This window comes from Chiloscyllium plagiosum, chromosome 5 (genome assembly GCF_004010195.1).
Source record: "Chiloscyllium plagiosum isolate BGI_BamShark_2017 chromosome 5, ASM401019v2, whole genome shotgun sequence".
Taxonomy (NCBI): Eukaryota; Metazoa; Chordata; class Chondrichthyes; order Orectolobiformes; family Hemiscylliidae; genus Chiloscyllium; species Chiloscyllium plagiosum.
Window position 1 is genome coordinate 91,800,261 of NC_057714.1, and position 68,592 is coordinate 91,868,852.

The 68,592-nt window shown below is 41.6% G+C and overlaps 1 protein-coding gene across 2 annotated transcripts; it reads right to left on the reverse strand.

The window, feature by feature from the left end:
- Positions 1-9,246: 9,246 nt before the first annotated feature.
- fzd8a (frizzled class receptor 8a) lies at positions 9,247-60,537 on the reverse strand. Of its 2 annotated transcripts, none has more exons than XM_043690646.1 (2): positions 60,520-60,537; positions 9,247-12,600 (listed from the first exon to the last, which is right to left on the reverse strand). In XM_043690646.1, the coding sequence occupies exon 2, from the start codon at positions 11,603-11,605 to the stop codon at positions 9,827-9,829; it is 1,779 nt and encodes a 592-aa protein (XP_043546581.1). In that variant the 5' UTR covers positions 11,606-12,600; positions 60,520-60,537; the 3' UTR covers positions 9,247-9,826. The 2 variants fall into 2 exon arrangements, with proteins under 2 accessions (XP_043546581.1, XP_043546580.1); XM_043690645.1 differs by lacking the exon at positions 60,520-60,537 and adding an exon at positions 26,118-26,217.
- Positions 60,538-68,592: the final 8,055 nt, after the last annotated feature.

Consider the following 68,592-nt stretch of genomic DNA (forward strand, 5'->3'; position numbering starts at 1 on the left):
CGCTGTTCCAGCAACACATTTTTAAGCAGGTTAGATTGGTGTCTACTGAGGGAAGGTAACCAATGACTGCTGTTGCAACTGTGCCCTTTCAGTACAGAACGGAAATTATAGAGACATAGCAGATAGGAGCAGACGTAGGTCATTCAGCCCTTTGAGTCTGTTCTATCATTCAATATTATGACGGCTGATCATCAAGTTCATTACCCTTTTACTGCTTTCTCCTCATTCTGTTCGATCCCTTTAGCTCTAACTTCTTTTGGAAACATTCATTGTATTGGCCTCAGCAACTTTCTCTGCCTGACAATTGCACAGGCTCACCATTCTTTGGTGAAGAGAATTGCCATCATTTCAGTCCTAAATGGCCTTCTCCATATCCTTAAACTGTGATCCCTGATTCTGGATTCCCTGGTCATCAGGAACATCCTTTGTTCTGTGATGGTTTTATATTCTTCTAAACACCAACACATATAGTCTTAGCTGGTTCAGTCTCTCTTACTATGTCAGTCCTGCCATCCCAGGAATCAGTCTGGGAAATCTATGTTATACTCCTTCCATAACCAGAAGATTATTCTTCTGGTGAGGAGATCAAATCAGCACACAATGCTTTGGGTGTGGTCTCGCTGAGGCCCTATATAACAGGACATTCCTGCTCCTGTACTCAAAATATCTTGCTAGGAAGGCCAACATGGTGAAAGGATAGTTGAAGCAGACACCCTTATAATATTTAAGAAGTTCTTAGATGTTTATTTATAATATCGAGACTAAAGACGAAGTGTTGGAAAATTGGATTAGAACAATGAAATGGTTGTTCTTAACCGGTGAGGACAATGTGGGCTGAAGGGCCTTTTCCTGTGCTAGAGACATCTACAACATGCCATTTGCTTTCTTCACCTCCTGCTGCAGCTGTGTGCTTACTTTCAGTGACTCATGTACAAGGACGTCCAGGTCTCATTGCATCTCCTCTTTTGTCAATCTGTCATCATTCAGGTAATAATCTGCCTTTGTGTTTTTGCGACCATATTGGATAACTTCATATTTATCCACATTGCACTGTGTCTGTCATGTCATTTACTCACTCACTCAGCCTGTCCAAATCACACTGAAGCATCTCTGCATCATCCTCACAGCTCATTCTCCCACCCAGCTTTGTGTCATCTGCAAATTTATAGATATTATACTTAGATCCCTCATCTAAATCATTAATGTATGTTATGAATGGATGGGGTCTCATTTATCTCTGACATCTCATCAGTTACTGCCTACCATTTAGAAAAAGATCCATTTATTTGTACTCTTTGTTTCCAGTCTGCCAACCAGTTCTCTATCCACGTCAGTAGTCTGCTCTCAATCCCATGTGCTTTAATTTCATCATCCATTGGGATCTTGTCAAAAGCCTTCTGAAAGTGCAAGTAAACCCCATCCACTGGCTCCCCCTTATCAACTCTACTAGTTTCATCCTCAAAAAAATTGCAGTAGATATGTCAAGCATGATTTCCCTTTCATATATCAATGCTGACTCTTTCCAATCCTATCACAGTTATTAAATCTTTAATAATCTACTACTAAATCTTTTATAATGGAATTCTCACGTTTCCTCCACTACCGATATCAAGGTAACTGGCTTGTAATTCCTTGTTTTCTCTCTACCTCCTATTTCTAAGGAGTGGGGTTACATTAATATCCTCCAATCCATCAGAACAAGAGATGTAACTAGCAGAGTAATATTTTGTCTTTACATAACCACTAGTGGGAATTAAAACTCTAACTAAATGAGATACTTGATTCCATTAAAATATTTTTGCATGTTTATGTGCTGCAGACAAATTGGCATTCATGTACCACACTGTGCCTGACACAGATGGAAGTTATGAAGCTCTTCAGAAAGGAGTCTTATTAACAGGGATATTTTAGAAATTAATGTAGGGATAATTTGAAAATATTTTACCTGTGTCACTTAACATTCATAGTGCTTACCTCTAGGCTGATCTTTAAGATAAAATCATCTCCTTTAGTATAAGGGTCCCTAAAATAATAATAAAAAAGAAATGTTTATACACAAAATCATGTACAACAATGGTGTTATGAAATGTCAATAAATAATTAGTGCTTGTGGAATATGTGTTAGGACTTGAAATAAGTCATATGGGTGTAATGGGATTTATCATTAGACACATGAGATCATTATGAATGTGCAGAAGAATTGATCTAAAACATAAATTAATGCTGCTTAGTTTGGTCTTGATAAGCAGAAGCACAGGTTGCCAAGGAGTCATTCATGGTAGTAAAGTATGTCTCCCTTTTAAATCTATTATTTGTTTTAGGCAAACAAAATGCAAACTGAGCTGCATGTTACTTGGATAGAATCAGGGCACCTTATAAACATAATTATCAAATTAAAATTAATAAGTAAACAAACTCTAAAATTAGTACCAATGCTATCATCCAACTTGTGGATTAGTTAAACCCCTAATTCACCAGATTTGCTCCGCTGGTTAAAATCACAATGAGAAACCACTGGACAACTGGTTTAATCCACAGTGTGGCAAAATGTTTAGACAGCACCCAACTCACAGAATGGACCACTCAAGAACAGAACACTTATAAAGTATTTTTAATGATGCAAAACGATTTGAAGTATGTCATCTTCCTTGTATGGTAGTTTCGATCATCCTCACAATCATCCACACAAATTCCTGGAAATTACATTGCCTGCACTCTCCTGTGTGTGTGTGTGTAGTGTGTGCGTTTTGGAGGGCTTAGGGGCCTGGTCAGTCTTTTCATTGTTTTTACCTTAAGGACAGCCCAGTCCAGGCAATTCTCTAGAGACACATTTATATCGACCCATGCTTTGCAGCTCCTCTTCCACTCTTTAAATCCCTCCATGCCTATTATTTTATATCCTTTATTATTCAGGTTGGGGGCACGTCCTACGGTTCACCCCTGAAGGATACCACTGTATCATTATAATGATGACAATTAATAGTCGGCGCACTAATTTGAGTCCCAACAGCTCTGCATTTCGCTGAGAATTTCTCCGGACGCATGAACCAGTAACACGCACAAAGTAATTTTGCGCCAGGGGAGAGTATGACTTCCCATAGCCACCTGATGGCAGCAGCGACTAAACAGTGAATCCTGACCGCTCGAGATAGATTTTCCCACAGATTCTTACAGCGACGCTTTCTTGGATAATGATACTGTACGATCGAGTTTTCTTTTTCATTGTAACCAGTTACTGGTCCATCATTTTGCTCGCTTCAAAGCTGCCAATATTGTGTGAGGCGCCGTAGACATTGTTTCACACTGAACTCTGGCGGAAGGTGTATTATATGGATGTTGACTTCCAAGAGAAGACCATTTCAAGATACCTCTGTCTATTTGTAGTCATGAAAAGTTTATGGACGATGTAACCTTAAATTTAGAAAGTACTGGCTGCAACCCAACAAACTTCATCTTAAAGGTCAAATCGGGAGGCTTTCCACTGACTTTCTTGGAAGCACGTTCTTAACCACTTCATTGCTGAAAGGAGCGAGTCCATAGGGAGAAGTTGAAAAAAAAATCGATTTAGGAAATGGGTTCATTTATTTTGTTTTGACAAGTATGTTTTATAATACAGGAATGGATGTCGTTAATAACGTGTAAAACTAAGAGAGGAAGTCTACTGTTAAGTCTGGGGCCTTTTTGCAAACCCACTCAACAATTATGTCTTGTATTAGGGGTGGCAGAATGCCAACAGAGTTGGCAAAATAATCATTTCACATTCACATATGCCAGTTTCTGCACCAGGAGCGTCCATCAATTTATATAGAGGTTGTCCTAAACAGGAAATATTTTATTCCTAAATAAATCAGTTGTTACTGTGTGTGTGTCTGGGAACCTCACAATACGAAGGGAAGAACGAACACTGTCGTCCTGTTTTCCCATGTCAACCCCTTCCCTCTGAAACACACATACACACACATCGACCAACCTTTAGCTATATAGTGTGAAGATAATTTGCTGGGAGAGACGGCCGTGGTAAATACGTGGATACGCTAAAGCCAGGAGATAGTGTTACCAGCGGGTCTTGCAGTGTTAAGGCAGACAGTACAATTAGCCCCTTGTTGTACAAGCACATCGCCAGAAGCCAATGTCTCCAAGGCGTCCATGTAGGACAGAAAAAAGAATTGCATCATTGTTGAGTGATAAATTTGTCGAGAATATGTTTACAGCGACTACATTTTTTCACGATTAATTTTGACAGTAGCTGTAACTTGTTTAAACAAAATTGCGTCGCTCGTGTGCCAAAAAAACGTCTTTATTTATCGGCCGTTTGTTCGGGACGTGACAGTAATACACTCGAATCAGACGTTTTGAAACCAAAAGAGAGAATGCTGGAAAATCTCAGCAGGTCTGGCAGCATCTACAAGGAGAGAAAAGAGCTGACGTTTGGAGTCTAAGTGACCCTTTGTCAGACGTTTTGATGTGGGTGTTTATACATCGAGAAATTAAAGTATTAACCAACTCCTGCTTTAAGACGTTAAACGAGGTGATTAGGAGGATGAAAGCCGGGATCATAAAATGTGATTTATCACCGCTTTTTTTATACACAAAGGTGTATCTGAGCAGCACATAATCCGGGTCCTTCGTGAACTGTGCTGTCCATTATATGTTTGACTTTTTGGGTTACAGGGTTTGGAAAGTCTATGAACATAAATCATCGCGGAATGAGGAAGTTAGTCGCTGCTTCGATTACACGGGGCATCCTACCGAACTCTGTTCCTTGGAATATAAACCTTTCAAGAGAAGGTTCAGTTCTGTTGGCTGTACCTACAAACTACAGGCCAATGCCACGAACCATTGAAAGCCAGAAATGATGATGTCCCCAGCAACACTGAACTCTTGTACTGATTCAAGCCTCTTCAGTTTTTGCCCTGAGTACATAGAATTATGTAACATATCGAGATAAGAGGCATACAGTCACAGAGCTGTACAGCACGGAAACAGACCCTTCGGCCCAACTCGTCCAGGTCCACCAGCTATCCCAAATTAATCTATTCCCATTTGCCAGCTCTTGGCCCATATCCCTATAAACCCTTCCTATTCATATACCCAATCAGGTGTCTTTTATATGTTGTAATTGTATCAGCCTCCACCTCTCTGGCAGCTCAATCCATACACGCACCACCCTCTGCATGAAAAAGTTGCCCCTTTGGTCCCTTTTAAATCTTTCCCCTCTCACCCTTAACCTATGCCCTCTAGTTTTGGACTTACCCCACTCCAAGGAAAAAACCTTGTCTATTTATCCTATCCATTCCCCTCATGATTTTATAAACCTCTATAAAGTCACCCCTCAGCCTCTGGCGCAACAGGGAATACAGCCCCAGCCAGATATTGGACAGTTAATTTCCCCACATCAGTTACCCAATGCCATGTTGTACAATTGCTCGCATTATTCCATAGGACTCAAATCTTTCAACACTAATATAGATTGATCGGTTCATCCAACGTACAGGTCATTGAAGGAAGCACCCAACGTATTAATGGTTTATGTTAAGAAGTGGTAATCGGAAGGTACATCGCGCACAATTATCTTTAAAGCTCCTACTGCTTCGCCATAAAAAAAAGTGTTGCAAATGTGTCTCTTGTACATTAGTGTGAAATGATTTGTAAGCGGCATCTGGCAATTTGCTGTCCAAGGTCACTTGAAAAGGTTCAGAAAAGATTTACAAGGATGTTGCCAGGGTTGGAGGATTTGAGCTAGAGGGAGAGGCTGAATAGGCTGGGGCTGTTTTCCTTGGGGCGTCGGAGGCTTAAGGGTGACCTTATAGAGGTTTACAAAATCAAAAGGGATTTGGATATGGTAAATAGACAAGGTCATTTCCCTGGGATGAGGGGATCCAGAACTAGAGGGCATAGGTTTCGGGAGAGAGGGGAAAGATTTAAAAGGGACCCAAGGGGCAACTTTATCACGCAGAGAGTGGTGTGTATATAGAATGAACTGCCAGAGGAAGTGGTGGAGACTGGTGCAATTACAACATTTAAAAGGCATCTGGATGGGTATATGAATAGGAAGGGTTTAAAGGGATATGGGCCAAGTGCTGGCAAATGCGACCAGGATAGGTTAGGATATGAAGAAGTTGGACCGAAGGATCTGCTCCGTGCTGTAAAACTCCAAGGCTCTAACCTAAGATCTGGGAGGAAATATATTATGTTGCTGAGTTTTCAGTTCTCCAGGGGTAGAGAGATAGACCAGGAGAGAGGGGGTTTGTGGGGAGGACAGCAGTTATAGATTAATGTGAGGGCAGTAAGTTACGATTGAAACAGGAGGTGCCTGAGGTTAAAAAAAAACTCGGTGACACTAAGACGTGTGAAAGCTTGCAAAACAACCCTGGCAAAAGGAACCAAGGATAATACTGTAAGTAACAAAAATAATTGGCGCGATGTTTATCTGACCCAGTGCAAAGGACGGTCAATAACCATAACGGCGCAGAAAATCTCACAGAGGATTCAGTGAAAGATTGAATTTATGATTGTTATTGAATAGGTCTGTCAGACAAGTTCGCCCAGAGCAAATGACGCGGCAGCTTTAAGAAATTCCCATCGTTGAACTGACATCTTTCTGTGAGCAGGCACTCGATAAAGAGACAGCGTGTATCTCTCCTCCTCGGGTTTCAGCCCCTTTATTAATTACCCCGCAGGTCTCTGGAGGCCTTGCAGTGGGCACTTCCAATAGAGTTGCCCGTTGCTATGACCGTTTTTTTTTCGCACAAGGAAATAGCATCGCAGTATTTTAAGAATCCAGCGGGCTGGACCACGATTTTGTCAAGGGCTCCATTCCCAAGATTCCCCGCATTGCACCAGCTAATGCCGTCAAGCCAAGTCGCTAAAGGAATGTAAATACTGTACTGGGGTTGGTCTTCATTGGGACGGAGATTTGGAAAACTCCCCACCGCTTACATGGGATATTGCTCCGCCCAAAACCCGAAATTGCTGGAAAAGCTCAGCAGGTCTGGCAGCATCTGTGCACAGCTGAGCTTTTCCAGCAATTTCTGGTTTTGTTTCTGATTTACAGCAATTCTTTTGATTTTCGTTCTCTTTGTGTCGGTGGTAGCGCTTGGCAGGAGGGATATTTTCAACATTTTATTTCACCAATCTACCTGTCTCCTGGCGCCTTGCAATATGCATCTGTGAAAATGGAAGATCTTTGTACACCAGGCAAAGAAAACGAACATGCGTTTATAAATCTGTGGCAAAAGTTTCAATTGTGTCCTATTTATTCTAATCTACAGGCAGAAAACAACATAGGGCACTGTCGAGTTGTACTGCACCCATTTGTGCTTAACTCCATAAAGGTCCACACTCCTGCCTTGTATTCAATTAAAAGCTTGTCCTTCAGATAAATATCCGTTTCTGGTCAATCCTTTAACTACACTGAAACTCAACTTGGGCCCTGTCCTAGCAGTTTTACCTATTAACACGACCTCAGCAAAAATAACCACAGTGGGTTGCTGCAATTCCCAGAGACCAGGACCTCTGAAAGGGCTGCTGAGGAAGTTTTATTATAAATAGTTAAAAATCACACAACACCAGGTTATAGTCCAACAGGTTTAATTGGAAGCGCACTAGCTTTCAAGTTACTAGTGTGCTTCCAATTAAACCTGTTGGACATTAACCTGGAGTTGTGTGATTTTTAACTTTGTACACCCCAGTCCAACACCGGCATCTCCAAATCATTATTATAAATACATTGGGATGAACCCTTTACTTCACATCAACAGGGCTGCCAAATCTCGCCTCGCTGCTGCGGGACGGCTCGTGTTTGGCATCCTCCAGCCGGTTTATTTACTGAATCTGTTGACATTTTCTGATTAAATTCAGTGATAAAATGTACACACGCCACCCACTGAGCCCTGGCCCCTGATGGTTCTACAGGTCTCCATAAAGAAAAATGGTAATAACCAAGGAGAAATAAAGTGTCATACATTTTATTGGGAATTCTTGACATGGTTTTAAGAAGTGATCCCTTTCAAGTTGTAAATTATCTGTTTCGTGTAAGCCAAACGTCCAGTAATATAAAAGTGCATTGCATGACTGAATTCATACAGCACCTGTTCACAAAATTAATACTTTGGAAATAATTTTGCATCATCCAGGTGGAATGGAGAAATGCAAACTTTAGATTAACATCATCATGTTAAACTTGATGAACTTGAATCTATAAAACTTTAGTAAGTGCTGGCTTGCATTAGTGTTGGTTTGGTCACTAGCAGGACTGATCCCAGTGATGGGACTGTCCCTCTCTTATCTTGATTGACAAACGTTGGACCCGGGGGCATTTTTTTTCGTACTAATGCGCAGCCTTCCCAATTACTTTTAAATTATCACTAATCTGCCATAAAATTGCGTGTGTGCTGAGCATAGATTCTCTTTATGTCCGCCAAACTGCTAAAAAGAGTGAAATGCCCTTTTATGAGGAGCGCACACTCGCCTGAACAACGCTGCCATTCCGTTGATCTGCTTGCAACTATAGTCCAGGCAATTGCCATGCAGTTTTTTTTTAAAAAAAAACAGCTTGTATTCTATAATTCTTGCCTATTGCTTCAATTAGGAGCAAAAAAGAGAGAGGGCTTTGTAATGCAATTGTCTTGCAAAGGAGAGCGCCTTAAATTGGGGGATTATGCGAGCTGGACCACCTGTAGGGCATTCATGGGCATTTCTCTGTGTTCAGGCCTATGCCTTGCTGCCTGCAGTCTGGGCAACAATGCAGAAAAAGCTGTTTAAAATACTGTTCTCCGTTCCCTTCATGCTCACTAACTGTTACAAGTCGTTCTCCCCCCCCCCCCCCCCCGTTTAAACGAGTTAAGTCTCAGAAACGTCCCTTTTAATTCATTTTTTTAGGCACCATGATGGCGGCCGACGTCCTTGAAAACAAGGGAAGCTAGAAATGAAGGGGGAAGGGGTAGGTGGGAGGAGGAGAAAGAGAGAGAGAGAGAAGTACTTCAAGCTTGGAAACGAGACATCAAAGTTACTCGATTCAAAAGGCTCACTCCCACAGATTAACCCTATTGAATTGAGCCTCGTTTAAGAAATTATGTACTCAACCAGTAGGCAGCCAGGTAAAAAGTTCAACAATTACCAAAATGTTCAGTTGCTCCTAAACTAACATCTCAACAAACTACCCCACCAGTAAAATGCACATTTCTCTTCCCACCCCTCACCCCTCCCAGAAAATAGCAAGATTTGCCGAGCGTGTTCCAAACGTAATTAAAATCAAAGTTGTTTTATTGCCAAAATAGAATAATTGTTTCAAATAATTCTGGTGCTCCTGCAAGGCAACCACTAAACTTTTTTTTATATACAAAAAAATGTACATACTCTGAATATACTTCAAAAAACGCTTTTGTTATGTACACAATTTACAGATTTGTGTTCATAGTACAAATAATTATATAAATACAACTTTGCAAGAAACCCGTATTACTTGGGGATACTAAAAAAACAGGATTTTTAAGGCAGGTTGATGCACCCAGGCTTATAACCATTACGACCTGTGTCAAGTACTCCATTCGTTCCTCTATTTGAATTAATGTCAACAATTAAAAAATGAAGAACCGACTCCTGGCATGATCATAAAATCGCGACCGGCTGAAAAGGTTCCTGGTCAGGGACACGACTTAACTCCTTTCCCTCTCACATTTCTGACAGCGTGTGCATACCAAACGGTTAAGAGTCAAGAAGTATCAGCGCCCAGGTACATAGTTGCGGTCAGTCCTTCACTTCTGACTAATGGATACCATTAGAAGTCCGCTGACGAGACGCCGGGTTGAGAGAACCATCCCGAGTGTTAAACTTGGGATAACGGCACTTGTTTGGGGTAAGACACCGAGCTGGCGGTGCCAGATCTCCAGGTGAGTCCGGTGCTGGCGTCGCTGTACATGGAGCCGCCGGTGCCTTTGCTGCCCCAGCAGCAGCGCGTCCAGAAGGCCTTCCAGGACTCCAGGGTCTTGCCCGACCAGATCCACACGCCTGAGGTGATGCCGACCAGCAGGCACATGAAGTACTTGAGCATGAAGACGGCGTAGTCCGGCCGGCGGGCCTCCTGCTCGCCCAGGCAGGAGCAGTTGTGGGTGAGCTCCCAGTGCGGGCGGTTGTGCTGCTCGTAGAAGTAGCAGGCGACCACGATGGTGGCGGGCACGGTGTAGAGCACGGTGAAGACGCCGATGCGGATCATGAGCTTCTCCAGCTTGTCGGTCTTGGTGCCGCCCTGCTTCAGGATGACGCTGCGGATGCGGAACAGCGAGACGAAGCCGGCCAGCAGGAACATGGTGCCGATGAACAGGTAGATGACCAGCGGCGCCAGCACGAAGCCGCGCAGGTTGTCCAGGTTCTGGTTGCCCACGTAGCAGATGCCCGCCACCGGGTCCCCGTCCACCGAGCTGAGCGCCAGCACCGCGATGGACTTGACGCTGGGCACCAGCCAGGCCGCCAGGTGGAAGTACTGCGAGTAGCCGGCGATCGCCTCGTTGCCCCACTTCATGCCGGCGGCGAGGAACCAGGTGAGGGACAGGATGACCCACCAGATGGAGCTCGCCATGCCGAAGAAGTAGACCAGCAGGAAGACCAGGGTGCACAGGGCCGGCCCCGTGGTCTCGTAGTGGACGTGCGGCTCCGAGGGCGCCGCCGGGCGGCTGCACGCCACGCTCTCGTGGCCCGCCACCAGGCGCACCAGGAAGCCGGCGGACACGAACAGGTAGCAGGCGGACAGGAAGATGATGGGCCGCTCCGGGTACTGGAAGCGCTCCATGTCGATCAGGAAGGTGGCGACGGTCGCCAGGGTGGAGACGAAGCACAGCACCGACCACAGGCCGAGCCAGAAGGCGGTGAAGCTGCGCTCGTCCGCCGTGAAGTACGGGTCGTGGCACGGCACCGCGCAGTTGGCCGCCTCGCCCGTCCGCACCCGGTTGTACAGCGGGTGCCGCTCGCTGCGCACCGGCACCATCGGCGCCCGGCACTGGCAGGCGGGCTCGCAGCGGCCCGGAGGCCGAGGAGGGAGCGGCGGCAGGGGCGGGCCGGCGGCGGCAGGGGGCCGGCGGCTGGCTCCGGGAGGGGGAGCGGCGGGCGGAGCGGCCGGAGCCCGGGGCCGGTGCGGGAACAGCGGCGCCGCCGTGGTGGCCTCGGTGCGGTTGTAGTCCATGCACAGGGTCTCGGGCTGTCCCTGGCGGGGCAGCCGCTCGCACTTCATCCTGTCCGGCCAGGCGAAGCCGTACTGGCGCATGAGGGGCGCGCAGCCGGCCTTGGCCCGCTCGCACACGCTGCGGCACGGCGGCAGCGGCTTCTTGTAGTCCTCCAGGCAGATCGGCGTGTACATGCTGCACAGGAAGAACCGCAGGTCGGCCGAGCACTGGATCTCCACCAGCGGCCAGAACTGGTGCACCTCCAGGCCCGCTTCGTCCTGCGAGTCGTGGTTGAACTGGTTGGGCATGTAGGTGTAGTTGTAGCCGATGCCTTTGCACAGGGGCACGGTGATCTCCTGGCAGGACAATTCCTTGGCGGCCGAGGCTCCCCTCGACCTCTGCAGCCACGCCACGACCAGCAGCAGCTCCAGCAGGTAGCAGCACTCCATTGCACACCCTCCAGGCTTGGTTATTTATTTGGGGGGGCGGGGGGAATAAAGATTCTCGCAACCAGCACCGAGCACACCGCCTCCTCTTCTTCCTTTACACTTTCTTTTTCAACAAACGCCAAGGTAAAATCCTAGGGTCCAGCAGCAAAGTGCAGATTGTCTCCTTCTCCTGCTGCTCCTGCTCCACTCCTCCTCCTCCTTCCAGGAGCAGCCAGCCTCTCGCCCCCCACCCCAGTTCCTCACTCCGGATCTCAAAACAGCATGCAGTTCAGCAGCCGACACGCATTTAGCCTGGGCATCGGCGCTGCGCAGCACTTCATGCAGAGGGCGAGCAGTGAAACGTTAGCCTCCCCCTCTCTCGCAGGTCTGTCTGACTTAAGATGCCCACAACTGCACCTTTCTCTCACCCCTCCCCAAGACAAAACTTCATCCAAGTTCCTCCTAACTTTTTTTCTTTTCCCCTCTTCTTTGAAAGGACACGGGTTTCTTCCTTTTTGTTTTGGCTGGTCAAAGGGGAAAGCGGTCCTGGGTTTTGGAAGGTGGATTCCTTTCAGTCTGACTACCGATCCCGCTGTGGCCCTCCTCTTCCCCAAATAAAAACAAATTCTCCAGGACTGAATTTCAGCGCCGCGTCCCATGAAATGATCACCGAGTGCTGAGAACCTAATACTGTTGTATATTTATAATGTGAGACAAGCCAAATCCCACCCCTTCCCTGGCCCGGGTTACCAATCACACGGTGACAGGGGCGGAGGGAGATGGGGGTGGGGGACACAGTGTCTGTCAGTCCATTCTCGCCTCAATGAAGAATCCCACAGTGACAGCTTCCAGAGGGGTTGGGCGGTTAGCAGGTTAATTTTCGCTTGTTAGTTCATCGCAGGGGGCTGTCTTTAAAGCTCCCGCCTCCTCGAACAGGAATTGTTTGGGTTTTTTTTCGTGTTTGAATTGATGTTTCATTCGACCAGGGATTCACGCAGAAGCTGGGTTTGCTGCATCTTTAAGAACGGAAACTCGAGTTAGTTAAAGGCGATGGGCATTTTAGAGATAAATACATTAAAGAACAATGTCGACATCTCCTGCTGGGTATTTCCCAGCATTTTTCTGTCTCGAAACAAGAGTGCAGGTGGTGGGTTTCGCTAGATCCTTTTGTGCAGTGGAGGGAAATACAAACAGCGCGAAAAAAGGACGGGAGCTGAGCGAGGGATTGTAAATAAATGATTGCTGATGCGCGTGTCCTTCTAACAGTTTAACTATTGGGCAAGTTTTAGCCGCGCTGTAGTAAGTTTAACGATTGTACACGTGTGCCGTTTCGGATGAAGTTTAACTGATATAAACTTTCTATTTTTTTCTTTTGTTCATTTCAGTACTGCCCGTGTCGTTTGATCACACCCGTCTGTGTATTTCAGCAATTTGCACTTCGCCAGTGAATGTTGGCGTTTATTTTCTCGCCTTATTTCTGAAAATGCAAAACGGGAGGACCCTCATCGTGGTGTGTGCATTTTTTTGAGCTGGGTTGAGGGTCCGTAGCCTCGAAGTGCAATCCAAATTTTCTCCATTTTTGTCTCCTGCCTCGCCACACCCTACCCGAAACTCAAGTGACCGAACCACAAGGACTCCTTCAGTATTTCATTCTCACAGAAATATCGTAAGGCATTCAGACGCGATGCTTTTGAATTCTGTGAAATGGATTTACACATGATTAATGGGAGCCATACTGTTCATGTATATACCCTGTGTTATTACACAGTGAGTAACGTTAGTAGCAGCTCTGAAATAGTACAGGGATTAGAGACCGCTTGAGTATCTGAAGACTGGTCGCCTCCGGTTTCCCTCCAATTAAATCTTTGAAGCACCACATTTAACAAATCCTTATTCTAATAGACTGATGACATTGGGTGCAAAGTGAATTCGCTGGTTAATGTGGTTTTTAGTGAAGGAGTTACTAAAAATGCAATACAGTGATCATATTTCAATTAGCTTCCATTCACATGCAATAATGTTAGCTTCTTTGAAAAATGATGCTTATTCAATAGATAGTTACAGCCCCACCATCCGCCTATGTTATAATCTTTTGCCATGGTCTGGTCTAAGTACAACAAACCTAACTATATTGATGGTAAAAAAAAACTTAAGAAACTTTGTTAAAGATTCATGTCAAAGACAGGGTCTTCCGTATCATGTTAGCAAGGTAAAAACAATGACTGCAGATGCTGGAAACCAGATTATGTATCAGTGGTGCTGGAAGAGCACAGCAGTTCAGGCAGCATCTAATGAGCAGTGAAATCGACGTTTCGGGCAATTTTATCCTGTATTTCCTATGGCTAATCCATCTAACCTGCACATCTTTAGACTGTGGGTGGAAACCAGAGCACCTGGAGAAAGCCCACACAGACACTGGGAGAATATGCAAACACCACACCATTTTCCAAGGGTGGAATCAAAACTGGGTCCCTGGCACTAGTGAGCCACCATACAACCCATTTGGCTTCAGTACCTTTGTGACGGAGCGGGGGAGACTCCTGATTGCTAGGCATTAATCCGAGACAGTTGGATGTCAGTTGTGATATGGAATATCCTCCATCACCTCTCATGCCACTTTCAGGAATGTAAGTGAGAATGTTTAGAATGGAAAGGACTTCATGCTCAGGTGAAGCAGACAAAAATTAGGGAGTGCCGTCTCTGTTGTCCCAGACTGAATATGTATCATACTCCTGGCTTCAGAAAAATGCCGTCTACTGTAGTAGAGAGACATTATATCAGCAGTTTTGTCAACCTCCTTGTTTATAGTGACACATGGCAACTACCTTACAAAAATAAAGTAATAAAATGAATATATAGTGCCTTCTATCTCTACAGTAGTTGTTTGTTTACAGGAAGGATCCTACAAACAGTTATGACCTGAACATTTAGTAGTTCTATTTTGTTTCAGTGTAGAAGATTGGTTTACAAAACACTTCACTGTATCTTCAAGACATATATCTATATATGTGACAAATAAATAAATAATTCATTCATTTGTTATTGGAGAAATCACTGCATTTTCTTAATCCTTTCATGGCTCTATGATATTCACTTAAACAGAACACGCATGATTTTCACATTTCACCCAAAGGACAAAACATCTGAGAATCCTGTAATAAAACACTGTAGAATTATGGATATTTTCCTAATCAAACCATTCAGAGATATTACACAGTTCTGAAATCACTGGGATTTGAATCCTGGATCAGAGGTAGGGACATACCCACTGCACCATAAGAGCCCTCCTAGGCTGCTGTACATACTTTAACTTGTGAAGACATGTTATAACATGCCTTGAGAGCAGGTGGACTTGAATCCAGGCATCTGGCCCAAACGCTGGGATACTACCATTGCACCGCAAAATACCTTCTCCTAGAGTCATATGTTCAGATTTATGAGTGGCATTTAAACTCACAATCCTCTTAATGCAGTAATGAAATTGCTTCATCAACTTTCGTTATGCTGATACGAGCACTTAATGATTAAAGGAGGTGATTTAGCTGATATTTGATATCACAGATTACCCTAACTTATTGTATTATTGGAACGTAGAAGGCTCAACTAAAGGTGACGATTGAATCTGAGACAATCACAAAGTTTAACTGGCAATTATATCAGTATGAGTGAAAAGATGTTAATGTGGAGTCTACATCTACAAAATACTACTGTCCATATTGAAATTGTTTATTCTGTAATTTCTGTGATAAAAACAAAGCAAAAATGTATCATGTTCACAGGGACATGAATGAAAGCTTTTGAGAAATCTAAATGTTTTGATACATTTTGGTAGGTTTCAAAGTAATTGTTTGCAATGGTGCAGTACTATCCCTGTGTTAACTGAGTGTATCAAACCTTAGTTGGCAGGCCAAGAAGATAGGGAAGAAACAAATGATTCACCTACAGTTAGTTGGGTTTGGCAGCTGGCTGATGATAAAATCAGGAGGATGAAGTGAGGACTACAGATGCTGGAAATCAGAGTCAAGAGTGGGGTACTGGAAAGTCACAACAGGTCAGGCAGCATCCGAGGAGCAGGAGAATCAACGTTTCGGGCAAGAGCCCTTCATCAGGACAAAATCATTAGCTCTTCATGATGACAATATCACTTAATTTAACATTAATCGGTGAGTAAGTATTTACCTAGATGTTAATTGTGGTCAAATTGTAGCACTGTCATCTTTAAAACAAATGTTTGTGGGTTCAAATCCCACTTGAGACTTGTGCATAGAATCTACTGAAACTTGAATACAGTACTGAGGAAGTGCTGCATTGGAGACATTAAATGGTGATCCTATCTGCTGTTTCATATTGATATGAAAGATTCTATGGCATTCCATATTTTGAAAAGGAACAGTGGAACTCTCTCAATATTTGTTGCTCACTCAGGATCACTAAAATAGATTATTTGGTTATTATTACTGTGTTGTTCCTGGCACCTCAATGTGTTCAAAATTGATTGCCAAGTTTCCTTCATTACAGTTGTGACTGCATTTTAAAAGTACTTAATTGATGTAAAACCCTTTAACAGCCTGAAGTCATGAAAGGTGCTATAGAAGTATAAGTTTATCTTTTAGTTTAAACACAGAAATTGCAAGAAAATCCCAATGGTCTGGAAGAATTAACTTAATTTTGAGTCTTTTGATTCTTCATCAGAACATTTTATTTTTCTTTACTTATCTTTTAGTTCTTAATTTAACCTTAACATATTTCATTAACATTACAAAATACAACACAATATACTTGGTCGAGAATTATGTTTGCATGTAGTGAATATTTTAGGCTGCAGATTTTAAAACTAGTAGAGAAACAAACACTTGCTTAGTTTTTAATGTTTATTAAAAACTTCAGTAAACATTGCTTCTTTTTTTTTGGAACAGCAGTTATTGTGGTAATGGTTCTGATTTTGTCATATTTAGTTCCTCCAGACACATATGTCATCTCTTCTTTTACTTTCCACATTGTCACAAACCATTCAGTTTCTTCCCTTTCATTTCTTAACCTTTCACCTGCCTCTGTACTCACTTTAAACATAGGGGTGGTATGGCAGCTCAGTAGTTAGCACTGCTGCCTCACAGTGTCAGGAACCTAGGTTCAATTCCACCCTTGGGCGGCTGTCTGTGTGGAGTTTGCACATTGTCCCTGAATGGGTTTCCTCCCACAATCCAAAGATGTGCAAGTTAAGTGGATTGGCTATGCTAAGATTGCCCATGGAGTCCAGGTTTGTGCAGGCTAGGTGTGTTAGCCATGGGAAATGCAGGATTAATGGGGTGGGTCTGGGTAGGATACTCTTCAGTGGGTTAGCGTGGACTTGATAGGCCAAATGGTCAGCTTCCACACCATAGGGATACTATGATTCTTCTATGAAACCTGCTCACATCTCTAACTCTGATGTAAGGTTGCTGACTTTGAAAAGTTGACTCCTTCTCTTGCCACAGATGCTACTTGGACTGCTGAATGATTTTCAACATTTTCTGTTTTATTTCAGATGTCCTGAACTGTCACTGATTAAGAGAGTAGACTGGATTTTCTGCTTGGGTGGAATCACAGCGTGTATAATGGAGAAGCACACTTTGTGTCTGTTTGCTGACATGAATGCTGATTTTGCCAGAGTTCCGAGCATCAGCAAAACATGCATGAGCATTGCAAACTGCAGAATGCAATTCACTGTGATCTTGCTATTAGATGCACCAAAGTTTAAAGGTTGGCAGCAGCTTAAGAGGCAATTCCAACAAAAAAATGTCATATCTGTACAACTTATTTATTTATAGGCAGTGTCTGGGTTGCACACTGGTTCTGTCTTGAGTCAGTTCACAAGTTGATTTGTGCACATAGGACAATATGAAATAGCTTTTCATAAGTACAATCAATGTTCATTTGTTAGATCTTTAAAATTACATCTCTTCGTGGAGCTGTGTTTGTAAGTATGGATGTTCATAGCTTGGATGTTTGTAAATCAGGGACCCCTTTATTAAACATCTCAGATGTTTCTGAAGTCTTGCAGGAGGGTTAAAAGCCTACAGTTTAGGCAAGAAAGTAGTGAATTCACTAAGTAAGCAAAACAAAATCTGCAGTATTGATGCACTGGAGAGGCATCAGCCCAAAAGAAAACAGCACACAATAACAATAGCAGGAAGTGTCCAGCAGAGTGAATGCCAACAGGACCACATCGCTTGAACAACTCAATGTCTCAAGCAAAATAAAGGCGTAAGCAGCATTTTGTGGGAACGACAACGACAATAAGGGGTTACCACTTACTTTGCCTCTTTGTTAAATTGACAAAGTCATCAGTGTTCAAGACAAATCATAGTAACCTTTCCCTTCAACTTTCACCTGAAAATGTTCCTTCTGTCACCACTCTGCATGCAACTTATCAATACAGGCAACGTACTTATGTTTCCATGCTTAAAGTCTCTCCACACTTCTCTCCTGCAGAAGATAGGAGCAGAAGTAGGCCATTGACCCCTCAAGCCTGCTCCGTCATTCAATATGACCAGACTGATCATTGAGCTCAATACTCTTATCCTGCCCTCCCTTTAGTCACAAGAGCTACTTCTATCTCCTTCTTGAAAATATACAATGTTTTGGCCTCAGCTACATTCTGTGGTCATGAATTCCACAGGCTTATCCTTCTCTTGGTTAAGAAATCCCTCATCCTTAAACTATAATCCCTGGTTTTGGACTCTGCCATCATTGGGAACATTCTTCCTGTATCTAACCTGTTAGAATTTTATAGGTTTCTATGAGATTCTTCTCATTGTTCTAAATTCCAGAGAATACAATCCTAACCGCCTCATTCTCTCCTCATGTGTCAGTTGTGCCATTTTAGGAATCAATTTGGTAAACCTTAATTGCACTCACTCTATAACAAGAATATCCTTCCTCAGATAAGGAGAACAAAACTGCGTGCAGGTGTGGCTTCACTAATGCTCTGTACGATTGCAGCAAGACATCCTTATTCCTGTACTCGAATCCTATCGCTATGAAGGCCAACATACAGTTTGTCTTCTGTACTGCCTGCAGCACTTGCACGCTTACTTTCAGTGACTGGTGCTTGAGGGCAGCCAGTCTTGTTGAACATTCCCCTCGTTCAATTTACAGTCATTCAAATGATAATCCGCTTTCCCATTTTTGCTACCAAAATGGATAAGTTTGCGATGCATTTGCCCACTCTCTTAGCCTGTTCAAATCACACTGAAGCATGACTGCATCTTCCTCACACCTCATTCTTCCACCCAGCTTTGAGTCATCAATAAATTTTGATGTATTACACTTTAATTCCCTCATCTAAATCATTAACATATTAAATATCAAGACAGAGCAACTGCACATATTCGTTCAAATCAGATAGTGAGAGAGAACATGAGATAAGGGATAAAAATATATGCTTACACCATTAAATCATCTCCCTTTGTCAAAGTTGCCTGCATTCAGTTGGAGTGTATTAAATTCTAGCTTTTTAATAATTTCACAACTAATAACCCTATCTGCTGGCACATTATTGTGTTTGTATGTTTTGTCAATTCTGCCATATTTGGATTATTTACATTTTTATAGCTATTTTGCTCTCTTTACTTTTCCTTCCTCTTTAATATAATAAATTTGCAGATGACATCAAAATTGGGGGTGTAGTGGACAGCGGAAATTGTTACCTCAGAGAACAACAGGATCTTGATCAGATGAGCCAATGGGCCGTAGAATGGCAGTTAGAGTTTAATTTAAATAAATGTGAGGTGCTGCATTTTGGAAAGGCAAATGAGGGCAGGACTTGTACACTTAATGGTAAGGTCCTGGGGAGTGTTGCTGAAGTAAAAGACCTTGGAGTGTAGGTTCATAGTTCCTTGAAAGTAGAGTCAAAGCTAGGTAGGACAGTGAAGAAGGCGTTTGGTATGCTTGCCTTTATTGGTCAGTGCACTGGGTATAAGAGTTGGGAGGTCACTTCTGGAGTATTGTACTATAGGAGGAGGAATGTTGTGAAACTAGAAAGGGTTCAGAAAAGATTTACCAGGATGTTGCCGGGTTTGGAGGGTTTGAACTTTAGGGAGAGGCTGAATAGACTGGGACTATTTTCCCTGGAATGTTGGAGGCTGAGGATCAATCTTACAGAAGTTTAGAAAATCATGAGGTGCATGGATAGGATGAGGGTGGGGGTGTCCAAAACTAGAGGGCATAGGTTTAGGCTGAGAAGGGAAAGATTTAAAAAGGACTGAAGGGGCAATCTTTTTCACAGAGGGTAATGCATGTATTGAATGAGCTGCCAGGGGAATTGTTGGAAGCTGGTATAATTATAATATTTTGAAGGCATCTGGATGGGTATGTCAGTATGAAAGGTTTAGAGGGATATGGGCCAAATGCAGGCAAATGAGACTAGATTTGTTTAGGCTATCTAGTTGGCATGGATGAGTTGGACTGAAGAGTCTGTTTCTGTGCTGTATATCTCTATGACTCTATGACTGTTTTCCGTTAATTGATCCCTTGCCCACAATTTAGTTTAAAGCCTTTGCTACTCCTCTAAAATCATGAGTCACCAGAACACAGGTTCCAGAATAATTAAGGTAAAGAATGTCCCATCTGTACAACTTCCTTTAACACTGAGTGCCAGTCCCCTATGAATTGAAAAATCACCCTACTTGATTTACACTCCATGCATTCCTTTAGACATTCACTGCCTTGAGCACAGTGCTGGCAGAGTGCAGCATCTACAAGATGCACTGCAGCAACTCACTAACAGGAATTCAACAGGACTTTCCAAACCTGGAAACTCTAACGCCTAGGAAACCATGGCTTACAGATGCATGAGATAAGAGTTCCTCTCCAATTCACAATCATCTTGACTTGGACATATATTGCTGTTCATTGTTAATGGGTTAAAATCCTGGAACTCCCTGCCTAACAGCACTGTGGGTGTCTCTACACCCCATGGACTGCAGGGGTTCAACAACACAGCTCACCACTAACTTCTCAAGTGGAATTAGGGTTAGGCAACAAATGGTGGCGAGCCAGTGGCTCCAACATCCCTTGAATAAATAAATTGAAAACACAATAACTGTGACATTAAGAAAGAACGACACAATTGCCCGCCAAACTGGTGAAACATATTTGACTGTGAGTAACAAACCTCAAAACTCTACACATGCTTTGCTGCTGCCGATGTGACTTGACAAGATTTTTGTAGTTGACAATTGACCTGAATGCCATTGACTGAAAGGGTCTGAGGCATTCTATATATAAACAATGGCCAATTGAAGTGAGACTTGCACTGAAAAAAGACAATGACGGCTCTATCTGTTATGGCTTTAATTTCCATGACATTGATTTCAACAGATCAGATGATGGACTAAACCAAGCAGAACTAATTGGAGTTGTTTCTTGGCTCCCTTGCAAGATCTACGTTCTCTTTCTTGTTTTAGAATAAATCTTGATGTTTTATATTTACAATTACAAGATTTTAGTGTGCATGTGTTGTCACATACAATGAGAATTGAAAGAAGAAATGGCAGTTTGAAAAGACTATACATTATGACTCATTTGTAACATGTCACAAAGCCAGTCTTTAAACTATGTCTATTCAGTGTAATATGTTCAAAAAGAACATACAAAGTTATCCCCAAATTCTTTCATGTGCATTATATGAGGAAAATCCTTTAGTTTTGGGAATTCCTAAGATTGATTTTTGGAAGCTTCATAGATGTGATTCTTGTTGACATACAGCTCATCAGTGGTTTTATTTTAATCATTCGACTATTAGCCATTTGTGCAAAGTTTCCTGCACAAATACAAACAATTAAAGATTGTCAAGGGCAGAAGTATTTATGTTTATGATTTTGTAAAGCATACAATATACAGGTTTGTAATCCTGTGCATGTGTGAAAAAACTACTTAGAGAAGTAACTACTGTTTTCCAATAATTTTTCATTTTAGCTGAAGTATAAAAGGTTGTGGAAAGGAACCATTTGGTTACTAAGGGCACATAGCATCATTACTAAGCATGGCACTACCAACTGGATGCATTACCATTTGCATCCGTTACTTCCCCAAATAGTTATTATTCATGCATGAACCTTCGCAATGTATGCTGCACCCAATCATATCCTCACTCAATGTCCACACTTCGAATGGCAATTGCCGCATAGTAACCAGGACAATTTACCCTTGCTGATTTCCTCCTCAGAAGTGCCAAAATAAACAGGATCACATCTACAGTGACAGACATTTAAAAATGGTTTAAGGCAACTTGGGCTGTAAAAATCATCGTATCAATGGAAGTCTTTCTTTGTTTGTTGTCACCTCAACTTAAATTGGAGCTCAGTATAGACCAGGAATTTAATTTGAACCCTTATCAAATTAATGCTCCAACACTGGCTAAGGTCACTGTGCCAGAGGTGCAGATCCATTGGCAATTCAACTATGGGATGACATTCAGATAATATCCAGGTTCACATTTCCAGCACTGTTAAGATGAAATTTGTTCTTTCTCTCTTCACTTGGAAATGCTGTTTCCAGTTTCAAGGACACTCCGTTTGCACTTCAGGACGTTGGTTAACTCAAAAAAGATCAGGAATCAAATCTTGTACCTTGTTTCCTATTGTCAGTACAGCTTAATTTAATAGATTTAATCACTTAAGTTATTTGGTCTTTCTAGATGGAAGCAACAGTAAAAATTGGTTTTACATGTGGTTAAGCAGCTATGTTTACCCTTAGAGATGAGTGATGATTAGATTTCTCAGTGAGCAGATTACTTGCCATGATATGGTATGGTTGTTTGACTGGAATTTTTATAAAAAAAGAAATCTCAATTACTGGAAATCTGAAGAAAAGTTGAAAATTGTACAATCATATAGGTCTATCGATTTGTTTATTGTCTGCATGCTTCATGAAAACTAATGAAGTGGATTTTTCTACAAACTCTTTTAATACAGTGAATATTTTCCAATGGCATTTGTTAAGGTAAACGCACTGTAAGCGCATAACAAAAAAAATCAGGACATGTGGAATCAAGAGTCAAGTAATTGAATAGATAACCAATTTGCTACAAAATAGAAAGCAGACTATGAGGGGTCAAAGGCAGTTATTTGGATTGAAGGAAAATTGATATGTAATGTCCTACAAGGAACAGTGTTGGGGCCACTGTTATTCCATTCTTTACACTGATGATTTTGCATAGGAATACATATTTCTAGTAATATGCAATTTGAAGTAATGAAGTTTTACTAGACTTGAATTGAACTCTAGTCAGGCTGAACTTACTGTGCACAGTTCTAATTTCTACACTATGCAGAGATTATTAAGGCACAAAAGAACACGCAAAATGATTTAGAAGTTTAGAACCAGAACTGTAAAATTATAACTTTCAGGAAAGATTGAACAATTTGGGGATTTTTTTCTTTAGAAAAAGAAGACGTTATAAGAGCACCAAAGAGATCTTTAAAATTGTGAATTGTTCATATGTGGTAAATGTGAAGAGAATGCTTTTATTAAAGACCTAAATACAAGACAGTTGTCAATAGATCTATTAAGAAAAGGAAAAGTTTATTTACTCAGAAGTGATCACAAATTGGGAATCACTTCCAATGATTGTGATAGAGGCAAAACTGCTTAGATACTTTCAGAAGAAAACTAGATAAGTTTGAGGAAAAAGAGAATAGAAAGATATGCTGAAAGGATGAGTTAAGGTAGATTCCATGAGAGGAGACTTGTGTGAGTATGCAGGTTGCTATGGGCTAGTTGTGCTGAATGGTCTATTTCTTCCCCAAATGTCATATGTAATTCTATATAACGGACTAAGGCCCAAGGAATTTATTGAAATAAATTTACTTCAATTTACCAAGGAAAGGCAGTAATGTAGAGGGTGTAGATTCACTGGGTTAGTAATCTCGCTTCCCCCCCCCCTCCCCCCTCAGGCAAATATTCTAAGGGATGTAGCTGTGGATGCCATTACAGCAGATGGTGAAATTTTAATTCAACAAAAATCTGGAAATAAAGGACAGTCTAATGGTGACCATGTAATCATTGTCAATTGTGCTAAAAAAAAAATTTCTGGTTTAATAATGACCTTTAGGAAGGAAATCTGCTTTCCTTACTTGGTCTGGCCTACACATGACTTCAAATCCACAGCAATGTGGTTAAATCTTAACTGTCCTCTGGACATTTAGAAATGAGGCAATAAATACTGGTTCACCCATTGATGCCCCGATTCATGAATGAATAAAAAAATTCAGATGATTCTGTTTTCTGATATCTTCGCTGGTTGCTATTTAAACTAGACGTGTATTTTTTTCAGAAGGTCTTGTTAGCATTCCAAATGTAATTGAGAATCTCTAGAAACTGTGATATGAATGAATGGTGGAGACAATGGGAAGTGATTTATTATTGTATAAATCCACTCAGAAATTGGCATCCTCATTTTCTGTAAGATGTTTTGTGAAAAGACACAGAACTTGTCTAGAGTGTTAGTCCATCTGAAATCATCAGCTCTATGGTGACAAAACATCAAGAGAAAGATTTGTGTGCACTATTTGTAGCAAAATTGTAAATGTGTTTTTATAACTAAGTTTGCAATTACCTTGTAGCCCATGGAGAAAAATCTCTCAATCATATGTTGTGCTACTAATTCAACCAGAATGTCGATTAAACACAAATGCCAGTTGCATTCAATAGTAATTAATTGTTTGGACAAACCACTATTGGCAAAATGAAAAGAAATCAGGTCACAGATCCTATTTCCTTTTAAGTAAAATTACAATTCAATTTGCTGACTGCTGTTTATTCAACTGGCTAAACTTTGAGTCAAAGTTTATCTGGTTACTTATATCATCAAAGCAAATGTTAGATTGCTTCTAAGATTATAGCAAGACAATCAGAAACCTGGCTCCTTTCAACTTAATTTCTCCATTTAAAAACCAAGCACAAATATACTTATGGTTAAGTCGAAGGAAGTCTCTGCACAACTTTAATCACATTACACTATTTCAAATTATAGAGAAAATCCTTTCCGTTCATAGCCACCTTTTCCATTACCCAACCCTGGTACTTATTTGCTTATGGCTTTTCTAATAATCAGTCACAGGTGGAACTGGGTGCAGCTGGGCCTTCTAACAGCCTGTTGTCTGGCCCCTTGCAGTGTTAGCACTATGAGCTTTGGATGTGTACACCTTGTATGGTAATCCACCTTCAGCTCATTACTTCAACAAACACAAAATGCTTCTCTGTGTTTCTGCAAATTTAACTATCAATTCATAGAATTTTATAGCACAGGAGGAGGCCACTTGGCTCATCAGCCCTCTGCCAGCAATTTTGAAAGAACTATCCAATTTACCACACTTAATTTATCACTGCGTTCTGAGGAAACATTTTGAATGTTGTTTGAACTTCCTCAAAGAGTTTAACAAACTCACAAATTCTTGCATGAGAGAAACATCAATTTTATACTAATTGAGGGTTGTACATTGGTATGGACTTTATCAATGCATATTTATTCCTGCACCGGTTGTGGAATGTTAAGGTAAGATGTCTCACTGTTGGCAAGTGGAACACGGTTCCAGCTTTGGCACCCAGTCATAGCATCAATCACTTTGATACCAGGTGTAAATCAAGTTAAATTCAGATTAAAGCTTTCTCTGCATTGCTCCAATTAGACCAATGAAGATTCTAGTTCCAAGAGTGTAACATAAGGATGTCGTAGGGTGTATTTTCCATCTTGGCACTGAAGTGTCAGAATACAGCCAACTGAGCTCTGCATGTGTTAAAATTATGCATGACTGACCTCGCAAATTTCCCAAGGCCAGCCTAATTGATACTTAAAGTAAGCTTCTGGCCTGGATTGAACCTTTTGGTGGGAGCTCATGGCCAGTGGGGGTTCAGAAATAGCGTGCACACTTAAAGGAATACAGTTACTTCCTAAAAGTAAAGACTTACCAGTCTGCCGAACATTATTTTTAAAACAATCTTCATCTTTTCCTTTGCCCTTTGAGCAATGATAACCATGTTAGGCTGATTCGATCCTCCAAACACACACACTATATATACCTACACACACACACACACATATATATATATATATATATATATATATATTCCTCTGGGGAGGATTTTTGTTTTAAAAAAAGTAAAATTGTTGGTCAGAGAATTTTCTTGTAGAGATTATTGAAAAATAACCTTTTTACAGATTGTATATTTAGATGCTTCTTCAGGAGTGAGATGAAATTTGGAGCTCCAGGGTATTCTTCCCACATGAGCCATGCACACCACTACCTCCCAGAAGGGCAAGAGAAGCAGATGGATGTGAACACCACCATTTGCAAGCTCCCCTTCAAACAATCATTTGCTGCTGCTCGGTCAAAATCTTTCTCTTTACAACATTGTGGGTGTATCTATACACATGGACTGTAGCAATTCAAGAAGGCAGCATACCACTATCATCTTGAGGGCAATTAGAGAGGGGCAATAAAGGCAGACTTAGCTAGTGATGCCTGCATTCTGCGAATAAACTTAAAAATACCTTATGAGATGGTTGTTCAACATGGTATTAAATGCTCAGTGCTGCAAAGAAGACTTCCTGCTCTTTTTATGCCACCAGCACTTCACTCTTCTACTGTAACTCACGCAGTGCCACATCCTTCTGCTAACAATTTAGATCCTCTGCATTTTGATGGTAGTCTAGTACTTGCAAAGTTGCTTAGAGCATTAGAGTTATTTTCGATGGGATGAGACACTGATGGTCTCTGGGTTACTGGCAATCCATGTCTCTGAGAAGATGAATAAAAGTTAGTGGGTTCACTATAAGAGATGCATTTTCAAAACATGTTTTCATTTTAAATATAATATAAGCATTATGTTTGTGTTTCTGCTTGTGAGTAAAGGGTGAACTCGCCTGAGAACACTATCCCTTGAGTTGAGGATGCATCTGGTTTCTCTATTTCCTACCTCTTCCTTCATAAGTCAATGATGTTAAATCTTAAATTAATTTGAGGCTTCTATTTGGGTCAGTTGCTATTTGTTATGTGCCAAAGTGTCATGATGGCAGAGAAATTGTCCTGAGAAGTTACAAGAAGCTCATAAAGATGTCTAACCAGCAACCCATTATCTTTTTCAATAATATGTCTTCAATAATGTTGGAAGAATTTCCTATGCAAAGTCCCCTAAAATTTCAATGCTTGTAATAGTTTCAAATGTATGTTTCACTTTGTAATTGGATGAAGATGCATGGTAAACATCCAAATTACTGGAAGATTGTGTATTAATAAGAGTAATGACATTCAGGACATAATTTAAGGCATTGTGCTTGGGACGGCTACTTCACAGAAATAATGACACAATGATTTAACCTTTCCCTGAAGATCATCCTGCAAGGATGGCAGATTTCATGAAATTGTGCAAGGGTAACCATAACCATTTGCTAGTTAAATGTAATCTCTGAAACCACGAGCACCACCTATTCATCCTTTCATAGTAATATTGTCCTTGGCTGATCTGCACTTGAGTTTTAATGCTATCCACAACTTTCACCACCTCCAGACCCAATTATCCTAGTGTTGTCCTTAGCTCTGGAGGAGTTCAATCCTTTGCAAATGACAACTTATCCAACACACAACTACTCTCTTTTTTCCCCAAAATGCTCCTGTGTAGCTATTCATTGAAGTCATATATACTAATTAAAAATCTTCTTGCACACATCTTCAAATTTCTCCAGTACCTCACCCTTTCCTACCTGTACAACCTCAATCAGTTGTGATATTCTTTATATTCCCCCTGCTCTGCTCCTTATAGTGCCTGCTCCCATTGTTCTGTTCACTGAAGACTCTTTAGCCATTTCAGCCTTGCAGGATTGAACCTTCAGTCTAATCTCCTCTGTATTCCTACTTACCTCCTTGAAAAAAAATGTGTTCAAAAATTAACTTCTTCAATCTTGACTTTGATCAGTGCCATTATCTTTCCTCCATTCAATGTTTCTGTGAAGTGCTTTAGGACATTTTATTACATACCTCTGTTGTGTAAGTATAAATTGTTGCAATTTTATTGACTACCACTTTTATTTTTATTTTCAAAATGAATGGTTTTGGAGTTATCTCCTTAGTGCAGTCCTGAAATGCAGTCCAAACACTTGTCAGATATTGGTCATATTTTCTGATATCAAGTTACAGCCATCTACCTTCATCAGTGGATGCCAATTCTTACAATGGATGTAAGAAAGGAGATGCAGGTACTAAGATCACTCTATATCTTTCTTTGTTAAGTCTTAAAATTCCTGTTCACATCATCCTTGCTCATTATGCAGACATATTCAATCAAGAATCAGGAAGCTTTTCAACTTTTGTCCTGGTTTATATTTATGCCATTAAGATGCATTCGATGAGAGAGAAAATGTAAAGCAGATCACACTGATGACAATTTTTAAAAGCAATCAAACATTACAGTTAACATAGCAGAAAAAAAGGCTTGAAAATCTGATCAAAATGCTTAAATCAACTTCTCCCGTGCCTCTCCTATCCCATGCCACATTCCCACAATAGATACGATTAGATGATATATACAATTAAGAGTGGCAAGAATGTATAAAAGGCATTAATTAAATCAAAGATAAGAGGGTTCTGGAGAGGGGTATGGGTACACTTAGGTTTACAACAAAAAAGATTATGGAGCATTGCAGGGCAACTATTTAGTCAGGCTGACTGGAAGGAACGCAGTGTGCAAGTACTAAAGAAAATGGCAAAGGGGAAAAAGGTAGTAAAAAGGCAAAAATATTGGCTCTTTACTTAAATATAAATAGTATTCAGAGCAAAATAAGTAATTTAACAGGATAAATAGATGTTAATGGGTCTAATGTTATCGGCATTACACAGAGATGTTTACAAGGAAATCAAAACTGGGAACTAAATAATCAGGTCTATGTGGCTTTTGAAAGACCAGGGAAAAAGGATGGTGGGGTGACTTTGAAGCCATGAGATGGAATTAAATACAATGATTAGATTAGAGAATGTGAATCCATTTGGGTGGAGGTAAATAATAACCAGAGAAAGAAGACACCAGTGGGTGGAGTTTATAGACCCCTAACAGTTGCTATGCTGCAGAACAGAGAGTAAATCAGAAGATATTGAGGACAGCTAAAAGAGGCAGTACATTAATCATGGGTGACTTTAATCAACTGTGATAACCTTAAATCAGAGTCATTACAGAGGCATGAATGGAGAGTTGGCTGGAATGGACTGGGAAAGGAGTTGGAAGAAAATGCAGTTGAGCAACAGTGGTACATGTTTAAGAAAACCATGTATGACTCACAACAATGATATATCCCAGTGAGGAATAAAAATTTTAGGATGAGGATAACTCAAGCAGGATTAACCAAGGAGGTTAAGAACAATATTGAATTGAAAGAAAAAACATATAACGTGGCAAAGATTAGTGCCGGATGATTGGGAAAGTTTTGTAAACCAGCTAATGACGATCCGAAAAAAAAAGAAAGAGAAGATAAAATTTGAGGGTTAACTAGCAAGTAATATAAAAAGGGATAATAAGGTCTTCTTTAAATACACAAAGAGGAAGAAAAGCCAAAGTGAACATAGATAATGAGGCTTGGGAAATAATAATGGGGACCACAAAATGGTGATGAATAAAACTTTTCATTAGTCTTCATGGTAAAAGAGTCTAAAAGCATTCTGAAATACCAAATAATCAAGGGGCAAAAGTTGTGGAGGAAATAAATATAATAACTATCACTAAAGAAAAAGTACAAAGGAAACTAATGGGACTAAAGTCTGACAAAGTCCCTGGACCTGATGAGTTGCATTTTGGGGTATTAAAGGAACTAGCTGGCGGGGGATCCAAGATGGCGGCAACCCAGCAAGTCTGAGTCTGTAGTGTTCTGCCCAAGACTCAGGCAAAGTGGCTGCCCGCCTCCACCACACCTGCCAAATCATTTAAAATAACTTTTATTTAATACAGCTAGTCATTTTACACCAAACTTGAGTAGTTTAGTGCTCTGTTCAATGACTAAGGGAAAGAATGCCCGCAGCTCGCAGCACACAGGAACCCCTCCCCCACCGTCCCCAGCTGCAGCAGAGGTGTCCGCAGCCGCCCTGGGGGACTTACCTATGGTGGTGAGCCTTGTTGCAGTGATTTCCAAGCTTGAAGAGAAAATCGACGCCTTTATAGAAGAGTCCAGGAGCAGATGGGAATCGTTGTCGGTCACGCTGCGAAAGCACGACCGAGACATAGAAAAAAATCGAACGGAGCTAAAGGCTGCGACCTCCGAGGCTGCTGCAGAATCGGCCGTGGGTCGGGTCCGGACTCTCAAACAGCGAGTCCGGGCCTTAGAAGATCACATCGACAACCTCGATTCTCGAGATCATCAAACAAATATTTGTTTGCTGGGCCTTCCCGAACAGGAAGAGGAAGGCCAGCTTGCAGTGTTTCTTGAGCAGTGGCTCCCTCAGATGTTGAAGCTGGAGGCTGGATCAGGCCAGGTAAGGGTAGAATGGGCCCACCAGGTTGCAATACACAGGCCTGGGTCCGACCAGTGCCCCCGCCCGGTCCTGTTCTGGCTTCAGTGTTACAGAGAGAAGCAAATGCTCCTGGAAGCCTTCAGAAATCTTGGGAACGATCCCCAAGTCATGACTTACAAAGGATACAAGATTATGCTGTTTCAGGATTTTTCCCCAGCTTTGGTCCGCAAGAGGAGGGTGTTTGATGAAACGAAGAAGAGTTTAAAGGATTTAAACATTCAATACTCCCTGCGCTACCCAGCGACGCTGCGTTTTAACCACGAAGGATCTGTCTATAACTTCAGATTGCCGGAATTTTTGGACTCTCTTAAATAAATTGTAAGAGTTCACTTGTGTGGTGAATAATGTTGTTCTGCCCCCCCCCCCACTTTCCCCGGTTTATCCTTTTTTTTCTCTTATTACCTTTGTTGCTTAATACTATCTCCAGGGGGTAGAGAGGGGGACTTATTTGTTCTCCACTTTGCGATTTTCCCTTTTTTTCTATGTATAAGCTGGGTGGTCGAGTTGATTCAGGTGAGGAGGTGTGCTTGCCTTGTCCTACCTTATCTCTCTTTTAGAGCGGGTTTGTTTCCCCTTATTATTTTGTGTTACTATATTTAATTATTATCTGCTGAGACTGTAATTTTATAGTTTTATATGTTTATATGTGGTATTAACGTTACCAAATATATCTAGGTGTTGGTGTGGGTGGGGAGGGGGGGGGTTGGATAGGGTACTCACTGTTAACTTTAGCTTTATAGTACACTTGAATTTTCTTTATTTTATTATGGGGTGCCTGGGTTGAGGGTGGGGCACTGGTTGGGAGAGGTTATGATGGGTTTTCAGAAAGCAAGTGATGTTCCCTGGAAACAAGGGGGAAAATCTCCGTTTAAATATGTTTTATATTTTTTCTATTTAGAAATTTTTTTTATTATATTGGTGTGAGTGTATTAAAGAATCTCTATTTTTGTGAATTTTCTATGGTCTGTGCTCGGGATGTTTTGGATGGGGTTTCTCCTCCTGGGGGGTCTTGGACTTGCCTGGACAATTATGGATTAAATGGTGCACCTGGAATGTCAAGGGGAGTAATTCACCAGTCAAAAGGAAGAAAATACGATCAAACCTCAAAAAAGAAAGGGTTGATATAGCTCTCCTACAGGAGACACATTTACTGGGTAAAGGACACTTGAAATTACAACAGGGTGGATTTGATCAGGCCTTCTTTTCTTCTTTCAGCTCAAAAAGTAGGGGAGCAGTCATTCTTATTCGGAAGAATCTCCCTTTTAAAATCCTAAGTCAGATAAAGGATGAATCTGGATGATATATACTGATTAAAGCCCTTATAAATGGAGAGGAATATGGGATTTTTAATCTGTATTGTCTCCCGGCGTATCCTTTCAAATTTATAAGGGAAGCCTTCTTCAAACTGATGGCTCTTGGGGCTCATCATACAATTATAGGGGAGACTTTCATTACATTATGGACCCGGGGGTAGACAGGATACCTAAGAGTACTGCGGGTGTATCCCCCACATTCAGGCAATTGGGGGATTTGAATAAAGAGTTAGGATTAGTAGATGTGTGGAGGTGCCTCCACCCGCAAGGCAGAGATTTCTCTTTTCACTCTAATCCACATTAATGTCATACTAGAATTGATATGCTTTTTGCCCTCTCGACCTTTTTGAATTCCATATCATCCTGCAAAATAGGTGATATAATAATTTCTGATCACGCTGCTGTGTATATGGAAATCAAGGCTAGGAACAATGAGGCATCCCCCCGACATTGGCGTATGGATTCCTTTTTAATGAAGGATAGTAAATTTGTAAAATATTTTTCTCAAGAATTTAAAACTTTTTTGGAAATTAATCCAGGTACAGCTAGTAACCCGTCAATGATGTGGGAGACCATTAAGGCTTATGCGCGAGGTCTGATCATTTCATACTCGGCGATCCAGAAAAAACTAAAGGGAGAACAATAGCGTCTACTTGAGGCTCACATAAAGGCAGCTGATACAGCGTACGTTGATAGACCTTCTATTGCTAAATTACAAAGGATTACGGCCCTTAGGATAGCCTTGAATATCGCGCTTACCCAAATGGCAAAGAGGGAAATATTATTTGCAAAGTAATTATATGAATTTGGCAATAAACCTGGTAGATACTTAGCATTTCTTGCAAGGAAATAAAAGACCCCTCAAGCACGTCCATCAGGGAAAGTGCTAGTACTCTGACTCACGATCATAAAAGGATCAACACAATCTTCAGAAAGTTTTATTCTGATTTGTATAAATCGCAGGATTGTGAAGATAGAGCCAGGAAGATGCAGTCCTTTTTTAAAAGCCTGGCCTTTCTGGACTTAACCCCGGAACAGGTATCGGTCCTGAATGCTCCCTGAACAACCCAGGAAATACTTGACACAATCAAGCAGCTTGAGAGCGGTAAAACACCTGGCCCAGATGGATTTCAGGTTGAATTCTACAAAGAGTTTACAGGAATATTAGCTGGTCCGCTTATGGACATGTACAACTACTCATATAGTCAGGGCTGCCTCCCGCCTTCGCTGAAAGAGGTGAATATCTCTCTTATTCTCAAAAAAGGAAAGGACCCAGAAGATTGCGCATCATATGGACCAATATCCTTGCTAAATGTAGATTTTAAAATTCTTTCTAAAGCATTAGCATTGAGGCTGGAGAGGGTATTGCCATATATCATAAAAGAGGATCAGATGGGGTTTATCAAGGGCTGTAGATCATCTAATAATATTAGAAGGGTTTTGAATGTGATTCAAGTCTGTCATCAGGAAAAAATACCGGGAATAGTAGTCTCATTGGATGCGGAGAAGGCATTTGACCGGGTTGAATGGTCATACCTGGTCTATACATTGGAAAGGTTTGGCGTTGGAAAGGTATTTGCTAAATGGGTCTCAACCTTGTATAATGATCCCAAAGCAGTTGTGATCACCAATGGATTAGGCTCGGATAGCTTCAGTGTGGGTAGGGGCTGCCGTCAGGGATGTCCTCTCTCACCGTTGCTATTCATTCTAACAATTGAGCCACTAGTGGAAGCTATACGGGCGGACTCTAATATAACAGCCCCGAGGGTTGGTACAGGTAAACATAAAATTACCCTTTATGCAGATGATGTTCGCCTTTTTCTTAGTAATCACCTGATGTCCATGCCTCCCTTAATCCAAATTGTTAATATATTTACTGCATTCTCAGGCACTATTAATTTCTCAAAATTGGAGGCCGTGCAAATGGGTGGCCTCGCTAGTATGTCCTACTTATTGGATGGATCTCACTTTCCCTTTGGGTAGTCTCTGGAGGGTTTCTTATATTTAGGCATTTTTTATCACCCCAGTATTTGGCCAAGGTCAATTTTGTGCATCTACTGGAAAGGATAAGGCAGGACCTTCAATGCTGGGGGATCCTCCAATTTCGTGGCTACGTAGAATAGCCCTAATTAAAATGAATGTCTTGCCCCGTCTCTCATACCCTATGAGAATGCTCCGAGTGATGCTGCCGAGGCCGACACTGTGCAAATTGCATGGTTGGCTGGGTTCTTTCATCTGGAATCATAGACGGCCCCTCATTAAGTTAAGGAAGCAACAGCTTCCACAGCTAAGGGGAGGGCTGGATTTTCCAGACTTTAGGAAGTATCAGCTGAGTTCCCTATTAAGCTACATTGCGAGTCAGACGCGACCCAATCTGGCTGGACATCGAGGCTTCTCAAGTAAAGTGCCTTCTTATTTTTAGATAAGATGAAAATCATTATGGACCACTGTAAAAACCCTATAGTATTAAACACAATTAAAGCCTGGAATATAATGCGGCAAAACAAGGGTATATCACATAAAACATCCCCCTATACTTCTATAGTGGGGGCATGGGGTTTTCAACCGGGGCTCACAGACACCACATTCAAATCCTGGAGGTCCGGGGTATCTCCTGTTTAGGGGATCTGTTTGAGGAAGGGGTCCTGATGTCTTTTGAACAGCTGCATCAGAAATTTGGACTACCTAATGGAGACCTCTTTCGATACTTCCAAATTCGAGATTACATACAAAAGAAGACTATGCTATTTGATCGCCTTTATAAATCAGGTAGAGAACGTAGAGTGTTGTGGCCAATAGGTGTACTCTTGGTCATCACTCTTTATCATTTGTTACATAATGAAGTGTTGGAAGACATGGACCACCTGCTTAGAACATGGGATCAGTGGCTGGAAATTTCTGCAGAAATGTGGGATGACATCTTGGAAAATGCCAGAAAAATCTCCATTTGTAATAGAACCCAGGCCATTCAGTTAAAGATACTCCGTAGGGCTCATATGGCACCGAAACGATTGGCAAAATTTAGGCAGGAGCATCTCCGATGTGTCCCAAATGTAAAACAGTGGTGGGCACTCTTACACACCGCTTAAGGACATGCCATAAGATCCGTAAATACTGGACCAAAGTAGCAAATGCTTTGACAGAAATCTTGGGAATGGAAATTAGAGTAGATCCAGTATCTCTTCTCCTGGGCTTCTCGAGCTTACCTTCGCTGGATGTGCACAGGGGGAAATTATTTTCCATTCTCTCCTTTTGTGCAAGGAAAAATATCTTAGTAAACTGGGTGGCTGAGGGCCCTCTAGGACTTCCGAATTGACACAGATTAATCATGGAATGTATTCCCCTTGACCTCCTTACAAATATGGTGCACCAAAAAATGGAATTATTCTATAAAATATGGCAGCCCTTCTTGAATTACATAGATACAGATATTTCGGCCATTTTGTCAAGGGCTTTTGTCCGGTTGGGGTAACGGTTCTGGCTGGTCTGGGGGCCCTTGGGGGAGGAATCCCGCATGAATACGGGTTTTATTACGAGTTGATGTTAATTCATTCCAAACATGTACTTCACTGTTTAATTACTATGCTATACTTTGTTTTTCTCTTGAGTAATGTAAGATATTTGATCATACACTCTGGTTAGTTATAGGTTAGATTAGTAGTTAGTTGGGTTTTGTCTTTTTTTTTCTCTGTATCTCTTCTTTTTGTTTGACAGACTTTGGCTATTATTTATTTAAGATTTAATTGTATATTAGTGTTTGTACTTGAGTTTTTAAAATTATTTGTAACCTTGTAAAAACATGTTAAATTTTCAATAAAAATATCTATTAAAAAAAAGCAATTAGCTGGCAATAATCTTCCAAGAATCATAGATTGCTGAAAAGGCCCAGAGGACTGGAAAATTGCCAGCCTAACACCCTTATTCCAAAATGGACAGAGACAAAAAAACCCAGTAACTATAGACCAGTTAGTTTAACATCGGTCATTGGCGAAATGCTGTGATGTACCATAAAGGATGTAATAATAGAGCATTTCAACGTACATAATATATATAAAAGGAGTCAGAATTGCTTCACGAAGGGGAAATCATACCTGATACATATATGCAAGTTGTTTGAGGAGGAAAGAAGCAGAATAGCTAAAGGGGAACTGGTAGATATAACATATTTATCTTTCCAAAGGGTGTTTGATAAGGCAATTTAATAAGACAAGAGCACGTTGTTAGCTATAGTATATGAGTGTGGACAGAGGATTGACTAAAGGAAGACTGAAAATTGGGATAAGCTGGGCATTTTCAAGATGGCAACCCGTAACTCGTAAAGTGCCACTATAAGCAGTCCTGATGCCACAATTATTTACTATATATATATTCATGTCTTGGATGACGGAAGTGAATGTACCATTACAAAGTTTGCTGATGAAACAGAAATGGGTGGGAAGGCAAGTAGTGAGAATGATATAAAGTGTCTTCAGGTAGCTACAAATGGATTAAGTGAGTAAAAACTTGGCAGTTGAAGTGTATTCCATCCAACTCATCCATGCCGACCTAATCCCACTTGCCTGCGTTTGGCCCATATCCCTTTAAATCATTCCAATCACATACCTGTCCAAATGTATTTAAAATGATGTAACTGTACCTGTACCTACTTCCTCTGCCAGTTCATTCCACATATGAACCACACTGTGTGAAAAAGGTACCCCTCAGGTACTTTTTAAACCTTTCTCCTCCCACCTTAAAAATATGTCTCCTAGTTTTGAACTCCTCAACCGTAAGGAAAAGAAGTTTGCTATTCTCCTTATCTATACCCCTCATGATTTTATAACCTCTACAAGGTCACTCCTCAACTTCTCCACCAAATGCAATTTGAAAGCCAGGGATATGATGGAAACTTCTCCACTTTCCTGGTTGAGGCTGGTTCCAAAATGCCCAATAAATAAAAGCAAATTACTGCAGATGCTGGAATCTGAAACCAAAAAAGAGAAAATGCTGGAAAATCTCAGCAAGTCTGGCAGCATCTGTAAGGAGAGAAAAGAGCTGATGTTTCGAGTCTAACTGACCCTTTGTCAAAGCTCGACAAAGCTTTGACAAAGGGTCAGTTAGATTCGAAACGTCAGCTCTTTTCTCTCCTGACAGATGCTGCCAGACTTGCTGAGATTTTCCAGCATTTTCTTCCAAAATGCTCAAGCTTGACACCACAAAGCAGCCCACTTGATTGGCAACACTCACTCCCTCTACAATTGATGCACAGTGGCAGAAATGTTTATTATCTACAATGTGCACCACATCGATGCACTAAATCTGCTTCTTTCAAACTTCATATCTCTACCATCTGGCAGGACAAGTGTATGGGAATGTCACCACCCAAAAGATCCCCTCCAAGACACGTACCACACGTACCATCCTGACTTGAAAATATTTTGCTGTTCCCTCACTGTGGCAGTGTCAAATCCTGGAACCCTTTTCGTAATAATGCTGTTGATTTACCTGCACTAGGTGGACTGCTGGTGGTTCAAGGGGGAAGCTTACATCCTTTGCCAGGGCAATTAGAAACTAGTCAAGCCAGGGATGCTAACTTCCCAAAAAGAATAGGGAAATGGACCCTATATGTGTTATAGACATGCTCAATGGTATTTTGAAATGGGAATAAATTTAATTCATTTCAATTCAAAGTCTAGATCATCCAATGTCAGACAGGTCTCAATGGTGGAGGGCCAATGAGAAGCCCTCCACCACTCACATCTGACAATGGCTAGAGGAATGGTCAGGCAAGTTTAGTTTTGTTTCTGAAACAGCCACAGCTACCTGCAGCGGAGCCCCTCCAGTTGCTATGGTCAGGCAGCTATCACTGATTACAGTCAGAGAGCTCCAATGCTTGAACAATCATCGTTCTATTCTTATCCCACTGCTGGGAAACCACAGTTGTCATGTCTCCTTAACTGAACTAACTTGCAGATAATTCTGCTTGTTGCCACTACTTGTTGGAAGGCAATCAATGAACCATGGCACAGCCTCTTTGAAAAAAAGCTTGGGGTTGGGATGATGCTGGGAAACTGACTCAATGGTTGACTTCACCAAATTATCGGCCTCATCCAAATCCTGACCCTGATTGAAAATTTGGCCCTCGGTGTTATTGATTACTAATGGCTTCCACCAGGGAGGATTAATGACTTACGTATAATTTCTGCACATATATGCAATCATAAGCAACAGTTATTTGGAAGTCATGCAATACATGCAGATTTTAAATCATTTACCGTCTGTTGCAGACATAGCAAGTTAGCATATAAGAGATGTCACAGGCAAACAAAATCCTAAATATTAATACTAATACTAATAATAAATGTTCCTGGTAATCATGTCCAATTTTGAGTAAATTGATATTTCCCAAACAAAACATATAGCTTAAGTGCAAATCAGACTCTTTTTATAGCCACAAGCAACTGTTCCTCTTGGAAAATGGCCATTTTGTGAGTGCTCAGTGCATAGTTTTACCAATGAAGATGTGATTCTTAGAAACTTAGAATCAGCCTCTCCCCATACAATACACATACAATGAGATTTTTTAAAAATGAGTCAGACCAAGATCTCTGCTGGTGGTTTGTAACTTTCCATATCAGTTTTTGGTGAGATTTGCTTTCCTCAGTTTCTCTCCCTTCTTTGATATTATTTCTAATTCCTTCCCAGTTAGCTAATCCAATTAAATAGGCGTAGAGTCCTTTGCATTTCATTCCACCATTCATGCATTTTCCTGGTTAGCAAAAGCATAGGTAATCAGTAATTGGTATGTTTGCTACCCTCAGCCTATCAAGCATTATACATAAAAAAGCTGATCCCAGGATTTCTAATGGGCATCAGTATCAGATCGTATTAGTATGAAAGTCCCCTTCTCACTACACCTTTGGAACCTGGCCAGCGAGTACAGTATCATCTCTTTGTATTAACTGAAAATAGCCCTCTTCTATTGAAAGCTGTTTATCGCAGTGATGAGTTGATACTTGAGAGGTTTGACACACACACACAATACTATTTAGCAGTTCACTAATATCACTTACATGTCTAACATGTCCCACTCTTTCAGGAATATTGCTTTCAAGATTGAATAAACCTATTGCATCAAAGCTGGAAGTAAAGAATAGTCTAGAAATTGCTATTAAGGATATCAATGTACAAATGTTTAACATGACATTCCAACTCGGCTAAGTCAACAGTTAAGCTCTTCAAAGTAAATTGGCTAACACCGCTCATAAAATAGTGTGTGAAAGAATGTCACACTCACCGACGTGACAAGCAATAATTAAATGATGGAAAAAGGTGAGAATCAATGCTTTTGAACACCCCTAATGTTACCTTATACACTGCATTTCACCTTAGACCAAATGTTTGAAAGAGGTAAGAAAAGTTAACATAGGGACAGGTTGAGGCCAAAATATATTGACAAGATACATGTGAACACTGAGTTCACGTAAGATAAACTGCACAGAGCAAATGTTTGCAGATTATTGTTTGTTCTTAGGTCAACAAATGATGCCTCAGGCATCATTTGACTATTGATCTCAGTGGAACTGTTTATTCTCTCCATTGTAATCCACAGACTCATTTTCTGAGGTGAAATTCAGAGGGAAAGAAACACCAGAGATTGCTTAAACTGAAAAATCACTTCTGTTTAAAGAGACTTTCCCAGGAACCTTAGACATAGATGGGAAGCTCCAATGTGTAACATTTCTGTTGAATTCTGTATGCATGGAAGTCACAGCAACATGTTTCCTATGTCATTGTCCTTTTACCTGCCCACTAGGTTCCTTCAAATAGAATACCACCAATAAAAATAAACCTTCATGATTCCAGCCGGTCCTTTCAGATCAAAAGATCAGTAAAGAGATTGTTAGCAAACTTCAAACTTTGCAGACTTTGTGTTTTGTAGGTCTGTAAAAAAGAGCAGCAGAAATATTTCTGAAATCAGGCAGTCACTTCTGAAACTGGTGACTATGAATACTACTGTACATCAAGTTGTGCAAAAATTAATTGAAATGGGAGACTCAATTTTACTCCGATGGGATACAATGCCACAAAGCACTGGCCAATTTATACCAGATGGGTTGGGAGGAAAAGAATCAGTTTGGATTCTCACTTCTGATTGCTATCCTGTGTTTTATTCTGAAAAAAAATGTGTGGAACTTGCATGAATGCCAAGACGGACTCAGATGTGAATTCCTCAATTGCTATGGCTGAATACGTATTTAATAAGCATGGGAGTAACTAGCTACTTTTAGTTCCTGCACCTCCAGGATCTTTCAACAAAAAAGATAATTAAAATAAAACAAGAGAGTCTTTCAAATGCAGTTTTAACTTCATTGTCTGAATGATGGGTATCAATGGATTTCACATTGCGGGCGTGATAATTTAGGTCAATGCGAGGTGTTGCATTTTGGTAAAACAAACAAAGGAAGAGCTTATCAAGTTAATAGGAAAGCCTTGGGGAATGTTGGTGAATAGAGAGAACTAGGAGTGCAGGTACATAGTTCCTTGAAAGTAGCATCACAGGTACTCAGGGCGGTGAAGAAGGGGTTCGGCATGCTTTCCTTCATTGGTTCAAGCACTGAGTCGGGACACCATGTTGTAGATGCACAGGACATTGGTGAGGCCACTTTTGGAGTACTGTGTACAGTTCTGATTGCTGTGCTAGAGGAAGGATGTTATTACACTGGAAAGGATGTTGCTGAGACTGGAGGGTTTGAATTATAAGGAGAAGCTGGATTTCCCTGGAGTGTAAGAGGTTGAAGAGTGACCTTATAGAGGTTTATAAAATCATGGGGGACATAAATAATGTGAATAGCAAAGAGCTTTCTGCCAGGACAGAGGAGTTCAATACGAGAAGGCACAGGTTTAAGGTGAGAGGAGTAAAATTTGAAAGGGACCTGAGGGGCAACTTTTCCCACGGAGGATGGGATGAAATGAACTGCCAGAGGAAGTGGTTGAGGCAAGTAGAGTTACACTATTTAAGAAATATTTGGGCAGGTACATGAACAGGAAAAGTTTAGAGGGATATGGGCCACCACAGGAAAGTGGGACTAGTTTAGTTTGGGAACCCTGGTCAGCATGGACGAGTTGGACCAAATGGCCTATTTCATGCTGTATAACTCTGTGACTCTAAATCAGTGCTAAAAAAGGTTCAAATGCACTATTTTACTTTTTTTAATGTGGCCAAAAATGCCCAGTTGGGGTAACCCTGCAGGCAAGCTGGGCTTGGAAAGCAGACTTACCATTTACTGAGTATTAATGCAACTTTTCCACTAGTACCCATCTGCCAGCCGACCAGAACAAAGAAGGAAATTGACTGGTGTGACTTCAGCATACCTGCGATCTTGTATCTTCAACATGCCACCCCGAGAAGGCTTTGAACAAAGTCTAGCTTTCTCTACACGGCACGGTGGGCGGCACGGTGGCACAGTGGTTAGCACTGCTGCCTCGCAGCGCCTGAGACCTGGGTTCAATTCCCGCCTCAGGCGACTGACTGTGTGGAGTTTGCACGTTCTCCCCGTGTCTGCGTGGGTTTCCTCCGGGTGCTCCGTAAATGTAGGGGTATGGGTGGGTTTCGCTTCGGCGGGTCGGTGTGGACTTGTTGGGCCGAAGGGCCTGTTTCCACACTGTAATGTAATGTAATCTAATCTAATCTAATCTACAGTGACAGTAGAGGAGGGACAAGCAAGTTGGTTAACCAGAATTGAGTCCTCCTACAGGTTCACCAGTGGCCATTTGAAATGTAACATTATTAAGATGGTGACAGTGGACCTCTAAGTTTGTTCCCAAAAGAGACTTCAAGGGAAAAGGAGAAAAAGAAATATAAAAACATTCACTGAATCATAGAACTTTTACAAGAAGGCCATTCAGTCCATTATGTCTGCATCAGCTCTCCAAGTGGGAAAAATGTCAATGTCTCTACATTCTCCTTTTTAAAATAACTATCGAATTCCCTTCTGAGTACTTCAATTGAACCTGCCTCCACTACATTCTCAAGGTGTACATTCACTGTGTAAAAAGGATATTTTTTTCAGATCACTTATTCTCATTTTACAAATTCATTTTAATCTGTGCCCTCTTATTCCTCATTTCAAGAACAGGAGTACTTTTTGGAAAAGCGCAGCAGGTCAGGCAGCATCCAAGGAATAGGAGAATCGAGAATGCCCGAAACGTCGATTCTCCTGTTCCTTGTATGCTGTCTGACCTGCTGCGCTTTTCCAGCAACACATTTTCAGCTCTGATCTCCAGCATCTGCAGTCCTCACTTTTTCGAGGAGTAGTTTTTCCCCTTCTACTCTGACCAGGTCTCTCATGACTTTGGGGACACCTGTATCAAATCTCCTCTCAGCCATTTATTCTCAGTCACAGCTTTTCTAAACTATCTAACATTCTCATCCTCAGAATCATTTCCATGATTATTTTCTGTACTCTGCCCAAAACTTTTCAATCTTTCCTGCAGCATGGCACCCCAGAACTGTATCCAATGCATCAATATTGAAAACAATGGGCTGAATCTTATGGTTTTTTTGGTTAAGTGTTCACTTTATCAAGTTAGCTTTCTCTCTGTGAGGCCTAGCAAGTTTTCTCATGCTATTGTCCCAAGCTTATCTCATTAGCGATCTACTCTATTTCTCTAGCATTCCTGTCGTTTGGTGCTAGCCCACTTCTGCCACTTCCCATACCTTATCCAAGCCCCTGCCTGGATAACTCAGAAAAGACCAACATCCCTGGCACTGCTGCCATCTTTAAAAGGCTGCTGCATACTTGGGCAAGCGCTGTCAGTCCGGATCTGCCCTGCACAGTTCATTATCACTCCTCCAGACGTGGTAGAAGAGCTCTTCCTGCTGAAGGGCCTGTGCTCAAAACGTTGACTCTCCTGCTCCTCGGATACCACCTAACCAGCTGTGCTTTTCCAGCGCCACACTTTTTGACTCTGATCCCCAGCATCTGCAGTCCTCACTTTCTCATGGTTGAGGAGGGAAATTTGTTACTTGCCATAGTAGGGCAGAAAGGGGACATGGCTGGTGGGCTGCCCAGCATTTAGAGCTTTACCTCTGGTGAGGAGGCAATCTGGACTCTCGCCATCCCTAGTGGCTGACTGAGTGTTCCCAAGCTCGTGGACTAGTATCAGGGCTGCCTTTCACCTTTTGTGTCAGAACCCCTGACTGAAGGCTCTCTTCACAAGGGACCACTGACAGCCATAACAAGCTTCCTGACTTGTGTCTCTGCTAAAATGACAAGGATTGTGGTGCTGGAAAAGCACAGGTCAGGCAGCATCCAAGGAGCAGGAAAATCGACATTTCAGGCAAAAGCTCTTCACCAGCCCTTCATTCAGGCTTTTGCCCGAAATGTCGATTCTCCTGCTTCTCGACTGCTGCCTGACCAGCTGTGCTTTTCCAGCATCACACTCTTGACTCTAACCTCCAGCATCTGCAGTACTCAGTTTCACCTAAAATGGCAAGGAGGCAAGATGGATGCACTGTGACCCTGGTAGTTCTGGCTGAGGGGCCAAAAGCACAAAAAGGCAAGGCAGGGACGCACCCAGGTCAGCTAAAATAAGTGTTCCCGAAGAAACCAAACAAACAGCTCTGGGATACAATTTGACCCACTCTGGGTGCCTGTGTATGCACAACGTGCCCTTGCAGCCACTTTGCAATGATTAAAGCTGCTGAAGTGTCCCAAGTTGCAGTTTTGAAGCTCAATGTGAATGGATTGGTGATGTGGAGGGGCTGAGAAGTGTCCAATGCCGTGAACATGGGTTACATGCATAACACTACCCATGGACTACTCCCTGAGATACTGGTACTAAGATGTCTAAGAGGGAGGTCGTTCACAGTAAGCAGCAAACTGGAATCACCAGGTTCCCACTCAGATGCCCATGTTTGTGTGGAGCAGATGGTGGGATAGGAGTGTGCATATTAGTAAGACAAGATCTGCAGTCAAATAAGTTGACAAAATCAACAATTCCCCATAACAAGCATCTCACCTCTGCCAAGTGTGAGTCTTGTCTTGACACCTGGAACTCTATTGGAAAATGCATGTTGCTGCTCCCAATGTTGACATAGGCCTTGCAGAACTTCTCCCACAATTCTCCCAGACTTCTTGCCATAGCCCACATTGCTCAGGCCTTTATAAAATTCCACCCAATATTTAATTTCAAGAATTAAACAAATCACTGTCTAATTGTAGTTTCTGTAAAATTCTTATCAACATATTTCTGATTGCAGTGTAGGTGGGAGTCTTATTTGTCTCAGATTATCAGTTGCCATTTTTGAACACCATTGAAAATAGCTCTGCATTGCATCTGTTATATGAACACTCTTCTCAAATAAAATGAGTAGCAACATTCAGAAATAAAATATCACCGGTTGCTTAAGAGGAGCCAGCCAGCAGCGTAATTTGAACTCGTTTCTATTTCTTATTTATCACCTCCTGCGGTTTCTCTGATGTAACTGACAGCTCTTGTGTTTCTTCCCCCTCCCCTTTGACAGGATCAGCCTCACCAAATACTCCACTTTCAGCTGTGCTCTTAAACTGTGGAATTCCCACCCACTTCAGTTATTGCTGAATCAGATCAACTCTCAAAATACACACCTACCAAACACCAGCTTCACTGCAGAAACTTCTCCTCTATACTCTCCCTTTTAACTACTGCTGGAAATGTGCAGCAGCTGCGTGAGCAATAGAAAGAGCAAGGCCTTTGGATGGGGAGTAGCACTCACCAAGGATGGTTTTTGACAGGTTTTCAAATAATTCTGGGAATTTGGCAGGTAGGGAGGTGTGGGGTGTGTTGAGCATCAGTGGAGGGTACTGGATTATGGAAATCTAGTCTTAGATTTCCATTAAGTGATGTTTCCTTTTCAAATACTGATTGACCTAGGTAGAATCCCTACAGCGTAGAAACAGGCCCTTCGGCTCAACAAATTCACACCGATCCTCCAAAGACTATCCCACGCTGACCCATTCCCCTACATTTTAACCCCTGACTAATGCACCTAACCTACACATCCCTGGACACTATGGGCAATTTAGCATGGCCAAATAACCTAACCTGCTCATCTTTGGATTGTGGGAGGAAACTGGACCACCCGGAGGAAACCCACACAGACACGGGGAGAATGTGCAAACTCCACACAGACAGTCGCTCGAGGCTAGGATTGAATCTAGCTCCCTGGCACTGTAAGGCAGCAGTGCTAACCAAATGAGCCACTGTTCCAACCTACTGGGCATTTTCAGGATTAGAGTCATAGAGATGTACAGCACATAAACAGACCATTTGCCCATATCCCTCTAAGCCCTTCCTATTCATGTACCCATCCAGATGCCTTCTAAGTGTTGTAATTGTATCAGCCTCCACCCACTTCCTCTGGTAGCTCTTTCCATATGTGCACCACCCTCTGCATGAAAACGTTGTCCGTCAGGTCCCTTTCTCTCTTTCTCCTCTTACTTCAAAGCTATGTGCTCTAGTTTTGGACTCCCCTACCCTGGGGAAAAGACTGCGATAATTTACCCTATCCATTCCCCTTCTGATTTTATAAACCTCTATGTAGTCAGCCTTTGATGCTCCAGGGAAAATAACCCAGCTTATTCAGCCTCTCCCTAAAGCTCAAGCCCTTCACCCGAGCAATATCCTTGTAAATCTTTTCTGCACCCTTTCAAGTTTAACAACATCTTTCCTTTGGCCGGGAGACCAGATTTGAACACAATATTCCAAGAGTGGCCTAACCAATGTCCTGTACAACTGCAACATGACAACCCGACTCCTGTACTCAGTGCACTGACCAATAAAGGCAAGTGTACCAAATAGCTTCTTCACGACCCTATCTACATGTGATTCTACCTTCAAGGAACTATGAACCTGCAGCCCAATTAGATTAGATTTCTTACAGTATGGAAACAGGCCCTTCAGCCCAACAAGTCCACACCGACCCTCCAAAGAGTAACCCACCCAGACCCATTCCCCCTGACCAATGCACCTAATACTATGGGCAACTTAGCATGGCCAATTTACCTGACCTGTACATCTTTGGATTGCAGAGGAAACCGGAGCACCCTGAGAAAATCCATGCAGACATGGGGAGAATGTGCAAACTCCACACAGACAGTCACCCGAGGCTGGAATTGAACCCGGGTCCCTGGCGCTGTGAGGCAGCAGTATGAACCACTGAGCCACCGTGCCACCCTAATTCTTTTGTATCTCTTTCCAAATTTTAAATCATTTTTTTTTGCAGCTTAGAAGTTGAATTACTTTCAGCAAAATTTGTAACAAATGGGTTATTGTGTTTACATGCAAATCTTCATTTGCTTGGTTGGTAGCACAGTTGCCCAATGTGCTAATTTAGCAAATGTATCTTCCCCTAACGTTCATGTTCACTTATTTTCCACTGTCTCATTATGTTTGGAATGTTACGCTCTTAGAGAATAGCTACCTACATGCTTACAAGTCAACATGTGGGTGTTCGATTCATGTCATTCCAAGAATTAAAATGTCTCAACAACTTCTGGAGCATGTGACACTTTCGATCTATTTCTATTCTCAGATGAAAACGTGATGACCATTATGACAACAGAAGTTCAACATCAGAGATTGATTGTTTGAGATATTGAATAAATAAATGAAGATGTGTAAATAATTTTTGTAAGTTAAGTTACAGAATCTCCATTAGCATTAGCAATATGAATTGTGTGTGCTAATTTATTTCTTATTATATGATGCATATAATTCTCAAAAAACTTGAAGTTTGTGAAAAGCATTACATCTGTGAACACTCCAAGCCTATTATGACTGCTGTAAAACACTCAGCCGTAGCAACAACAAGTCGAACCATGACCACGCCTCAGCACATACTAGAAGTGAAATGGGACTGGAGAATGCAGGCGCAATTGGGTTTCAGTCAATTAATGCTTCCTGTCAATTTTCAAATTGCAATAACAGGTGATTGACAATTAAGGTAATTTTAAAGGGCTGGACTTTCAACTCTGAGCAGCTAAAATAAGAAAATACAAATTCCTCCAGTGGATGAAGATAGTCAGTTTATGTGAGGGCTGAAGGCTGGATGAAAGTGCGGCTCTGCTCCTTTAAGACCACTTCCACAAAGTATGATCATGACCCTTTTTTATTAACTAGATGGATCTGCATTGATTGAATGACAATGAACTATCTGTTTGGGGCCCCATGTCTCACCAACCCCAGATGTTCATAATGCCGTGATTGAAAATCACTGCTGTTTCTGTGCATTGTGTGGTGTGGTTGGCGCCACATGAGAACAAGAAGAGGGCATAAGCCATAAGGCCTTGCAAACTCTGAACTTCTTTCTCAGTTCCACATTCCCATCCCAACTTCCCCTTATATCCACTGATTCACCCTAGTGTCCAAAAATCTAGTGATCTCGGTGACTGGGCATCCACAGCTTGCTGCGGGCAAGAATTCCATCATGTTACAACATGGAGGCCTGTGACCAGTGGAGTGTCACAGGGATTGGTGCTGGGCCCTCTACTTTTTGTCATTTACATAAATGATTTGGATGCAAGCATAAAAGGTACAGTTAGTAAGTTTGCAGATGACACCAAAATTGGAGGTGTAGAGGACAGCGAAGAGGGTTACCTCAGATTACAACAGGATCTGGACCAGATGGGCCAATGGGCTGAGAAGTGGCAGATGGAGTTTAATTCAGATAAATGCAAGGTGCTGCATTTTGGGAAAGCAAGTCTTAGCAGGACTTATACACTTAATGGTAAGGTCCTAGGGAGTGTTGCTGAACAAAGAGACCTTGGAGTGCAGGTTCATAGCTCCTTGAAAGTGGAGTCGCAGGTAGATAGGATAGTGAAAAAGGCGTTTGGTATGCTTTCCTTTATTGATCAGAGTAACAAGGCAATCTGCCTGCCATCTCAAATAGGGTTGTGAGTCTTTTGTCAATTCCACATCTTTTACACAGATTATCTTTTTTGCTTATGCATTTACCCAGACTGCCATGTTTCCACTTACCAAGAGTTTGTGGAAAAACTAAAAAATGCAGTGAATATTCAGAGACTTTTCTCAAAGCTAATCTTTGATCATCCTTGATGTTAAAATGGTTGCATTTGATTAATTTTACCAACAGCGCTTTTAAGACTTCAGGTGTGTGGAGATTTCTGTCATGGCCTCTGAAAATGCTCCAAATGGGCTTGGAACCTCACAGTCGCGAATTAATAAAGGAAGATCCCAGGAAGTTCTGGCCCAATAGCAATGCTAAAAGTCAGCAAGCAGTGCATCTGCTGGATTTATGCCTGTTTTTTTTCTGATTTCTGGAGAATCAATGGTCATTTGAATTCATCAAAGTAAATTTTGTTGATGACCATTAATCTGGTCTTATGGCCTTTACTTTTCTCTCAAGAATACCTTGTTCTTGTCACTCTCCCATCTGATTGTTCTTGAACTTTTACTTCAGGAGTAACTACCCATCAACATTGTGAAATTTGAATATATTGCTGCATTATAATGGTGACCATGCATAAAAAGTATTTCATTGAGTGTGAAACAATTAGGATCTCCATTAGCACCAGGTAGATATCAGTCCCAGTTTGTTCAGGACTTTTCATCTTTTTAGATCTTTAACAACTTTTAAATTCTGTCCCTAATTCTGAGATGTGTTAATTCAGGATAACTGCCTTGTGTTCTCTCTACCCTGTTCCTTTCTCAAATCTTCTCTTGACAGCAATATCCTAATTTTCCTCACAAATAAACTGCACAATCATTCTTGTGTCTCAAATCTATCTCAGTTAAAAACTGGTTCCCAACTATAATCTTTTTTTCTATTAGATTCTAATTATTAGGCAGCTCAAATACTGTATATACATTTTTTTTCCCAAACAAGAACTCTTTGTCTGCGTGTAATAATAAAGTAAATTTACGCACTATTCTGAAGGAACTCATTTGGCAAAAAGCACTTTAGAACTTCTTTGGCCAGAGAATTGGTGTGAGCTATAATTATGTCTCATTAATAGTTACAGTAATGCAGGAAAGCTATAAAGAGTGTGCCATTAGTGGTCTCAGCAATGAATGGGCCAGTTAATCAGTGAACAATAGACAAGGCTCAGGAGCCATTAGCCAAAAAGGAAGTGTTGCTATTGTCACAAGCACTAAGAATGCATGCATAGAAGCTTAAACTAAGGCTTCCCTGGCAGGAGTAAATTGATGAGACTTTAGTTTAGCCTTGTGTTTGGTAGATTCCTTCTTTAATGCTTTTGGATTTGTATTTACAAACTCCTGAGGATTTCCACATGCTTTTATTCCTAAGAGTAAAGATCTCTAAGCCTTGGATAAAATTTTGTGTTCCACTTTTTCTTTTCAATTAACCCCCTCAGTCATTTTGTTAAAGTCAGGAATTGTGTCACTCCCGCATTACCCACAGGTTGCTTACTGTTTCCAAATTTTTAATGAAACTTCCAAACATTATTCTACAAAGCTAGATAAAACGGTGTGTGGCCGCCAAGTCATTACATTTTACGAAGGTAGATCCAATCTGCTTCTTTAGTCTTTTTGAGGGTTAATCAAACTTGAAAAATTTAAAAAGCCATTTGTTTTATGGTGCTGATATTTTGAGTATTATTGAAGGAGAAAAAACTTGTGCTAAATGCATAAGATATAACTTCTTATTGAATGAAACAAGAAAATGAAATAATTTTACACTGTCTGAATTCATTAAAGAGGCTTGCATTCATGTTATAATGTTGCTGGTCCACACATCACTGAATAAAACAATGAAAATCCCATTCTCTTACAATTTATAATCCACATCTCCAGCAAGTATAAAAAAGTTAAAGGGCAGAGTCTGAGTGATGTGGGCTATACTGGGAATTGTGACAGGTTCGGGAGCAGTTCTCTCCATTTTTTACTCTTTTGACAAGTGGCATGGCAGTGATGATTTGCCAATTAAGGGGGAATTATTGCTTGCTAAATGCCTTATTCATGGCCCAGTACACTACATTAATATTCAGCATTCTATCTTATCAAATGCCAATCAAGGTAGACATTTACCCAGAAGACAGAGCAGGTACCTATAGACTTGCTGTGAAGGACTTGTACGTTGGACACTGGGTACCAAATCTTCAGGCACACTCCATGGTCACTGGCCAAACTCACTCCATGATTATTAGCATCCAACCTGTGCCAGCCTCTGAGATCCCACATGACACACATGACAGTTATAGACGCTTCTGCATTTCAGTATACCTCAGGCTGCACTGGTAACTAAAACTGTAATGCCACAGCAAAGGCATTGTGCACTCAGGGAAACACGCAATCAGCTCATGGTCTGGACCAGACTACATCCTGGGGATCTTCACTTGCTGACATTGTTTTCAGTCATTTTGGGCCTACCTGGAAGCTCAGAGCACCCCTGCCTTGCATTGGCTTGTCTTACCTTTGTGCTACTTTGTCCCCCAGGCAGAGATACCAGATTGGTATAACTTCTGCTTTTCATGCCATCCAAAGTAGAAACTTGCCATGGTTGTCTACAGGCCTCAGTCAAGTAAGGGGGGATAGCCTTTACTCAGAGAGTCCCATCATAGTAAGTCAAGGGCAATCTCCAATAACGGTCTGTAGACTTGGAACAGTCAGGCAGCCACTAGCAGCCATTGGCAGTCACTGGCAGTCAAAAACAAGATGTTCTCCGCAAAAGGAGAGAGGAGCCAAATGTTGGATAGTTCACCACCAGTCTTGACTCTTTCCACCCTAATGGGGACTGTTTGCTCCTAGATGTAGATGAGAGCGTGAGGGAAAGAGCTGCAGGCAATAGTTGAGATGATCCTCGATTGCAGATGGAAGGTGCCTACTATAGCAGAAATAGAGTGAATGTGAAGTACCAGAGAGAAGATGGCGACATTTACACTGATGCAGTGAAAGGGACATTGGTCGTCCTCCTACAGGGCCAGTCATCCCCCCGATTGCTGAGAATGGCTTGACCCAGGTGGCAACCTCAACCAGGCTGGCATAGTTTGGTTTTGTGACCTCCTCCGCATAATCCAGGGGAGGAACAGCAAACATCACTCTGCAACATCCGATCCAGGAGGTCCCTGTCCACACTGTGGGGTGCTTACAACCTCCTGTCTGCCATGTCTGGGGCAAATGTAATGAACCATGCAGGCAGCCTCCAGACTGGGTGCTTGCCTGGGTGCACAACAGTTTTTAAAAAATATTGTGAGCAAGGAATCTTTGTTAATTCTGAGATATCCTGGCAGTAGCGAGTTTTCTAGGAATGGTATGATGAAACTGCAATTGGATGTGAGAGATACCATAATTTGTTAATAAGGCAAACTTGGTAAGATATGGCATGAAAACTCACCCTACCTCATCGTAGAAATCATGCAACCCCTAGAGTGCAAGGACAGGCCATTCAGCCCATTGAAGCCACACCAACCATCCGAGGTGCACACAGACCTGGTTCCCCCACCATATCCATGTAACCCTGCATTTCCCCTGGCTAACCCACCTTGCCTGCACATCCTTGGACACTATGGGACAATTTAGCATTGCCAATCCACCTAACCTGCAAATCTTTGGACTGTGGAAGGAAATTGGAGCGCCCGGAGGAAACCCACGCAGACATGGGGAGAATGTGCAAGCTCAACACAAACAGTCACCCAAGGCTGGAATTGAACCTGTGTCCCTGGCACATTGCCAATCACTGTTGTACTGAAATCTCTTCAAAATATTTGATGTGGCTCTCACCTAGCTGATAAAAGGCTCAGCCTATAGGCTTTCTTATCAGAAAAATTTAGTCCATGACTTCCAATATCTCTGCTGTGGAACTTCAGCCTCTCTCTCTCTCTCTCTCTCTCTCACACAGACACCTCCAACCTCTTGGTTTGCCTCCAAAAAATCTCCCATAAGTGTTTCCTTACTGCCCTTGGCCTGAAGCTGCTTCCACCAATAGATTGTCTCCTCTCACTCCTCTTTTCATTCCCTGCTATGGTGATCCTCTGCTCTCTTGAGTCCATCCCAGTAAGTTTGCTGACTGACTCCCTATTTCCCCTTGAGCTCCCATGCTAATTAACATGTATTGTACCCATTCCATTCATAATTATTACAATCATTCACATCCTAAAGAAAGAAACAAAAATCAAGGCAAAATACAGTGAATGCTGGAAACTTAAATAAAAATAATGGTGGAAATAATCAGCAAGTTTGGCATCATCTACAGAGAGAGAGAGTAAAGTTAACATTTCAAGTTTGAATATGACTCTTCTTTACAATATATTCTCCACCTATTAACCTCCTTCACACTTGCCAATATTTTCAGATTTCAGGATTCATCCTTGTTCCCTACTTTTCTTCATTGACACGCTACTCTTTGGCCATTATCACCCATCGGCTGAATTTATATCCACCCTGTTGACCATCAGATTGACCTCTTCATCATTTCACCTGCTCAAATCACCATCTTGGTGCCATCAACTGTTTGTCAAAATTTGGTGATCCACACTGCCATCAGTTATAGATTGTGAAAAGCAAAGCTATTGTCCTCAGTTCTTGCCACAAAAGCTGTAGATTCATGACCAATTCCATTCCCTTCCACCGCCATTGTCTTTATCTAAATAAGATTGCTTACAATCTCATCACCATCAAACATACCTTCCCCCCTCCTCGAATTCAGCATTGTGAAGAGACCACTTCCACCATAACCCACTCCAAAGTCACCTCTGACATCTCCTCTTTTCCCTTCAGTCCCTTCCCATGCCAGTGCAGAAGACCCATGCCCTTGGCCTTTTAAAACCCCACTTCTCAATGACCACATCCTTAAACACTCCTTCCAAGTGATGAAGCAAATTCTGTGTGTTTTAATCAATTTAGATTCCTGTGATTCTCTGTTTACAATGTGGCTTCCTCTACGTGGGGAGACCATGCAAAAGGTCTGAGAAAATGGTTGAGTCATTTGCTAGTGCACCTCAGTCCAGTCCACAAGCATGACCCAGAGCTTCTGGCTGCTTGTCATTTTAATTCTCCATTTCGCTGAAATTGTTAGTGTTGGCCTGTTCCAGTAAGGCATCATGAAGTTTGAGGAATAGCACCCCACCTTTCGATTTGGCACTCCAAAGCCTTTGGAATTCAAAGCAAAGTTCAGCAATTTTAGATTGTAACTTCCGCCTTCATTTTGTTCCATATGTTTTATCCTTTTCTGTTACCCATGTTAATTTGTTTCTTTCTTTATTCCTTTATATTGCATTTAGTTGCTTCCTGTATAGCCATTCATGTCTCACGTGAAGGCAATTGTGCATAAAATAATGGTGCTAGAAGGGTTAATGTTGGAGAGAGTATTAAGCTCCGTCCAATCTGATGATATCATAAGGACTTGGGTGGGGAAAGAGAGCACTTTAGAATGTTGTAGTGTGAAGACCAGCCTTCTAGGTCTCCTCAATGTCTTTATAGCAATTTCATAACTGAGGAAGGGTCAACGGTCGGGAAAAATTAACTCTAATTTCTCCTCACAGATGCTGCCGGACTTGCTGAGATTTTCCAGCAACCTCTGTTTTTGTTTCTGATTTACAGCATCCACAGCTCTTCCAATTTTTATCTAACTTGCACCTGATTGCTATCATGTAATAAACTAGACCTTGATTAAGACCTGAGCGCCTTCTTGTTAAGTCTCACTAGCTGTTTTCTTCCCCCCACTGTAAACCAAGAAGGCTCTTAGACCCAGTCACAGAAAGAGGATGGTGACAGCAAACTACCTCAACCACAAGCTGGCAGGAATTGGCATTGAAGCACATACAAAAACCACCATTGTTTCTCAAACCATTCTCTCTTTGTTGCATCATGAACTGTACTACTAATCTCCCATGCCCTCCACCTGATCAATTTGAAACTGTTTCTATTTCTATTTCAATCATTTTGAACAGATTTCAATCATTTTAAAAAGATACATTTCATTTTCTAAAGGAGAATACATGTTTTCAAAGCATCAATGTGAAATATATTATTGCATAATGTTCATTACAAGGATATGTTGGATTTCTTTTATTGTTCATAGTGCAGTGATGTTAGGGAAGGAGTCCACTAAACCTCAGTTTTACTTCATTGAGACATTTTTACCATTTCTGATGTGAAACAAAATGTAGCACTCTTGGTCAATTACAGACGATGCTGGAAATACATAACAGGTTCAGCGCTAACGATGCAAAGAGGAACAGGTAAAATGTATTGGCTTTAGTAGTTTCTAGAGATGATTTCTTAATTGTCAGTTTCCCTATCCTGTTAAAGACAGTGGGAGGGTTCTGGATAATGCTGGTCCAAACAGAAGGCTCAGCACCCATTGCTGGGAGATGTGAGCACTGTGAGCCAGACTGTGGGTTGAGAGGGTATGATAAACACAGAGGCATCCTTGTTGGTGGAGATCCAATTTAAAAATTACGAGAGCTGAAACAGAGCAACAGAGCAGAGCAGAAGGGAAAGTCCACCAGGAGAAATATTTTTGCAGTGACCCATTTTGTATTCCCAGCACCAACCACATTTTGGACATGGAGTGTTTGTCTCAAATAGACCTTGCCTGTCACAGGAGATGGGAAAGTGACCTCCTTACGTGGTGCTCTGCTGTTGGTAAAATACCAGTAAGACTGTAAAATCAGCCCCAGATCGGGCTTTAACCATCATTATTGGTTGATAATCCTGATGGAATGGTGGTCAATCACATTCCCTGCCTGACTGTGGAAAAGATCCTGGTGGTGGGAATATTATAGGGAATTATTTTTAAGAACCTTTCCTCCCTATATTGACTCACCTCTTCATCTTCCATTCCATGTCTGTTCCTCAGACTTTACAATCCAATATTTTAGGCATGTGCTTTCTTTTTCTCACAGCTCTGATAATAGGCCTGAGTATTTCAAGCATTTTGTCTTTGTTTTTCAGATTTCCAGCCTCTACAACATTTTGCTTTTGCAGGTGATTATTGTAGTTTAACTTATTTTAACCTCCATTCCTTGTTCACATTGCATTAATGTCACAAAATGTGAACTGAAATAAGGAAGATGCTGTGTTGCAATGACTAATGAGAGGAAGTCGTCCACATGTTGCTAAAATGGAAAAGTACATGCTAGCCCTACTGCACTTTCTAAAACTGAATTATTTGTTGATTTGTCCATTTTGTGTTGCGTTTCTAAGCCCAAATGCTTTATGTAAATTGGAAAGAGTAGCGATTCCAGTGCTGAGCCCTGAGGGAATCTCCTACTAATTAGACACCGTTGTCTTTACAACTGCTCTCTGTTTTCTCCTCCCTCATTTCTCGTCCATTTCCAGTTTTATCTTGAGTTCTGACAGCTCCAAACCTCGTTAATTATCATTCATTTCAAAGACTGTTACAGGCCTTTGGAAGTCAATGTACACCAAGCCATAGGGTTGCAATAGTTCACTTGAGTCCATTACCTTGAAGAAGTCAGCCAGGCAAGATCCTCTGCTTGAATTACAAGCTAACTACTGTTTATAATACTCAGTTCTCAGGTATACTCCTGACAACTCATTCAAAGATTTTACAAAGAATGGGTCTGTAATTGCCTGTTGTCTGTCTTATCATCTCTTTTGATTATGTTCACCACATTAGGCTGCTTCCAATCTTTTGGCAGATCCATCCAATTATGCCATCATAGTGTCAGCTTCACAAATCTCTTCCCCCATCCCTTTCATTGGATAAATACTTCCTATCCAAGAGGATTTGACTCTGACCTCCAGCATCTGCAGTCCTCACTTTCTCCTTGGATTTATTTGCTTTGAGCCATAATGTTCAGTTAACTAATATCATTGCTTGAAAGGACCTGTTCCTCATACCTTCATTTGGATTAAACAATAATTGAGAATATTTACCATTTTATGTCGGTTCTCAGATTCAAACCTATTTTCACCTTTTACTGTTTTATTTGATTGCCTTTTTGCTGTTTTTGATATCATTCAACTAATAGTTGCTTGTTTGCCATCTTGAAATTGCATGTTAACATCTGTGTCTGTGAATGCATGCATGAGTACATGTGTGCGGTACCCTATTGGATATGGTGCTGCAATTGGGGACAATACTGCAGCTACAAAAGAGGTACAACTGCAACCCTCTCAAAATAATTTAGCCTTCACTCTTTAAGGATAAAAAGCATGGTGAGTACTAACAACAAAAAGGTACTGAAAGTGGATCATTTTGTTTTGACATCAGTTTATCAAGTGTTGCTTAGCTCTGAGTCAGAAAACGATGAGATTATAATCCCAACCTCGTGCAGTTTTGAGGATGTCAAAAACAGGAATTCAATAGGTCTGGCACCATTTGTGGAGAGAAAATAGCGTTAATGTTTTGAGTCTAGATTAGAGTGGTGCTGGAAAAGCACAGCAGTTCAGGCAGCATCCGAGGAGCAGGAAAATCGACGTTTCGGGCAAAAGCCCTTCATCAGGAAGTCCAGTGATCTTTCATCAGATGTTCTGAAGAAGGGTCGCTGGACACAAAATGCTAACTGAAGAACTTCTGCAGAAAGGTTGCTGGACTCAAAACATTAACTCTGCTTTCTCTCCACAGATGTGCCAGAGCTATTGAATTTCTCTCTCAATTTCTGTTTTTGAATGTGACTTTTTGTCGACGCCTTCTGAGGTGGATTAATAGATTCCAAGGCACTGTTTCGAAGCAAAGCAGGGGAGTCCTTCTTTCTGCCTTGATCAACAATTAACTCTCAAGTAGCACCACTAAAATTCCAAGATGGTGGCAGAGTAGGACGCTTCAGCTGAAGTTCGTTTGCTCTGTCCATTTCTTTTTCTTTTTTTCTAATTTCTTCTCTTTGTGGCTATCTTTCTATCTTCTTTCTTCTCAGTGGTATCCTGCCTGAACTCCTGCCTCCCCATGGACTCAGACCCTCAGCCTCAGCAAGGACCCGGCGAGGCATCCTCTCGGCATAGCCCAGTGGTCTCTCAGCCTGGTGTGGGCAGTCTTTCAGCCCTGCATGGCAGTCACTCAACCTGGCCAGGCGATCTCCCAACCTGGTGTGGTGGTCTCTTGGCAGCTTAGTGTGGTGGTCTCTCATCAGCTGCTCGGTTTGGTGGTCTCTCAGCGGCTCCTGACGGTCTCTTAGCCCAGCACGATGGTCTCTCGAGGTCTATGGTGATCTCTTGGCCTGACGTGGCCTCAGTGTGGACCTTCAGCCCCGAGGTGAAGCCTGGCACCTGAATTAAGGCCTGATGCAGACAGGAGGGTAGGTGCTAGTGTGGACTGGAATGGAAGGACTATTGTTCTGAACTTTTTACTTCTCTATTTTCTAATTTATTCCTATGATCTGTCATACTGCACTTTTTATTTCTTTATTTTTTAATTTTTTTAAAAATAGGAATTGTACTGAAGAATCTATACCTAGGTACTTTGTACCTAAGATGGTGCCATAAGTCGCAACTTGTAAACTTTACAGTTTCGAGGAAGGGTCACTCAACCTGAAATTTTAACGCTGAAAGCTAATTCAATTCAATTAAACAGATTATCTGGGGCTCGTTGGTTTGGGGGTATAGTGCTCGCTTTGGCCGTTCAATGGTGGATCTATGCAAGAGGTCCGAGTTCAAATCCTGGACGAACTCTCATTTCTTAAGATGGCATAGTGGCTCACAGCACCAGGGACCTGGGTTCTATTCCAGCCTCAGGTAACTGTCTGTGCGGAGTTTGCACATTCTCCCTCTGCATGGGTTTCTTCTGGGTGCTCTGGTTTCCTCCCACAATCTGAAGATGTGCAAATTAGGTGAATTGGCCATGCTAAATTGCCCAGAATGTTTCAGTAATGTGTAGATCAGGTGTGTTAGTCAGGAGTAAATGTAGGGGGGTGGGTCATTCTTCAGAGGGTTGGTGTGGATTTGTTGTGCCAAAGGGCCTGTTTCCACACTGTAGGGATTCTGTGGTTGTTTTCTCACTGTTGTGTATGAGTCTTTGCTGTGCACAAATTGACTGCCACGTTCTCTATTTTACAGAGTTATTACACTTTAAAGGTACTCAAGGTCTGTAAAGTGGCCTGAACTCTCAAAGAGCAGCAACACAGTTTCCATATTGTTACCTGAATGATTACTCTGGTGACTTCAAAAGTTATTTAGTATCTTGGGCAGTTCTGACTTTGTGAATAATGCTATATTAATGCAGGATATTCCCAAAACTAATAGCCAACATATTGTTCTGTTGCATTACTTATTTGGATTAAATGGGATGACTGTCAAACAAATGCTAGTATTTGTTTTGAAGCCAGTTCTATAACCATTAAGGCAAAAAATCCTGCAAAACCAACTGTGTTCAACAGGACACTGTGTCCAAATGGTTGGAAAGTATCTCCCCCCCTTCTCAACTCCAAACCGCAAGCATTCTGGGGTTGGTAAACAACATGCTACATAAACACTCTGAAATTCACCTTGAAGAATAGCAGAATTGACATGAATGGCTGGAAAGCATTTGGCACAAATCATTCAGAATTGTGACAATCTTGGTTGCATCATGCTTTGACTCCAAATGGCTTAATTTCGAAGTGGAGCAGTAGCAGAGAAGGAAAGAAAAGAAAGTCCTGAACTCTGGTCCCATTAGATTAATTACAGTGTGGAAACAGGTCCTCCAGCCCAACAAGTCCACACCGAGCCGCAACCCACCCAGACTCATTCCCTTACACCTAACACTACTGGCAATTTAGCATGGCCAATTCACCTAACCTGCATATGTTTGGACTGTGGGAGGAAACCCACACAGAGAATGTGCAAACTCCACATAGACAATCATCTGAGGCAGGAATTGAACCCGGGTCTCTGGCGCTGTGAGGCAGCAGTCCTAACCAATGTGCCGCCCATTACTTCGTGGGATGGCCTGTTCCATGTGCCTGAAGATCACAAGCCAAGATTTGGCCTGTCACATGAAGAGTACGGCAGGAACTTTCAACCCTGAACAAACAGTATCATTGAATTTAGGGGCAGGAGACAATGATATCAAGACAGTTCCTTTCTTTCCACTGGGTGTGTACAGACCTTCATACAGACTAATCCCTGCACTGGGAATGAACATAGAACATATAGAAGAATACAGCGCAGTACAGGCCCTTCGGCCCTCGATGTTGCGCCGATCCAAGCCCACCTAACCTACACTAGCCCACTATCCTCCATATGCCTGTCCAATGCCCGCTTAAATGCCCATAATGAGGGAGAGTCCACCACTGCCACTGGCAGGGCATTCCATGAACTCACGACTCGCTGAATAAAGAACCTACCCCTAACATCTGTCCTATACCTACCCCCCCTTAATTTAAAGCTATGCCCCCTTGTAATAGCTGACTCCATACGTGGAAAAAGATTCTCACTGTCGACCCTATCTAAACCCCTAATCATCTTGTATGTATGAAAATTAAGAGGAATTATGTATGTTTAATTAGGAGACTCAGAAAAAGGTGTTCTGCAAATACAGGCATTTCACTTCTTTTCATTGCATGACCCAGGAGCAAAGAGGTAAAAACAATGACTGCAGATGCTGGAAACCAGATTCTGGATTAGTGGTGCTGGAAGAGCACAGCAGTTCAGGCAGCATCCAAGGAGCTTCGAAATCGACGTTTCGGGCAAAAGCCCTTCATCAGGAATAAAGCCTTTATTCCTGATGAAGGGCTTTTGCCCGAAACGTCGATTTCGAAGCTCCTTCGATGCTGCCTGAACTGCTGTGTTCTTCCAGCACCACTGACCCAGGAGCAAAGCCAAAGCACCAGAAGCCCTAAGATATTATGGAATTGCTTTAGCTTAATGTATTTCCCCATTATAAACAGTCAGTCAATTATATATCCTTTGGGCATTGGCATGCTAAACTAGTGAGCATGGCATTCACTCAAACAGAAGTATAAGAACTCCCGAGAAAATCTCCTGAAACAATTAATCAACACAGAGCACCTTACAATTAGCCATACATTATATAAACATTAAAAGGATACGATTTCTGTCACAAAGCATGGACAGCTTTCCCACAAAGGGGAAAAACGAAACTGCAGGAGTTTAAACTTAGTTGTTAGGTGATAATGATTATTTTACACCTTACTAACAAGAATAATTAACACGTGTTCGCTACCAAGTAGATGAAGTGCTGTTCTGCAAACAGATTGAATTGTCTTGCTAATAGATGCATTGTGTTGGCTGATTGTGTGATACTTTTTCATTAGCAGGAAAACCTACTGTGGTGATTCTGGGGGAGGCTTATGTATTTTAAGTGAACACATTTTGTTGGAGAAATCATTAAGCACAAACACCTTGCCATTGGTCATCAGAAAGTTGCCAACCATAAAGGGGGTTGGGAAACTGTCTAATCAGTGTTTGTAATTTTTGTAATCTGCTGTGTTTCCTCTGTCACTTGTTTTCATATTGAAACACAATTAAAACTCCAGCTATGCATTTCACTTGCATGCTGAGTAAAGTTTTCTTGTCATGATAAGAATTGTCCTGCAAAGTTAAATCACTAGAAATAGAAATGACTCATTTCACTAATTGCACGTAGTGGTATATAGTAGATTTAAACATATGTTATCTAATCTGGTGGATAAACATATCTAAAATGCTTTGCCAAATGTTGTACCTATGCAAAACAGAACCATAAAATGCAGGCTTTTCTTTTGTGATAGCGTGAAGAATAAAGTCCACATTGTGGTAAGGCTGACAGAATTATTTACACTCCAAGTGCCTAGTTAAATATTAACACAAATTTGTACGCCCTGTGGTATGTGGTTATTATTTAACTTCTGTCAAAACTGATTCTCAGAAAAACATCTTCAAACCACACTTTGAAATGTAGTATGCTTTTAATTTTGCTACAGTAGGCAATCATCAAATTTCAAATGTCATTTATCACTAAAACATTTGGACTCAAATTTACAGCAACATTGACTTGACTGAAATCTGTTATATTTGTAGTTTACAAACAGCTCCTCAGTTTGTAAAGTGGTAACATCTTCATAAATGCATTTGTAAAACAATCCTCTGTTGCAATTGTAACAAAATTACATGTTCTGAAAGAGCAAACTTCTCCAATTTCACCAGAAATACCAGAAGAACTCCTCCCAATGCATATGTGATAACATGGAACTAAAGTACTCACTTTAAACCCAGCAGAAATAGTTTGAAAGCTGACCAATGCTGCATAGTTTGGTTTTGCACAATTAATGACTTTTATGTGTGTTAGACATCTTTTTTAAAATTCCCTCATTAGTGGGATATGACTTCATTGGCTACACCAGCAATTGTTGTACCTCACTAATTACCCTACACCAAACAAGTCACTGCTCATCCTTGAAAACTCCAGTGGAAACAAGTCCAGCCTGCCCAACCTATCATAAAACAATTCACTCTTTCCATTGCCAATCTAGTAAACCTGCTTTGAACCGTCTCCAATTTATATACATCCTTCCTTTAATAAGGAGACCAAGACTATGCACAGTATTTGAAAAGTGGTCTCACCAATGCCATGTATAACTGAAACATTACAATCTTACTTTTATGTTCAATCCTCTTGTTATCAAGAATAGCATCCCATTAGCCTGCTTGATTACATGCTGGACAAACTTTTCGTGACACTAGCACCAAATCACCTATATCCCTCTGCACGTTAGAATTTTGCAGCCGTTCCCCTTTTAAGCAATACACTGATTTTATATTCTTCCGGCCAAAGTGAACAACTTCACATTTTTCCACCTCTAAACTCCATCTGACAGATTTTTGCCAACTTTCTCAAACTATTTATATTTGTCTGCAACTTGTTTACATTTATTTCACAACATATCTAATCTAAGTAATCTAATCAGTAAATGTAGGGGTATGGGTGGGTTGTGCTTCGGCGGGGCGGTGTGGACTTGTTGGGCCGAAGGGCCTGTTTCCACACTGTAAGTAATCTAATCTAATCTAATCTAATCTAATATCACAGAAACAGAGACAGAAACTCAGCAGGTCTGGCAGATTTCCAGACCAAAGCTGTGGTGATGGGTATCCGCAATGGTCCCAGTTATATCTCTCTCTTTGTGGAGTACATGGAACATTACTTGTTCCAATCTTGCTTGAGACCCTTCCAAGACTCTCTGGTATATTAATGATATTGACAGTGTTGCTTCCCTCTCTCAATCGGAACTGGAAAAGTTTATCTGTTTTGCTTCCGATTTCCACCCTGCTTTCACCTTCATCTGGTCTACCTCTGACTCCTCCCTTCCTTTCCCCGGCATCTTTGTTTCCATACCTGAAGATAAGCTGACCACCAATATTTACTACAAACCCATCAACTCCCACAGTTACTTTGACTATAAATTCTGCTTCCTCTATTCCATTCTCCCACATCCTCCATTTGCATCGCCTCTGTTTCGATGGTGCTAACTTTGACAAGTGACCTCTGAAATATCCACTTCCTTCCTCAACTGTGAATTCTTAACCACCATGGTTGACAGGGCCCTCAGCTCCCATACCTTCAGCACGTCAGCTTTACCCCTTCTCTTCCCTCCTACAATAGGGTCCGCTAACCCTCACAAGCTACTCCACCAGCATTCACTTCCAAAGTATCATTAGCTGAAATTTCACCACCTCCATTGGGATGCCAACACCAGATACATATTCCCGTCCCTTTCCTTGTTAGTATTCCGCAGAGATCGTTCCCTCTGAGACAACCCAGTCCACTGTTCCCTCACTCCAAACATGGCCCCACACCCCTATGGCACCTTGCCATGGAATTGCAGAAGGTGTAATTCCTGTCCGTTTACTTCCTTCACCTCAACTATCCAAGGCCCCCAGACACATCAAAGTGTTTTACCTTCACTTCCCTCAATGTAGTCAATGTAGTCTACTGTATTTGGTGCTCACTTTGTGTTCTACTGTACACTGGGGAAATAAAGCGCAGACTGGGCAACTGCTTTGCAGGACACCTATGTTCTTTTCACAAAAATGAGCTTCCAGTTGCCTACCTGTTCAACACACCACCGTGTTCCTTTGCGAACATCTCTGTCTTATGGCTGCTGCAATGCTCCAGTGAAGCTCAGCACAAGCTGAAAGAACTGCATGTCATTTTCCGTTTGGGGACCCTGCAACTTTCTGGAGCTCAATATTGAGTTCAATAATTTCTGAGCCTCAGCACCTGCTCCCATGTCCTTACCTGAACCCTTACACTTGAGTCCTTGTCATCACATCAGTTGCTACCACAACTAACTCAGCCACTGATGGTCCCCATTAGCAGCTATCGATTCTCTTAGGCTGACCTTTACTCAGTCCTTTGTCTGCCCAACTATTGTTCTTCCTCTCTGGGCTCCATCTCCACCTATTGTTCACTCCTCCCCTCTAACCACCCTTCTTCAACATATATACAAATCTTTTCCTAGCTACAATCACTGGACCCAAAATGTTGACTCTGTTTTCTTCTCCGCAGATGCGGTCAGACCTGCTGAATTTTCATAGCAATCTCTGTTTATGTTTCTGATTTCAACCCTCAGCAGTTCTTTGATATTGTTTTTATCTTCGTGTCATCGGTGAATTGAACTACCATGCCCTCACTCCCCTCATATAAATGATTGTTATAAATTATGCCAAGCTGAGGACCCAGAATGGAGGCAAAAGTGAGGACTGCAGATGCTGGAAATCAGAGTCTAGATTAGAGTGGTACTGGAAAAGCACAACAGGTCAGGCAGCATCCGAGGAGCAGGAAAATCAATGTTATGGGCTAAAGCCCTTCATTAGGACTGAAGGTAGGGAGCCTCCAGGGTGGAGAGATAAACGGGAGAGGGGTGAGGCTGGGGCAAAGGTAGCAAAGAGTACCTGGGAGTTGCAGTGAGAGAGAGAGAGACTCATTGAGATTCTTGAGGAGAGAGGAGGAGAACGTCTTCAAGGGAGGCAAGGATGTCTACCTTGCAAGAATGCCTAACTTGAATTATGCTGACTCTTCCTGAATACCTTGAGTTTGTCCATTTGGATAGACATAATCTCTGTAATGATCAATTTGAATGTCTTCCCTACAACAGACATCAAGCTAACCTCCCTATAACTTCATGTTTTCTGCCTCCCACCCTTCTTAAATGGAGGTGTTATATTTGCTACATTCCAGTCTGATAGCACCTTTTCAGAATTTAGTCAATTTTGGAAAATCAACACCAATGCATCTATGACTTCATTAACAACTTCCTTTAAGAGCCTAGGATGAAATTCATCTGAACTCAGAGACCTGTTAGCCATTTGGTCAAACTAGGCCATTTGGGTCATCAAATCTATTTCACCATTCAATGAGATCATTGTTGATCTGATAATCTTCAACTTCACTTTCTTGCCTTTTCCTGACAACCCTTTACTCTCTTACTGATCAGAAATCAGTCTATCCCAACCCTTAATATACTTAACAACCCAACCTGTATAGCCTCTGCAGTAAAAAATTCCACATATGTTTTTATCATGTTGTGCCAACTAATAGAGGAGAGCTGAGTTAATGGCTCATGTATCCCAGGCCTTGTGTCCGTGAAGGTCCAACCAATTCGAAATGCAGGAAGGTTCATGGAAAATGTATTCACTCTAAGAATCATTTCCTAATCATGGTTAGAGATGGTTCTGTGGTGAAGCATCATTACCACAGACCATTGCCTGCAGTAACTATTTATATTTTAAAACAAATCTGGATTTGAGAAGCAGCATTTGTGTTTGTAGAAATACAGAAATAAATATTTGGAAATGTTAAAGAAAAGAATTCCAAATATTCACTATCCTCTGGCTGAAGTAGTTTTGTCGATGGGGGTTATGAGATCAGCCACAATCTCAGTGAATAGTGAAGCAGACCTGATGGGTCTTCTTCTGCTCCTAACTCTTATGGTATGTTTCTCATTATTTTCCTACATTAAATTCCACCTCTTAAGTTTTTCTCCACTCACTTAACCTATCTATAATCCTCTGCAGACTCTTTGTAGACCATTGCCTTCTCACATACTTTTGAGTTATCTACAAACCTGGCTACTGTACATTCAATTTCCTCATCTAAGTCATTAATAATTGTGATAATTATTGGTAATTGTAAACAGTAGCTGTGGCACTCCACTAGTTACTTGTTGCCAAACTGAAAGTTGGGGAGGCAATGGCCTAGTGGTATTTTTTAAGACTATTAATCCAGAAACTGGGGACCCAGGCCCATATCCGACCATGATAGATTGTGAAATTGGAATTCAGTGAAAAAAATCTGAGATTAAGAATCTACACATGACAGTGGAAACCATTGCTGGTTGTCAGGAAAAAATCCATCTGGCTCACTAATGTCCTTCAGGAAAGTAAATCTGCCATTCTGAGCTGGTCTGATTTACATGTGACTCCAGATCCACAGCAACATGGTTGACTTTCAACTGCTTTCTGAAATGACCTAGCAAGCTGCTCAGTTCAATAGCAGCCAGGACCAGACAATAAATGCTGGCCAGCCAGTGATGCCCATGTCTCACGAGTGGCTAAAAAAAGTGACCCTTCCTTATCTCAACTCTGTGTCTTCTACAATTTAGCTAATCCACAATCCATATAAGTATATTACCTCAAAAACCATGGGCTCTTATCTTATTAAATTGCTTAATGTGTTGTATCTTATTAAATGCCTTCTGAAAATCCAAGTGTATTATATCCATATGCTACTCCTTTCTTTGCGGACTCTGTTAGGTCGTATTATATGTTTGAGGAGAAAGTGAGGTCTGCAGATGCTGGAGATCAGAGCTGAAAATGTGTTGCTGGAAAAGTGCAGCAGGTCAGGCAGCATCCAGGGAACAGGAGAATCGACGTTTCGGGCATAAGCCCTTCTTCAGGAATTCCTGAAGAAGGGCTTATGCCTGCTGCGCTTTTCCAGCAACACATTTTCAGCACGTATTATATGTTTCTAAATGTTCTGCTATTACATCCTTTATAATAGATTCTAACATTGACAATGACAGATGTTAAGTTAAATGGCCTGTAGTTAACTGTTGTTTTTGTGTACTTCCTTTCTTTTAAATAATAGCGTTAAATTGTCAGTTTTCTCATCCTCTGCGACTTTCCCGGAATTGAAAGATTCATGCAAGATTCATATTAATTCATCCATTATCTCTGTAGCTACTTCCTTTCATAACTTAGGATGTATCCCATCAAGTTCATGTGCCTTATTGGTATTCAGCTCCATTAGTTTCCCTAGCACTTTTGCTCAGTGATAGTTATTGTCATTTCCTCTCCTCTTTAAGCCCCTCGATCATTTAGTAACATTGGAATGTTATTAGTGTATTTTATAGTGAAGACTGAAGCATTTATTCAACCCTTCTGGCATTTCCTGATCGTCCATTATTATTCCCCCTGCCTTGTTCTGTGAGGGGCCCATGTTCAGTTTTGCTACTCTCTTTTTTATATATTTAAAGAAAATCTTGCTGTCCATTTTGTGAGGTTCTCCATTTTGACTGGAACAATAGAGGTGCTAAATATTATTTAAATAGAGAAAGACTGCAGAAAGCTACAGTACTGATGAATTTGGGGTCCTAATGCATAAATCATAAAGTGATGGTGATGGCCTAGTGATATTATGACTAGACCCATTAATTCAGTGACCCAAGTAATGGTCTGGGGACACAGGTTCAAATCTTGTTCTGGAAGATGGTGGAAATTGAAGTCAACAAAACAATCTGGAATTAAGATTGTCAGGAACAATCCACCTGTTTAATTAAAATGCCCTTTAGAGAAGGAAAACTGCTATCCTGCCCTCATCTGGCTTAAGTGGAGAAAGTGAGGACTGCAGATGCTGGAAATCAGAGCTGAAAATGTGTTGCTGGAAAAGCGCAGCAGGTCAGGCAGCATCCAGGGAACAGGAGAATCGACGTTTCGGGCATAAGCCCTTCTTTCCTGAAGAAGGGCTTATGCCCGAAATATCGATTCTCCTGTTTCTTGGATGCTGCCTGACCTGCTGCGCTTTTCCAGCAACACATTTTCAGCTCACCTGGCTTACACATGACTCCAGAACCACAGCAATGTGGTTGACTCTTAGCTACCTTAGGCAATTTGGAATCAGCAATAAATGCTGGCCCAGGCAGCATTGCCCTCATCTCATGAATGGATAAAAAATATAGAGAAGGCAAGTTTGAATACTGCAAACAGTTTTGTTCCACTTACCTAAGGGAAGATATTCTGATCGGAGGCAGTTCAGAGAAGGTTCACTAAGCTGATCCTGGGTATAAAGGGATCGTCCCATGAGCAGTGGTTGAGTAGGTTGAGCCTATACTCATTGTAGTTTAGAAGAATGAAAGTTGACTCATTGAAAGTACAAGATTCATGGAGAGCTTGACAGAATAGATGTGGAGAGGTTGTTCTTTTTCGAGAAGGAAGATGTGAGGGAGGCTCTTAGGATCAGAGGGCATAATGTCAGGATAAGAGTTCACCCATTTAACACAGAGGTAAAGAGATATTTCTTCTTTCAGATTGCAATGAATCTGTGAAATTCTTCACTGCAGAAGGCTATCAATCTCCAAGTCAGGATAATTTGTGGCTTGAAGACAGGCTTGGAGTTAATGGTGTTCCTATGCATATCCTGAGCTCGCTCTTCTCATTGATAGAGATCAGGGGTTTGGAAGGTGCTGTCTAAAGAATCTTGGTGAGTTTACGCTGTGCATCTTGTGGAAGGTTCATACTGCTGGCACTGTGGTGATGGTGGTGAGAGGGAATGAATGTTGAAGGCTCATATTGACACAGATTGCTTCCATATTTGAGGAGTTATGACTGTACTGAACATTGGGCGATGATCAGAGAACATCTCCGCTCTGACATTATGATGGTGGGAGCTGCTAAAGATGATTAATTCTAAGACATTATCAAGAGGAACTCCTGCATTGATATCTTAGGATGAAGACAATTGCCCTCCAACAATTACATCCATCTTCCTTTGTGCCAGGTATGATTCCAATTATTGGAAAGTTTCTCCATGATTCCCATTGATCTCAGTTTTACGAGGACTTCTTGATGCCACACTTGGTGAAATGATGCCTTGGTATCATGGGCAGTCACTTTCAGCCCTACCTTAAGTTCAATTCCTTTATCCATATTTGAACAAGGCTGTAATGGAGTCAGAATTTAAAATACTCAGGGAGAACCCAAAATGATTGTCAAAGAACAATTTAGTATTGAGTCACTATCATTATATAGCACTGTTGAAGGCTGCCCCCATCACTTTGCTGATTATTGACTGTAGTCTGATGGTGTGGTAGATGGTCTGATTGGATTATCTTGCTTTTTGGGTGTACCTGAGTGATTTTCTACATGTTTGGTAGATGCGAGTGTTTTAAAGATGCATCAGAGGCTGAGAAGTAACTTTATTGAGGTTTATCAAATCATGACAGGCATGGATAGGCTAAATAGACAAAATCTTTTCCCAGGGTAGGGGAGTCCAGAACTAGAGGGCGGAGGTTTAGGGTGAGAGGGGAAAGATTTAAAAGGGACCTATGGGGCAACATTTTCTCAGAGTTTATGGTGCGTATATGGAATGAGCTGCCAGAGGAAGTGGTGGAGACTGGTACATTTGAAACATGTAAAAGGCATTTGAATAAGGTTATGAATAGAAAGGGTTTAGAAGGATTTGGGCCAAGTGTTGGCAAATGGAGCTTGATTAGTTTAAGATATCTGGTTGGCATGGATGAGTTGGACTGAAGGCTCTGTTTCCATGCTATACATCTCTATTACTTTATGACTCTATGTACAAGAAGAGCAAATGGCAGCTAGTTCTGGAGCATCTATCTTCAGTACTACGACTGAATGTTGTCAATGCCCATACTCTTTGCAGTATTCATGCTAAGAATACACGGACAACTTTGAACATTCTCTGTACTGTTCAATCACTTGAGACTTTGGTGAAGCAGTAAGTACATGAATCAGATAGAACCAGGCCAGCACCACCAGGGATATATTTCCCTCCCCACCCCTTTCCGCCTTCCGCAAAGACCGTTCCCTCTGTGACTACCTGGTCAGGTCCACGCCCCCCTACGACCAACCCTCCCATCCTGGCACGTTCCCCTGCCACCACAGGAACTGTAAAACCTGTGCCCACACCTCCTCCCTCACCTCTATCCAAGGCCCTAAAGGAGCCTTCCACATCCATCAAAGTTTTACCTGCACATCCACTAATATTATTTATTGTATCCGTTGCTCCCGATGCGGTCTCCTCTACATTGTGGAGACTGCA

Coding starts and splice junctions, on each gene's coding strand:
- fzd8a (XM_043690646.1), bottom strand. CDS start 11,605: ATGGAGTGCTGCTACCTGCTGGAGCTGCTGCTGGTCGTGGCGTGGCTG.